General features: G+C 39.2%; 1 protein-coding gene across 1 annotated transcript; it reads left to right on the top strand.

Moving 5' to 3' along the window:
• Nucleotides 1–16,143: 16,143 nt before the first annotated feature.
• Nucleotides 16,144–50,518, top strand: LOC126471057 (uncharacterized). Its single transcript, XM_050099124.1, has 2 exons — nucleotides 16,144–16,789; nucleotides 50,128–50,518. Exons 1-2 carry the CDS (start codon nucleotides 16,252–16,254, stop codon nucleotides 50,439–50,441), a joined length of 852 nt encoding a protein of 283 aa, XP_049955081.1. The 5' UTR covers nucleotides 16,144–16,251; the 3' UTR covers nucleotides 50,442–50,518.
• The last annotated feature ends 21,571 nt before the right edge of the window (nucleotides 50,519–72,089 follow it).

Genomic DNA, 72,089 nt, shown 5'->3' on the forward strand with positions numbered 1-72,089 from the left:
TGGCGAGCGACAGTCAGGCTGGTATCCCATCGCTGTCTGGGGCGTTTCCAGACACGTCTTTGGTCTGGAATTTCATTGACTGGAGTAGAACAGTCTTCATGATGAGGCCCACTTTGAGCTGAGCTCCAATGACCAGCAAAGACGTGTTTGGAAAATTATAAATAAAATTACAAAATTTCTTGTGGTACCTGATATTCGGGACAAACACCACGCACTGTTGAGCAACAATGTATGTAACAACACACCCACCATCTTCAGCCGAATAAACTTGCTATCACAGAACTGCTCTTTGAATTGTGACAGCCAGCAAATATCGGCCGCGGCAAGATCGTTCTGGTACTTTGTGATTAAGCAAACGGTGAATATGCTGCTAATAGACAATCTAACCAACCTTGATGAGGATGTAAATTTGGATAAAGTATGAAATCCACCTATTGTCATATTTGGTGCTGGAGAAGAAATTGACTGTTGTTTCACTCAAGAATATACGAGGATGGTTGGAAAAGTTCTCGGAACGAAATAGAAAAAAGGAACTTATATATCACTGAAACTTTTTGTTCAATGTAGTCTCCTTGTAGATTAACGCGCTTGGTCCAACCATGTTCCAGTGCCTTGATCCCATCTCGAAAATGAGTTTCCTCCAGGCCTGCAAAATAGTTGTCAACTCTGGCTATCAGTTCTTCGTTCGAAGTGAATCTTCGTCCACCAAGAAAAATTTTCAGTTTTGGGAAGAGATGGAAGTCTGATGGAGCCATATCACGTGAATAAGGCGGGTGTGGCAACAATTCATACCTTGGTTCGTGTAATCTTGCCATGGCGCGTGTCAAGAGTAGCGGCAGCCATCTTGGAGATAATTTTTTCATTTCTAATTCTCCAGTTAAAATGTGACAGATGACATCTGGCAACTGTGAGCAATTTCACGCACTTCCAATCGGCGATCCTCCATGACCATTTTGTGCACTTTAGCAATGACTGCTGGAGTAGTGACACATCTTGGCCGACCACTGCGTGGATCATCATCTAAGCTCTCCAGACCAAATTTTAATTCATTTGTCTACTTGGTCCGGAGCTCGTGGTCTCGCGGTAGCGTTCTCGCTTCCCGAGCATGGGGTGTCGGGTTCAATTCCCGGCGGGGTCAGGGATTTTCACCTGCCCCGAGATGACTGGGTGTTGTTGTGTCATCCTCATCATCATCATTCATCCCCATTACGGTCGGAGAAAGACAATGGCAAACCACCTCCACTAGGACCTTGCCTAGTACGGCGGTGCGGGTCTCGCGCATCGTCCCCCTACGCTCTGTCAACGAGTATGGGACCTCATCATCATCATCAACATTGTCCACTTGAATACGAAGGAGCAGAGTCCTCCTGTGTATTCTGGAAATCGGAATAAATGCCATTTTCTTTCATACCTTTCGCCGGCCAGAGTGGCCGAGCGGTTCTAGGCGCTACAGTCTGGACCCGCGAGACCGCTACCGTCGCAGGTTCGAATCCTGCCTCGGCCATGGATGTTTGTGATGTCCTTAGGTTAGTTAGGTTTAAGTAGTTCTAAGTTCTAGGGGACTGATGACCTCAGAAGTTAAGTCCCATAGTGCTCAGAGCCATTTGAACCATACCTTTCTTTACGAAGTGCTTAATCACTGCTCGTATCTCGATTTTTTCCCATCTTCGCAAATCACGTCACCGCCACAGCTCTCTTTCAAGAGCACTGACGTGGCACGTGTTTACAGGCACCAGTCCAATGAATATCACGTGAACAACTCGTTGCGCTAGCGCTGATCTCTCATGATGATTCCAAAACTTTTCAAACCACCATCGTACTTTGTCATTAATTTCAAATCAAAACTACTTCGTACCTTGCATACGGGCATTCAAATTACAGTTTTTATTAACTGAGCTCATCGCTTTCAGGCTGCTGTTGTTGTACCATGAGATCATTGATTCGTTGTATTGGTACTGCTAGGTTTTTAAGTTCTTTCAATGAGTAGTCGATAAGAATGTATTATTCGAGAAAGGAAACTTTAGATCTGGCCGTATGGGAAGATAAGTTAATCACGTGACTAGTTAAGTCGCGTTTTAGTTCCATGCACTGCGCATTTTCAATTGCAGTGAAATGGAATAAATTAATAGTGGAAAGTATCTTAGTATGTGTGACACTTTGCTTTCAATTTATAGACTATAAGAAAAAGAAGATTATCGGTAGAGTAGATGACGATACGCGCCTGGAAAATGTTAAGAATTCATTGATGTTCAAGTTAAGAATATGGGGACACGATGCCCAGGGAAGAGGGATTCGAATATCCGCCAAAATGAACGGAAACAAATTGCTCACAGTAATTATTGTAGTGACGATATGGTGAGTGCGTTATCAGGCTAACATTTCTGCGACACGATGAAGAATAAGGTCCTACAACGAGACACCTCGAAAACTTTATTCGTACTGAAATGGACTTCCTCGTGGCACGGAAGTTTAAAAAAAATATTTGTTGTGTTCGATTTCAAAAAGGTTTTTGATTAAATAGTTATAAGTAAACAACAAAACATAGTTATGAAAAGTCCAAACTACATCACATATTTTATGAAAGACTACACATTGAAATTCAAATGGCCAATGATTAAAGATGTGGATTAGTGTAAGTTGCAATATTAATAAATGTAAGGAAAGTCACCGTGTGCGACAAATTTTGCTCAAAAAATTACCGCTAGAGATTTATTAACGAGATAAGTTTGACGTGTGAGAGCGCTTCACTTACAAGGACGCCGATACATCACATATTATCTCCGTCTCTCTCTTTCTCAGATGTTAGAAGTGAAAATATATTATTTTCGGCTTGCAATGACCTTGGTACTCCGGGGAAATTCAGCTTATTGTATATTGTACAGCATAGATACGTAGCTAAATTTGTGAACTACGAAAAAGTAAAATTCAGTGCAGCTTAACAATAAGATTCTCGAATTCTTTCGTGTAAAAAAAAAAAAAAATGTAGCATTACTGTGCAGCCGATGTTTTGTTCACAACACACCCAAGTTAAAGAAGTCGATCATATCTTGAATTTTACGTACTACTGGTCTCGCTTTCTGTTTTCCAGAGGTGTCTCATTGCTGTTGCTTCAATCTGATTTCATGCTCGCTTACTCCCCATCAGAAATCTGCAGCTAACTTTGTCTCTTTCGATATCACTCCCTTCTTGAGTAAGTTCTGTCCAACTGAATAAAAGAAACGATTTATTTTTCTCGCTATTTTCTTCATTTATTTTCCATCTTCCCATCTGTACTGCTGATAGAACTGAAGCACTAAAATTTACAAAGGTGTTCTAGCGGCTTTCCTTCAGCTTGTTTAATACCATGGTTTTTGTGTTTACGAAGTTTATCTCAAGCCCTATCTTCTGCAGCCGGACTTGTTGCCCCTTAATGAACTCAACAGATATCTGATTCACTGTTCTCACGCAATTCCTGCATTTCGCGTACAGGATCCTGACGTATCTTAAGGCCTGGCAAACTCCAATTTCCTCTATGGACTTCCACAATCTAGCTTTAAGGATCCCGTTGAATATCTGATTCAAGTCTAAAGAGGCAACATGGAATGTCGAAATGTTTTAATTAGCCATCCTAAGCATGAAGGTGTGATATTGGGTATCCCTGTTTGGGTGAACGCCACGCAGTTCATCTTATATTTGTCTTCTACCTTATTTCTCAGTCTAAGATCCCTGAGTGGAAAATACCTGTTACCGAGGGTAGCGAAGTACCTCTGTAGTTGTTGCATTCACGAATAACCCCTTTTTTAATTGTGGGAATGACTACAGTGACTTCCCAATCTCTGAGGATTTTGTGTAGCACGTATCCACCACAAATTTAAATAGTAGCTCTTCTATTAATGTCAGAATTAAGAATATTTAAAAACTGCTATCCTCCATGTATCATAAAATTGTATTACACCAGTAGATGGACTTATCCTGTGTGGTCATCACACGTAAGTAGGTCGAGGTTTAAAGCACATACTCAGTTTTTCATTATATTTTTCAGTCACTTCAGACTGTAAATTTTGGTTTGTCTTGGGGTAACACATGTATAAAACGATGCACCATGGAATTTCATCACAAAATCAAACAGGCCATTTACTGATGTATTTTTACGAGGGTTGGAACTTCAACAGTGGCAACTATTTATTTACAGCTCGTACAAAGTAGATACGTGTTTCAAAGTTTTACTTACCTTCAAAGTAGTCTATGCTGTTAATTTTTGGAACACAACCTACGACCAGCTTAGAGACAGAAGTGATGACACTTTCTACAGGACGTGACCATCATTTTACAGGACAATGCTCAAGCACGTACACTGTAAGCTGTTACTGATATGTTTGACTGATGGGGCTGCTAAGTGCTATACCAGCTACTGCCACCCCTGACTTAAGCCTTCGTGAGTTCAACTCGATTTCTAAACTGAAGGAAACACTTCACGGCATTCGCTTCAGAACTGCTACAAATTCGTCTGGCAATAGACCGCGCCGCTCGAACTGTCAACACAACTGGCACTGCTAAGAGTATCCTACGACTTCCACATCGCTGGCCACAGCTTATACACAATGCTAGTGACTACTTTTAAGATCAGTAAAACTTTGAAACACGTATCTATTTTGTACGAGCTGTAAATAAATAGTTGCCACAACTAAAGTCCCAATCAAGCTAACCTGACAACACAGTTTTTAAATAAAGTAGCTTTGAAACAAATTGCTACTTTATACTATAAATCAAATGTAATGCTGTCTCCGTATTCCACTAAATACTCCTGTATTTTTAGGAACAGTTAATACATATGTCGGTACTGAACCAACAAACATTCGACAGGCAGGCAACACTAAGAGCTGGATCCCGAGCCCAACTCATCGTCAGAGCTTTGATGTTACCGCCGGCAATCTCAAACTTAGAGAAGACCTACAGCTGCATTGGCTCCTGTTTACCGCACGTGCACAGACTAAGCAGATTTCGGCCAACGAAGCGATTGATTGGCCTTCGTTGATCTAGTGTGTACCCGCCTTAATGAAATCGGTCACATTCCATGTGACGTACTGTAATGCGACGGAGTATAAATGCGTTGGTGGTATGGAAAGTGTTACACTATGAATATCTTGATCGAGCCCTACCAAAAAGTTACTCTAGTATTTCTATGCTGTAGGACACGTTGACTGTAGTTTCATACATACGCGAGCATGTTTTAAGTACATAAAAAAGTCATCCTCACGGATGAAGAATAGTGCAGATACGTGATGGCTATTGGGCGAGTCTAAGGTTACTGGAACTTTTCAGTTGGAGATCGGAACACAGCGTACCCAGAGGACATACGTGTGCAGCTTATTGCCGTCTTTCGGACTTGGAGACTGATTAAATCATTAGCACGAGGGATACTGGAGCATCATAACGGCAGATCAAATAGAAGGTTGTAGCGCAATGAATGCAGGACGATTGTTGTCAGGATGGACTCGGGACTACACTGCAGCATGTACACTGCTTTGACAAAGTAATGGGATACCTTCTAATATCGTGCCGGACCTCCTTTTGCCCTGCGTAGGGCAGCAGCTCGACGTGTAATGGACTCGACAAGTCATTGGAAGTAGCCTGCAGAAATATTGAGCCATTCTGCCTCTATAACCGTCCATAATTGCCAAATTGTTGCCTGTGCAGAATTTTGTGAACGAACTGACCCCCGATTATATCCGATAAATGTTCGATCGGGTTCATGTTGGGAGGTTTGGGTGGATAAATCATTCTCTCGAACTGTTCAGAATGTTCTTCATACCAATCGCGAACAACTGTGGCTCGGTGACATGACGCATGGCTATCCACAAAAATTCCATCGTTGTTTGGGAACGAAGTTAATGAATGGCGGCAAATGGTCTCTAAGTAGCTGAAAAAACCCATTTCCAGTCAATGATCCATGTAAACAAATCCCACACCATTATGGAGCCACCACCAGCTTGCATCTTGTGTACATGACTCCGTGGGGTCTGGGTCACAGTCGAACACTACGATCAGCTCTTATCAACTGAAATTGGGACCGATCTGATCAGGCCACGGTTTTCCATTCGTCTAAGGTCCAACCGATATGGTCACGAGCGCAGGAGAGACGCGGCAGGCGATCTCGTACTGTTACACTACTGACCATTAAAATTGCAGATGATAAGCGGGTATTCATTGGACAAATATATTATACTAGAACTGACATGTGATTAGTTTTTCACGCAGTTTGGGTGCTTAGATCCCGAGAAATCAGTACCTAGAACAACCACCTCTGGCCGTAATAACGGCCTTGATATGCCCGGGCATTGAGTCAAACAGAGCTTGGATGGTGTGCACAGGTACAGCTGCCCATGCAGCTTCAACACGATGCCACAGTTAATCAAGAGTAGTGACTGGCGTATTGTGACGAGCCAGTTGCTCGGCCACCATTGACCAGAAGTTTTCAATTGGTGAGAGATGTGGAGAATGTGCTGGCCACGGCAGTAGTCGAACATTTGATGTATCCAGAAAGGCCCGTACAGGACCTGCAACATGCGGTCGTGCATTATCCTGCTGAAATGTAGGGTTTCACAGGGATCAAATGAATGATAGAGCCACGGGTCGTAACACATCTGAAACGTAACGTCCACTGTTCAGAGTGCCGTCAGTGCGAACAAGAGGTGACCGAGACGTGTAACCAAGTACACCCCATACCATCACACCAGGTGATACGCCAGTATGGCGATAACGAATACACGCTTCCAATGTGCTTCCACCGCGATGTCGCCAAACACGGATGCGACCATCATGATGCTGTAAACGGAACGTGGATCCATCCGAAAAATGACGTTTTGCCATTGGTGCACTCAGGTTCGTCGTTGAGTACACCATCGCAGGCGCTCCTGTCTGTGATGCAGCACAAGGGTAACCGCAGCCACGGTCTCCGAGCTGATAGTCCATGCTGCTGCAAACGTCGTCGAACTGTTCGTGCAGATGCTTGTCGTCTTGCAAACATCCCCATCTGTTGACTCAGGGATCGAGACGTGGCTGCACGATCTGTTACAGCCATGCGGATAAGATGCCTGTCATCTCGACTGCTAGTGACACGAGGCCGTTAGGATCCAGCACGGCGTTCCGTATTACCCTCCTGAACCCACCGATTCCATATTCTGCTAACAGTCATTGGATCTCGACCAACGCGAGCAGCAATGTTGCGATACGATAAACCGCAATCGCGATAGGCTACAATACGACCTTTATCAAAGTCGGAAATGTGATGGTACGCGTTTCTCCTCCTTACACGTGGCATCACAACAACGTTTCACCAGGCAATTCCGGTCAACGGCTGTTTGTGTATGAGAAATCGGTTGGAAACTTTCCTCATGTCAGCACGTTGTAGGTGTCGCCACCGGCGCCAACCTTGTGTGAATGCTCTGGAAAGCTAATCATTTGCGTATCACAGCATCTTCTTCCTGTCGGTTAAATTTCGCGTCTGTAGCACGTCATCTCCATGGTGTAGCAACTTCAATGGCCAGTAGTGTAGATAATGCACTCGCATCGGTCGTCTGCTGCCATAGCGCATTAACGCGAAATTTCGCCGCACCGTCCTAACGGATACGTTTACACACGTTGATTTCTGCGGTTATTTCACGCAGTGTTGCTTGTCTGTAAGCACTGACAACCCTACGCAAACGCTGCTGCTCTCCGTTGTTAAGTGAAGGCCGTCGACCACTGCGTTTTTCTGTGGTGAGAGATAATGCTTGATGTATGGTATTCTCTGCATGCTCTTGACACTGTGGAATCGGAATATTGAACTTTCTAACGATTTCCGAAATCGAACTTCCCATGCGTCAAGCACCAGCTGCTATTTAGCGTTCAAAGTCTGTTAATTCCTGTCGTGCGCTCATAATCACTTTGGAAACTTTTTCACCTGAATCACCTAAGTGCAAATGAAATGTCCGTTAATGCACTGCCCTTTTAAACCCTGTGTACACAATACTACCGCCATCTATGTATATGCGTATCACTATGCCATGACTTTTGTTGAAAAAAAGTGGTTCAAATGGCTCTGAGCACTATGGGACTTAACTTCTGTCCCCTAGAACCTAGAACTACTTACACCTAACTAACCTAATGACACCACACACATCCAAGCCCAAGGCATGATTCGAACCTGCGACCGTAGTGGTCACGCGGTTCCAGACTGTAGCGCCTAGAACCGCTCGGCCACCTCGGCCGGCCCACGACTTTTGTTACCTCAGTGTATAGTAGGCACGGGTCTTCCTGGAAAGACTGTGTTTCGATCAAATCGGAAGATTGTTCGGCTGGCTCTGACGGATAGACAGATAACAGCAGAAATCTGGACAGAGGTTACGAACCGTGGGAAACTGATTCCTGGAAGCTGCGTTGAGATCTTGTGTTTCCGTGCATCGTTTACCGCTGAAGCCATATCGCGGTCAGCAGAATCTTGACTGGTGTGGAGCCAAAGTCAACTGGGACATTGAGAGGCACTCTGTGGTGGTCAGCAGTCTCGCTTCTGTTTGTCAGGGTTAGACCGACGCCACCATTTCGTAGACGACCTGACGGAAGGTCGCTGCAACCAGCGATTCTCGAGACACGTACGTCTCTAACTCTTGGAACCACAGTGAAGAGAAGTATTCGACAAGGCAACATATATGATTTGGTAATTGTTAAAGGGGGTCAGAACGCGCGCCAGAACGTGCGAGGATGATAAACCTTGTTGTCTTAACTTCATGACCAGTTACCAAATGGCATACTCCAGCAGGATAATGAGAGGCTCCCCTTACTGCAGTCCACTCCACAAACGTCACGAGGAATCTGCTGATCCAGGACTGCACTTCCTGGGCCAATTATTTGTCACCCAGAGGGCATGTCTGAAATGCAAATGAAAGACGTATACTTTCATACCCGCCTTCATGAACAACGAATTAAGGGACTCCGGAACGCCCTATACTTGCAATGTTAAAATAACACTTATAAATTACATCTTTCCTCACAAAGTATTTGAGGTAGGAAGTTGAGCTTTTTACAGGTTATTTATTGGAATATGGGCTACAACTTAACACAGGGATTTTACAAAATTTCAGTTCAGTTATTAAAGATGATTTTTTTTCAATTGTAATGAAAATTCACAACATTTTTTTGCAATTTTTTTATTTATATATTCAAAAATATACAGTTTTTTGGAAAAAGGCTGTGTTATATTATGCAGAAGATACTGTGTAACATTTACTGAAAGTTTGAAACAAATATGTTTGGAAGATCCTTAGAAAACATGTAATTAGTATGAGAAAATAAAAGTTTTGGGAATCGAGCGACAAAGATTGGATTAACTTTTTAGTGCATTCCAGGTCCATAGGATGGATTATCTTCATCCTCTGCAAACTCCTCCTCCAGCTTCCTCTTGTTCCTCCTCCTGTTTACTCTTGCTTGTATTTCTAGACTCTTTACAGCCCTCTCTGCAGCCCGAAGGCGTTCCTTTTCTAAAGCAAGCATCGCTCGTTGTTGTGTTCGTAGATTTTGCTACCATTTTCTTCAGTTGCAGTTACTGCAACACTGTCCCAAAAGGTGGTCATGTATGAACACTTATCACATTTCAGTTGTATTTCACTAGCAAGTCATACGTGCTTTATTATGGAGAGTTCCAGACCAACTTCACTACAATGAATACATCTTACACAGTTTGAAAAAATTCCTTTGAGAACCGGCATATCAAATATTTCATTCACATCCGATTCGCCCATAAAACATTCATAGTTTTCACTCATTGAACCAGGCTTCTTCTGTGAAGTATTTTCTTTCACACTTTGACTGCTATGGGCAGGTGTACTTGAGAGGTTAGGTTCACTCACTTGGTTATCGTCTTTATTGTTTACAGTAATAACACATACCTTTGGCTTTCCAACATTTCTCCTTTTCTTAAAAGCCTTCAGAGGATTTCTAATAACTTTACTTTTACTCATTATTATACTTCAACAAAACAGAGACTCAAGAAACAGAATTAATTACGAATATTTTCGAGATAACGACAGAGTAAATAAACATGAAACAATTGACAATCACACCAGCGATATATACTGAACCATCACAGGTTAGCCACAACACATACTTTATCTCACATCACTAAAATGTACCTGATGAACACGGACGTTAATAATAACACCACTTGACAGCAGTTTAACAGCGCCACAGTGGGTCACGCCCATGTAGAACACATTTCAAAAAAAATTTAAAAATAGTTGTAGTCTTCGGAATTGAATAAATTATATATCTATTAAAAGGTAATAGTCCGTAGATTCAGAAAACGCAAAAAAGTAAAAATTGAACTTTTCATGATTTTGAGCCTTTCCGGAGCCCCTTAACCATTTAATATCCATTGCTATGTGACGAAAATCTACACAAAGTTTGATAACTGTAGGACTGATGCTTCATGGTGTAACACTTGGCATTTCCGTTGGCCTTACCAAGTTGTTAACATCGGTTCCCACTCGACCACCGAAGTTAAGCAATACGTGAAATGTATTCGTATTTGCGAATGGTGGACAACCATCAGCTGTATAACGGAATGACGACAATGACAGTCTGTGCCGGATCGAGACGCGAATCCAAATTTCCTGCTTATCGCGAGCGGTCGCCTCACCATTAAGCGATCCGACCACGCCCCACGGCCGGACCCAAACTTGCATATGTCGTCAAACATAAATCTACAACCTGTACTTGTACATACATTATGTATCTGCCTATACAGGGGACACATTTTAACTAAACGTGCATGCATCGGTTAAACGATAAATCAGTCTAATCTAAAAGCTGTAAATTCAACTACACTACTGGCCATTAAAATTGCTACACGACGAAGATGACGTGCTACAGACGTGAAATTTAACCCACAGGAAGAAGATGCTCTCATATGCAAAAGATTAGCTTTTCAGAGCATTCACACAAGGTTGGCGTCACCTACAACGTGCTGACATGAGGAAAGTTTCCAATCGATTTCTCATACACAAACAGCAGTTGACCGGAATTGCCTGGTGAAACGTTGTTGTGATGCCTCATGTAAGGAGGAGAAATGCGTACCATCACGTTTCCGATTTTGATAAAGGTCGGATTGTAGCCTATCGCGATTGAGGTTTACCGTATCGCGACATTGCTGCTCGTGTTGGTCGAGATACAATCGGTGGGTTCAGGAGGGTGATACGGAACGCCGTGCTGGATTCCAACGGCCTCGTATCACTAGCAGTCGAGATGACAGGCATCTTATCCGCATGGCTGTAACGGATCGTGCAGCCACGTCTCGATCCCTGAGTCAACAAATGGGGACGTTTGCAAGACAACAACCATCTGCACGAATAGTTCGACGACGTTTGCAGCAGCATGGACTATCAGCTCGGAGACCGTGGCTGCGGTTACTCTTGACGCTGCATCACAGACAGGAGCGCTTGCGATGGTGTACTCAACGACGAACCTGGGTGCACGAATGGCAAAACGTCATTTTTTCGGATGAATGCAGGTTCTGTTTACAGCATCATGATGATCGCATCCGTGTTTGGCGACATCGCGTGAACGCACATTAGAAGCGTGTTTTCGTCGTCGCCATACTGGCGTATCACCCGGCGTGATGGTATGGGGTGCCATTGGTTACACGTCTCGGTCACCTCTTGTTCGCATTGACGGAACTTTGAACAGTGGACGTTACATTTCGGATGTGTTACGACCCGTGGCTCTAATCTTCATTCGATCCCTGCGAAATCCTACATTTCAGCAGGATAATGCTCGACCGCATGTTGCAGATCCTGTACGGAACTTTCTGGATACAGAAAATGTTCGACTGTTGCCCTGGCCAGCGCAGTCTCTACATCTCTCACCAATTGAAAACGTCTGATCAATGGTGGCCGAACAACTGGCTCGTCACTATACGCCAGTCACTACCCTTGATGAACTGTGGTATCGCGTTGAAGCTGCATGGGCACCTGAACCTGTACACGCTATCCAATCTCTGTTTGACTCAATGCCCAGGCGTATCAAGGCCGCTATTACGGCCGGAGGTGGTTGTTCTGAGTACTGATTTCTCAGGATCTATGCACCCAAATTGCGTAAAATGTAATCACGTGTCAGTTCTAGTATAATATATTTGTCCAATGAATACCCGTTTATCATCTGCATTTCTTCTCTGTGTAGCAATTTTAATGGCCAGTAGAGTAAATACCTAGGTATTACAATTACGAACAACGTCAATTGGAAGGAACACACAGAAAATGTGTGGGGAAGGCTAACCAAAGACTGCGTTTTATTGGCAGGACACTTCGAAAATGTAACAGACCTACTAAGGAGACTGCCTACACTACGCTTGTTCGTCCTCTTTTAGATTACAGCTGCGCGGTGTGGGATCCTTACCAGGTAGGACTGACGGAGTGCATCGAAAAAGTTCAAAGAAGGGCAGCACGTTTTGTATCATCGCGAAATATGGGAGTGAGTGTCACAGAAATGATACAGGATTTGGGCTGGACATCATTAAAAAAAAGGCGTTTTTCGTTGCGATGGAATCTTCTCACGAAATTCCAATCACCAACATTCTCCTCCGAATGCGAAAATATTTTGTTGACACCGACCTACATAGGGAGGAACGATCACCACGATAAAATAACGGAAGTCAGAGCTCGTACGGAAAGGTATAGCTGTTCATTCTTTCCGCGCGATATACGAGATTGCAATAATAGAGAATTGAGAAGGTGGTTCGATGAACCCTCTGGCAGACGCTTAAATGTGATTTGCAGAGTATCCATGTACGTGTAGACATGTCCGATGGAAGTTGCATCGTACTTTGGAATAACACAGGCACTGCAATGTCATATTTATCCTCCGACACCGGGCAAGCGACTTTCAGTTAAAATGTCTCCCCATACGGAAATATACATATTGGATGTACGAGTGCACGCTGTAGACGCTTTGGAACTCTGGGTAGAGCCGTGAGTCGTGCATGGATAGCCCAATGGTAAGCCAGCCGCTCGTGATCAGTAGGAAATCTAGGTTCGAGTCCCGGTCCGGTACAAATTTTCATTGTCGTCATTCCATTCTACACCTGATGGTCCTCCATATTCGCAACTGCGAGTACATTTAACCCTTAACTCACGAGGTGTGGTGTCTCAGAGAGCGCAAAAAGTTTCGAACTCGCTCTCCAAGGCCAGTTGTGGTGGAATGCTTCTATATTCCCCCTACCGTCCTTAAATTGTCAATCCTACGATGTTTTGTTGTCAGTTGCGTTATCGCCTTCTGTGTTTATTGTTGATACGTGTTACTGATACGTGTTGGAGTCTCCTATACCGAGCCTTGTAAACTACCTACCTGTTGTCTTCAGTGCGGTACCGTATAGCTCACAATGTGTTTGCACGAATGTATTATTTTTAACTTTGCCGAGTTTGATGAAATTGTTAGTCGGTCTATGGAGGAAGGTGTCAGTGATATAGATCAAGAAATAAACGAAAAAGGCGACGATTTTACATTAGCCAGTGATCACAGTTCTGTTATCGAACAAGAGTATCATTCAGAGGAAGAACTTCAGGAAAGCTGTGACGGAGATCTGTCTGTTTCTTCAATGAAGTACTTAAATTGTCTGTTAAAATCGAATGTGTTCTGAGTGATCATAAAAAATTTAGTTCCCAGCAATGAATGTCAATTTGACAGACTTTCTCTTTGTAATTATCGGGTGGAATTTCTATGCGCAAATTTAAACCCTGGAATTTAGTTTTATTTGGGAATTTATTTGCTACAGAGATTGTATAATTTTTCAGAATGTAAAATTCAACAGTTAATTTATGTGTACTATTTAAAAGAACCACACAAAATTATGTGCTTTTGTGTGATAAATAGAAAATGCTGCAGGCTTTGTTTAGAGCAATAAAATAAACTAGAAGCATTTAAACAACAATTAAATAACTGTAAAAATTAATGATATATAGCATAAATTAAAAATTTCAAATGATTTTTGCCTTAAATCTCGGTTTAAACATGGTGGGGGGGGGGGGGGGGCAGAGACCCCAACTCGTGGTATACGTTACAGAAAAATCGCCTCGCGAATTAAGGGTTAATGTATATATTTTTGGGTCTGGCCGTGAGTCTTGCACGGATAGCCTAAGGGTAAGGCGACCGCTCGTGATAAGTGGGAGATCCTGGTTCGAGTCCCGGCACATATTTTCATTGTCGTCATTCCATTATACTGCTGGTGGTTGTCCATATTCGCAATTGCGAATCCATTTCATGTATTTCCTAGCGACTGTAGACACCTCAGCGCATGTTCCTTCGGACATATATGCACGTTAGAAGGGTCATTGCATCGTGTTTCAGAACAACACAGGTACTGCAATATCGAAATTAAGCAGCGTTGGGCCCAGCTAATATTTGGATGGGTGACCGACCGAGGAAAACCGGGTGCTATTGGTTTTAAGGACACGCAAGTTGCCGAAGTGGCGTCCAATTGAAAGACTTGCACCGAGCCGTGGTGCCACACGACATTTCTTTTTTTATATCTCGGCCATATCCTTGCCTATCTTAATTGTTCATTTTAACTGGGAAGTGACAAAATACACGCTGAGATAATCGGTTGACTTGAAATGGAAAAGGGAATGATTAGTGCTAGAAAATCGTTCATTTAACACGTCATCTGATTTCTAGTCACACGCTTCCGTAACTTCTTTCTCGAGACGAGCATAAAATGTTCTTTCTAAATACATTAACCGAGTCCTTGGTTATTGCCATGAATTCAGAATACAATTGACCTTGGAGAGCGCCAACTTACACCATCGGCGGATATGCTATATACGTCCATCTAGTTCTACTAGTTCTCACATAAAAGATCAATTTATTAGCTTTTTAATTTTCATATTAAGATAATTTTAGATGTCTTCTTCCCGTGTTGCAGCCGGCCGATGGCGGCCGAGCGGTTCTAGGCGCTTCAGTCTGGAGCCGCGCGACCGCTACGGTCGCAGGTTCGAATCCTGCCTCGGGCATGGATGTGTGTGATGTACTTAGGTTAGTTAGGTTTAAGTAGTTCTAAGTTTTAGTGGACTGATGACCTCAGATGTTAAGTCCCATAGTGCTCAGAGCCATTTGAACCATTTGAATCCTTGATGCATAATTTGGTTACTACTGTAACTAAGGTTTCCATACGTCCGGATTTCACTGGATTTGTCCTAGTTTTGAGGACATCTGGGGTCATGTTGGAGGTTTTTATACGATTGCCTGGGGTAAACTCGGACCTTTTTATATGGAGATATTAGGCTGATTGGAAATAGATTTTAATAAAATCTTGGGTAAATTCTCTGAATTAAGACTGGCGCGTATTTAGTTTCTTTCATTTTGTATTAAAAAGAAAAACCTTGTCGCCGACAGACTGTATGTTTCCGATATAACAACCCGATTTGACCGAAATGTCGGAGCTACGGAAGTCTTTGCCCGGGGCCACCAGTTTAAATGATAGCAGGCTTAACTGAAACTAGCCGCCTGTGTGTCTAAAATTTAAACGTGTAAGCCAACTCTGAAATTTATGGGTAGTAGTGTCTTGCTTCTGAATAACAAACGCTTTTCCCGAGCATCATCCCATAAATAGAAGACGAAACTACTAGTAAAATATGTACCCTTCATTATAGATCGTACGTTGGCTTTCAGAACGCAAATGGAAACGTAAGGGAGAAATATCCAGAAAGAGAGCAGAAGGACATAAAACAAAGCAGCCATTGTTAAAAGCCAATTAAATTTAAAAATATATAATGTCGAAAGTTATAAGGACACACTGCGGTAATATCAACTAAAAGAACGCTATGTGTTGTGTTGCATTGACCCGTAACTACCTTAAATTCCCCGGGCGGCCTTCTGCGCAGCAAAGCATCTAGAGTCACAGATACTCCATTTCATAAGTGATACAACCAGACTCAAAATTACTTATTTTCTATGCTACTTGATGCTACTATATTTGCATACAGTGTTTAATAAAGATTACTTGGTTATATACACATAAGGACGACTATTATTTGACTGTCCCGTAAGTAACACTGAATTAGTCTTGCATGCGACTTTAGTAGTCAAGCGAAATCGAATAATTGTCAAACACTTAAAAGCGTATGTGTTGTCAGTAGGAGGCGCACTGGATGTCAGTCTGGTGTGTAGTGGTGGTGTACCTCGGAATAAAATTGTAGCAGACGTAATCGAAAGTTTGTCTCTCGTGAGTTATTGCTGTAAATTAACAGAATGCTGGTGCGTGACAGGATTTTTCGTGTTCTGATATTTCTAAAATTGTGTTGTTTAGTATGTTGCTATAAATCGGACATCATGATCACTGATGAGGGTATTGTTACGCGCGATCACAATTCAATATTGAAAGTTAATAGAAGCAATGGAATTTCACGAAATGTGGATAATTTGCTGAAAGAGTGTGAAGACTACTGGGTTTGCTTTACACACAGAATGTTAAATAACATAAGCGATATAATGAAGACAAATAATTTTCATTTGACAGAAAGTATTTCCTTAAATCGTATACCGGTACACAGAAACAAAATGGAGAATGAAATTATGTCTGTTTACGACGAACAGAAAAAGTTAATAGCAAGTGCAGGTAAAGGCTATGGACAGCTGACGGCGGCCCTTATAAACAGTACACTAAAACTTTTTAGAACACATTTTTTAACGTGGAACGTACTACCTGGAGTGAGTCTTAGGGTTTACCGAAACCTGGAACATGATGGTGCTTTGGACGCTGCAGTGGAACTTCAAGAAAGCAAACAAGGTAAATTTTATTGCCACACAAAGAGCTTTATTTTTGTGGAAATCAGGACTTGATCGATAGCCTTTTTAGTCCAAAAGATGTTGACACAAATTCACATCTTATTTTGGTTTTCTTCGTGTAGGATTATTTCTCTAAACGTTTGCAATTTTTTTAGTATTCTATGTGCCGTGTGTTGTGAGTGTTCACAGTGACCTTTCTGTAATTTCACTGGCAAATGTTTTTCAAAAATGGTTAATAAATTGCAAAGTTTCCATATGGTGGCAGAGAGCTGCCTTATTTTTGTTGATAAACATGATTGGACAAAGTGAGTATATCTTATGGTCGTCTTTGTCCTGTTTATTATTATAGAAGTTTTATTTATATTTACTTATTTATCCATCCATCCATCCATCCATAGTGATATTGAATACATCAAGGCATACTTGGATGTATTAAAAAGTATTTCGTAGGAACATTTAAAAAAAACGTAGATCCCCAGGCATTTGGAAGAGAGATGTAGAGTTTGCACCATGTAACCGATATTACATACATCCCTAAGGATAGTAATACCAGACAGATTTAAGAAAATATATGTACAATTTTGCGTAGATACGGTGTCAAGCACACTGTTTTTACATTGACTTTGCAGAAGAATCTCTTCTTCAAAAATTCTGTATAATTGTATCTAAGAACTCGTTTATACTGTATTAACTGGCTGAGACCAGATGACATCTTAGTTTTTGTTTGAAAGCAGACAGTGTTTTCAAGTTCTTCATACTGCTTGGAAGTTTGTTATAAAATATACATCCATCTATTTTAGGTTTTTGTCACGCAGCTTAAATGTGTCTATGTACATGCAGTAGTTTTCTTTACATTGAGTGCTATAATTATGTATATTTGTTAATCATAGCTGTGCGGTTTATTTTTAAGAACATAATAGCAGTGTCAGTATTTGTAATTCGTTGAATTTATTTCTGCAGGACTGCTTTGGTGACAGCTTTGCAATGTATCTAATCACTTTCTTTTGCAGTTTAAGTACTCTCCCTGTGTGTACATTAGCTGCACTGCCCCGCACAGGTGTACAATAAGATATATGCAGATAAATTAGACCACAATACAGTTTTAGTAGCAGATAAATTAGACTACAATACAGTTTTAGTAAAGTGCCCTGATCAACAATCTGAGAATTATAGTTGTGCTAATTTTTTAGCATAATTTATCTATAAGTGTTTCTCATTTAAGGAAACTCCCCATCATCAATCCTAGAAACTTCTGGAATACTTGAGTCCCCAAGCTTGATATCAAGATCTATTTTGACTTCCTTATTTGCTTGTATTCTAATGAAAGTTATTTCACTTCCGTTTGAAAAAGGCTTCATCCCTCAAAATATTTGTATGCTCTATCCATCTTTAAATATGCCCTCATTAAGAGCCTTTCCAGATTTACTGGTGACTAGTAGAAGTGTCATCAGCATGTGATCACTGTTTCATTTACAGCTTCTGGCATGTCACTTACATATAGAATAAATAGTAGTGGTCCCAATACCAAACCTTGCAGTGTCTCATGTTTTACCTTTTTGAACGCTGAAAACAAATTTACCCACCTGTTGCTCACTTTATATTTTATTTCTACACATTTTTGGCTATTTTTAATAAATGTGTCTCTAATACTGTTCGCTCTGCCTCTTATACCATACAGGTTTAATTTTTCTAACGGGACTATGTGACACACACAATCAAAAGCCTTTGATAGTTCTAGGAATAGACTGCAAACTTGTTCCTGTTTTTCAAATGCCGTGACTACATATACTGTGAAGTCTGCAGCTCCTGTCTTTGTAGATCGACCTCTTCTGAAACGGTGCTGTGCCCTATTTGTTATATTATGTTTCTCTATGAAATTTACTGTCCTATCCTTTATGGTTATTTTTACAAATTTAGACAGTTCAGAAGTGATAATGATATATCTTTAGTTACAAAGGTGCCCTTTATCTCCCCCTTTTCATGTACGGATTACTTTACATTTCTTTAAGCAATTTGGAAATATTCCTTCCTGCAGTATTTAATGTATAAGGAATTTGACAGGTTTTGCTAGGTATTTGGAACTATAGTCAATTATTTTGGGAGACATGCTATCTAATCCAACAGAATTTCTTTTAAAGTATTTACTTATACCTATGACTGTTTCATATTGCACTGGCCTGTTATTTGACAAGTCTGTTTACAGTAGAAGGATGTAGCATGTCATCTGAAATGCTTACATCTCCATATTATGCAGCTAGTCATTCTTGGCCTAGTTCTTTAAAACCTTCACCAGAAATAGAAACAAAAGGTCTCATATATTTGACACATACTGCAGCACATTTTACTTTTATACTATTTTTTTATTACTGTCGGTATTCCTTAAGAAGCTCTACAGTGTGGGAGTTCTTTCAGCTCAGTTTCTTTAAATGAGTTGTTCATGACTGGAAACACAACAATGTAAAGCAGGCATAGTCCGTATCAGTTCAGGCAGGCTAGAAAAAAATCTTACCTTCACAGTCTCGAATGTTATTAACTCTAGCATATGTTAAAATAAAGGACTAAGTAAGGAACATTTTTTTTTTTTTTTTTACAAAAAAATTCTGCTCAGAGATACAGCCCTCCAAAGATGACACTGTGCATATCATTTTGAAGGTGCGAATTTTGGAAAAAATTTTAAAATGCTGTATCTCTAGGACAGTTCTTGATATTTTGTTGGCTACTTTTATTTGAAAGATAATTGCTTAATAATTACAAAGAAATCCTCCATTGGACTTACCTGCCATAGTTCTTTTACTATACCATTCTGAACTTTTTTATACTTTATGCAAAACAAATTTTCAAAAATGCAAATCCATAATTCTCTCCACCACCTGTCGATTGGTATTGTATAGTTCTACATTCCCTGAAAAAGAGAGCTTCCACTTTTAGGTTGAGGAGGTTTCATAAACAATTGAAATTTTTGCCATACATAAAACCTGTTTTATCATCACATAACAGGCTAATAAAGATCAAAACCTACCCTTATTTAACATAATTTTAGTTTTGAAAGATGACTAAGAGATACGTTTTTTCAAGCATTTTAAATGGTTCCAAAATGTATGTGAAAGGTCCAAAGACTTAAAGGTTTCAATTTATAAAACTTCTGTGCACTCTGTTTTGTATTGAAATTAGCCAGTCAATGAACTAAAAATGTGTTCAATTGCTTCAGTGTCTTCCTTTGATATAGAGTGATGTCTTCCTGTTGAACCAATAGGAACTGGAGCACTTCACAATCTTCAAAACATTGTGAAAAGGAACTGAGCACTGATGGTGTTGTTGCAGTCCTTCAGCTGGAAACCTATATCCATCAGCTGGTCCATGTGGTAGCAGAAATTTCACTATAGTTTCGATTAACTTATAACTGGTTTCTCTAATCTCTGCAATCCACCAGTCAGTTGTACACATATGCCACAAACATCCCCCTTCTCACTCAGGTTGTGAATCTGAATATTATCCTGCTGTTTCTGAGGTGTTCGCCGAACGAACGAAATTTCTTCTTTCTTGTTCTTTAAAGTGCGTGCAATATGAGTTTGTCCATCACTTAGTCCAAAAATGTGTCTTCTGAATTTCATTCACAGGAGTAGTTTGTTTGGACCATTCTTCTTTTTTCTGCTCACAGAATTCTTCTATTTTCTCTTAGGACAAAAGAATGAGGGCTGTGGATGTGTGAGATTTCAAGACACTTGTAAAATCCTCAGCATTCTGAATCACAGCTGTATTTGGTCTGGAAAGATTGTTTTGTTAGCATGGTGCTTCAGCAGGCCTCCTACACCAACCCAAGGCCCCTCCTCGTGACCAGTAGCACTGTATACCCAGTCAGTTGGCACAAGCGACTTACTCAATTCCAACAGCTGGTAATGATTTTTAAAGTGACTAGGAACACCATGAGAAATAATTACCTTCTCTGCCCATGTTTGTAGTTGAAGGATTTTGTGTATTGCTAGCAAAGCATGTGCTGAGTCATGTCCTGTGTCATCACTTATAACTACAACAATTGTGGTCTTGTTTTGAAAATCCGTCACTCCTGTAAAAATTGAAACCTGGTCATTACTCCAGTGATACCCTTGTACTTCTTGTGGGAGAATTACAGACCAGTTCTCAGCAAAATCACAGAGAAGCACTAAACATAGTTCTTCAGCATGTACACACCCTTTCACTTCTGCAACGTGTTTTGTTGCAATTTCTTCAGGTGCTGATGTGTTCTGCTTTCACTGACCATTTACCAAGTTTATCAGTGAAACTGTCAAAGGCAATAATTTTCATAATTAGCTTATTTTCCTCCCATGTCACGTATGTAATTTCTGCCGAGTTATCTGCTATCTGTTGCAGGCCAAGTGTCTGTAAAGACAGTCCTCCCTTTCCAGGGTAGTCATCACATTCTTGAAATAAACAAGTCTCTCCTTTACGTCACAGACCACTAATGACTTCACACACCCGACCAAGGTGTCATATGTCACATGCTCCAGTAAGTTGTTTAAAGTTACCACACAATGTTCAAAATTCGTGCAGTACAGACATAAACAGACATCTCTAGGTGGGTGTGGAACTACCCACTTAGTTTGTAATGCATAAAATTTTAATCTTTGAATATGTGAAGCTGTATAGTTGCTCCTATAAATTGCAAAAGTTTCTTTGATACTGTAAGTCATGTACCTCTTCACTTTCACAACTTTTTGACCTTAAACTGTTACACGTGTAGTGTCTTTTTTTGTTGATACTCTGGCGGGAACAGATCCGTTTATCTTCAACATAAAGTGACTGCACTATTTGAACTTGAGCTGCTTCTACAGGATGGCCATAATATTGATCTGGTCTTCCAGAGACTCCTTTTACAGACCTCTAATTTCTTGATTTGTCTACCATGTACTTTGATACTGATGGAACATGGTTCAAAATTGTTTTATTTGAAAATGTCTATGGAATAATAGTTAAAACTTGCACCTTTTCACTGTAGGATGCACAATATTCAACAGCTGAATTAATATTTGTGAAAAATTCCTGGCAAGAGGTGCAAGAGTGCTTTGGTCAATTTCCTCCTGAAGATGGGATTTCTACTTCGAAAAGTGTGGTCAGTTTTGCTGTAGTGTATTCATCTATAGCTTCAGTAATTTGTCTGCGCTTTCTTGAGGCATAGAGCTTATGACTCGATTTCACTGACCACGGTTTCTTAACAGGACTGACACCTACCTCTATAGTTGACAGATTCAGGGTATTTAATTCTTCCTCTATTGATGCAAAAGCTGCATCATCTGCACCATGGTAGGCTTCACCTTATTCAGATACTATCATTGTTGTTGTTCTGTCAAAACATTCAGAACACAAAGTCATCACTGGAAATATCTCCACTTTGAAACAGAGTCTTCAAATTAGAAGACTTATTCCCAACCTGAACAAAGCCTGTTTTTTGTCTATCACTCTTTTATGGATATGCAAATAGTCAGCACAATTCACTCTCCTGTGGCCCCAGTCAGAAGACATTTCAAACAGTCCTTTTCACAAAACACATTGCAACTGTGTCAACTGGCAAATTCCTCACAAAACTCACTGGATGGTCTCAGATTTCTTACAAGGGAACCTCCCCATCGCACCCACTTCAGATTTAGTTATAAGTTGGCACAGTGGATAGGCCTTGGAAAAACTGAACACAGATCAATCGAGAAAACAGGAAGAAGTTGTGTGGAACTATGAAAAAATAAGCAAAATATACAAACTGTGAGTAGTCCATGTATAAGGCAACATAAAGGATAGTGTGAGCTAAGGAACGCCGTGGTCCCGTGGTTAGCGTGAGCAGCTGTGCAACGAGAGGTCCTTGGTTCAAGTCTTCCCTCGAGTGAAAAGTTTACTTTCTTTATTTTCGCATAGTTATGATCTGTCCATTCGTTCATTGACGTCTCTGTTCACTGTAATAAGTTTAGTGTCTTTGTTTTGTGACCGCACCGCAAAACCACGCGATTGGTAGACGAAAGGACGTGCCTCTCCAATGGGAACCGGAAACATTTGATTCCAAGGTCATAGGTCAACCGATTCCTCACAGGAAAACACGTCTGATATATTGTATACGCCACTGGTGACGGCATGTGTGTCACATGACAGGAATATGTTGTCGACCCACCTAACTTGTACACTTGGTGAGTGGGTAAAAAGATTCTTCTACCTTGCCAAATTTAGGTTTTCTTGTGGATGTGATAATCACTCCCAAAAAAGTGATGAAAACATAAGAGTTTGTCACGTAAACTGAAATTAAAGAAAGTAAACTTTTCACTCGAGGGAAGACTTGAACCAAGGACCTCTCGTTCCACAGCTGCTCACGCTAACCACAGGACCATGGCACTCCTGAGCTCACACTCTCCTTGATGTTACCTGTGTTGTCCATGGACTACTTAGTTTGTGTATTTTGCGTATTTTTTCATAGTTCCACACAACTTCTTCCTGTTTTCTCGATTGATCTGTGTTCAGTTTTTCAAGGCCTATCCACTGTTCCAACTTATAACTAAATCTGGGATGGGGGGGGGGGGGGTGCGATGGGGAGGTTCCCTTGTTAGAAGCCTCTTCAGTAAAAAAAAAAAAAAAAAAAAAAAGAAGGGGCACTGAACAACTACAATACAGAAACCTGCAATGAACAACCATGACAAAGAAACTGACAAGAAACTACAACAAACTGTAAGAAATATCTGCAACAATGAAAGTGAGATGAAAGAACTGCAACAAAGACAATAAAAATAAACATTGTAACAAATAAATTATTAAGAAACTACTTCAGTGAAGACATACATTACCCTTGAAAGTTAAAAAAATGTTTTTTTTAAAATAAAACCTGTCCAACTTATAAGTGGAAGCTCTCCTTTACAGAGAGTATAGTACTACATGGTACTAATCACGAGGGGAAAAAACTTCTCTGGATTGGCATTTTTGAAAAACAATTTTTTTCTATAATTTTTAAGAAAAATTCAAAAGGTGACAGTAAATGAACTGTGACAGATATGTCCAAACAGGGGATACCATTGTAATAAAGCAATTATCTTTTAAATAAAAAAAGCACTAACAAAATATCTTGAACTGTTACAGAGATACAGCATTTTAAAATTTTTCCCAAAATTTGCATCTTCAGAATGTTGTTCGCAGTGTCATCTTTGGAGGCCTGTATCTCAGGGCAAGATTTTTTTTTTTTTTTTTTTTTTTTTTTTTTTTGGGAGAAAACAAAAAATACATGTTTCTTACGTACTACTGAATTTTAACATGTGCTAAATTGAATAACATCTGAGACTATGAAGGTACCCCCCCCCCCCGCCGGAAGTGATATGGATCATGCCAGCAATTTATGCAGGATACGTACCCTGTAAAGTTAAGTCTTTTGTGTACAACTAACAGAAGTATATTCTATAGTTCACTTTTTAGACCCTCATAATTCTTCATTGTCTACACATCTCTCTGTGATAAGCTCTCAAGGGATTGTCAGTTTGTTGTAAATGTGACAATTCGTGCAATCTTCCTGAACAAATCAGTACACAGGTAGAAAAGTTAAAAAAAGAGACAATAGCAATACCAGGTAACAATTACATCATTCGTAAGTTCAACATAGAAAGTTAAAAATAAAAAAAATTAGTATCTACTTAATTGTTGAATTTTATTGTTGTTGTTGCTGTTGTTGTTGTTGTCATCTTCAGTCTGAAGACTGATTTGATGCAGCTCTACTCTGTGCAAGCATCTTCATATTTGAATAACTACTGCAACATACATCCTTTTGAATCTGCTTACTGTATTCATCTCTTGGTCTCCCTCTGATTTTTACCCCACATTTCTCTCTTAGTACTAAATTGGTGAGCCCTTGATGTCTCAGAATTTGTACTATTGACTGATCATTTCATATAGGCAGGCTGTGCCACAAATTCCTTTGCTCCCCAGTTCTAGTCAGTATCTCCTCATGGGTTACATGATCTACCCATCCAATCTCCAGAATTCTTCTGTAGCACCACATTTCAAAAGATTCTGTTCTACTCTTGTCTAAACTGTTTATTGTCCATGTTTCACTTCCGTATATGGCTACATTCCATTCAAATGCTTTCAGAAAAGACTTCCAGACACTGAAATCTATATTCAGTGTTAACAAATTTCTCTTCTTGAGAAATGCTTTTCCTTTTACTGGCAGTCTGCATTTTATATCCTCTCTACTTTGTCCCTCGTCAGTTATTTTGCTGCCCAAATAGCAAAACTCATCTACTACTGTGTATCTCGTTTCCTAATCTAATTCCTTCAGCACTCCCTGATTTAATTAGGCTTAATTCCATTATTCTTGTTTTGCTTTTGTTGGAGATAATCTTATATCCTCCTTTCAAGACACTTACCATTCTGTTCAACTGCTCTTCTGAGTCCTTTGCTGTCTCTGACAGAATTGCAACATCATTGGCAAAACTGAAAGTTTTTACTTCTTCTCACACAACTTTAATTCCTACTCCAGATTTTTCTTGGGTTTCATTTACTGCTTGCTCAATATTCAGATTGAATAAAGTCGGGGATAGGCTACAACACTGTGTCACTCCCTTCCTTCTCAACCACTGCTTTCCTTTCATGCCCCTCGACTCTTATAATTGCCATCTAATTTCTGTACAAGTTGTAAATAGCGCCTTCCTCCCATTTATTTACCCATGCTACCATCAGGATTTCAAAGAGAGTACTCCAGTCACCATTGTCAAAATTCTTCTTTTTCTGTAAATTATTCTTAGTATTTTGCAACTGTGACTTATTAAACTGATAGTTTGATAATATTCACAAATGTCGGCACCTGCTTTGGAATTGGAATTCTTTTTGAAGTCCAGTGATATTTCACTTGTCTCATAAACCTTGCACACCATATAGAAGAGCTTTATCGTGGCGGGTTCTCCCAAGGCTATCAGTATTTCTGATGGAATGTCGTCAAATCCTTGGGTCTTGTTTCGACGTAGGTCTTTCGATGCCCTGTCAAATTCTTCTCAAAGTATCATATCTCCCACCTCATCTTCATGTATGTCCTCTTTCATTTCTATAATGTTGCCCTTAAGTACATCTCCCTTGTATGGACTCCTTCCACCTTCCACTTTTCAGGATTCCCATCAGTGCTTAGGACTGATTTTTCCAAGTCTTGATATTCATACCACTGCTTCTCTTGCCTCCAAAGGCCTCTTTAATTTTGCTGTAGGCAGTACCTATCTTTCACAAAGTGAAACATGCTTCTTATACTTAATTGTCCTCTAGGCATTCTTGCGTAGCCGTTTTGCACTTAGTATCAATCTCATTTTCTAGGCGTTTGTATTCCCTTTCACCTGCTTCATTTACTACATTTTTATGTTTTCTTCTTTCACCAATGAATTGAAAATCTGTGTTGGCTAAGTATTTCTACTAGGTCATGTCTTTTTACCAATTTGATCCTCTGCTGCCTTCTCTGGTTCATCTCTTGAAGCTATCTGTTCCTGTTCTACTGTATTTCTTTCCTCTGTTCTTGACAGTCATTGCCTAATGCTCCCTCTCAAACTCTGAACAACCTCTGGCCCTTTAAACTTATCCAGGCCCCATCCTTAATTTCCTACCATTATGCAATTTCTTTAGTTTTAATCTAGAGTTAATAACCAATAAATTGTGTTCTGAATCAACATCTGCCACTGCAAATGTCTTAAAAGTTAAAATCTGTTTATGAAATCCCTGTCACACCATTGTATAAATCAGTCTGTCTTAAGGTTTCTTCCACGTGTACAACCTTCTTTCATGATTCTTATACCAACTGTTAGCTCTACCAGGTGGCTTCCTCTTTCATTCCTTTCCACCTCATCCATATTCTCTTCCTTTCCCTACTATTGAATTCCAGTCCCCCATCATTATTAAATTTTCATCTCCATTAACTGTATGAATAATTCCTTTATCTCATCATACACTTCTTCAGTATCTTCATTTTTGGAGCTAGTTGGCATATAAACTTTGACTGCTGTGGTGGGTGTGGATTCCGTGTCTATCTTGGTTACAGCAATGCATTTACTGTGCTGTTCATAGTGGCTTACCCGCATTCCTTCTTTGTTCATTGTTAAATCTACTACGCATTACTGGTATTTGATTTTGTATTTATAACTCTATATTTACCTGAACTGAAGTCCTGTTCCTCCTGCCACTGACCTTCACTAATTCCCACTATATCTAACTTTAACCTATCCATTTTCCTTGTTAAATCTTCTTACCTACCTGCCTGTTGAAGGGATCTAAAACTCCACACTCTGATCTGTAGAATGCCAGTTTTGTTTCTCCTGATGATAACATCCTCCTGAGTAGTCACCATCCAGAGATCCAAATGGGGGACTATTCTACCCCTGAAATATTTTACCATAGAGTGTACTGTCAGTATTTAACCATACAGTAGAGCTAGATGCCCTCGGAGAAAAATTATGGCGGTAGTTTCCCATTGCTTTCAGCCGTCCGCAGTACCACCAAAGAAAGGCCATTTTGTTTTATGTTAAAAGGCCAGTTCAATCAATAATCCAGACTGTTGCCCCCACAACTGCTGCATAGGCTGCTGCTGTTCTTCAGGAAGCACACATTTGTGTGGCCTTTCAACAGGTACCCATCCGTTGTGGTTGTATCTACAGTACGGCTTACTGTATCATTGAGGCATGCAAGCCTCCCTACCAACAGCAAGATCAACAATTCAATCTTAAGTCATACATACATTTTATATTAAAGAAGAGTCTTTTCATTGTGTCTTAAGTATCTCATACAAACTGTAAAATGACCTTTCCAAAAGAAATTGCCTTAGTGGCTCCCTAAACTTGGACCAGTTATCAAGCATACGTTTATTATCTAGTGGGAGAGCATTCAAAACTCTTGGGCCAATGTACAGCACACCCTTGTCAGATTTTTGCAGTCATTGTGTAAATCGTGCTTTCACCTTGTATTGTGTCCATGATAGGTACTACTGCTTTTATACAACTCAGAATTTTTACTGACAAAACATGTAAGTGAAAACATGTATTGAGAAGTAGTAGTAAGAATATTTTGTTTCGAGAAAAGGTTTCTACAACTAGATCTACAGTGTACACAACTCATTATCCTTATAACATGTTTCTGGTCCAAAAATATTTTCTTTCTTGCAATTGGTTTTAACAAAAGATAATTTTGTATGTCATTAAAGAATGGAAGTATCCATAGTATGCAGCCTTCACAGTGTTAAAGTTCCCACTCTGAGGTAATACGTATGGCAAAAGTTAATGACTTGAGTTTCTTGGGAAGGTTCATTATATGATGAGACCAGTTTATTGTTCAGTCTGTTGTAACACTTGGGAACTTCGTTGTTTCAACTCATTCTATTGTCTGTGTAGCACACTTAACTGTTCTCTCTTCTTGAGTTCAGGCAGTTGCAGTTAGTTTTTATTATAGTTTAACAAAAGTCTGTTGACACTAAACCATTTACCAAATCAGTGAGATTGTCACATGTGCAACCATAAATCAAAATGTTTGTGTTGTAAAATTTGGCTATAGCTTTGTATATTGCTGCAGGTCATTTAAAAATACAAAGACCAATAAAGGACAAAGAATGGATCCTTGTGGCACTCCATATTTGATGCGTTTCCATTCTGATGAAACCAGACCATTACAAAAATTGTCTTTGCCATCTAATACTACTTTCTGCTCCCTACCTTTGAGAAGGTGACATTCTAGTTTGGATAGTAGTGTATAGGCCTACTCAAGGAGGAGGGGATATTGTTTAAATCCATGGTGTGGTTAATCAGTGAACCATCGTAAATAACTAACAGTGCAGCCTTTTACTCTGGTAGTTAAAAATAATGATATTGGCTACAGGTTTCATTAGCTACTAACAAGGGAACCTCCCCATCGCACCCCCCTCAGATTTAGTTATAAGTTGGCACAGTGGATAGAACTTGAAAAACTGAATGCAGATCCGAGAAAACAGGAAGAAGTTGTGTGGAACTATGAAAAAAAATAAGCAAAATATACAAACTGAGTAGTCCATGCGCAAGATAGGCAACATAAGGAATATTGTGACCTCAGGAGCGCCGTGGTCCCGTGGTTAGCATGAGCAACTGTGGAACGAGAGTCTTCCCTCGAGTAAAAAGTTTAATTTTTTATTTTCAGATCATTATCAAAGTTCGGGCACTCACGCATAATCAACTTTGCTCTCCAAAATTCCGGGACATGTTCAGATTTGCTTGGGCATATGCAGGATTTGACGGTCTACACACGGAAAAATTTGAAAATATTAAAAACATATGTTTTGACAGAGCACAGGAAAAACTGTGCAACTCTGAAACTGTTGCATTCATTTGTTGCAGTTTGTGACGAACTATTATGTTTTCCTCACTTTTTTGTGAGTGATTATCACATCCACAAGAAAAACTAAATCGGGCAAGGTAGAAAAATCTTTTTACCTATTCGCCAAGTGTAAAAGTTAAGTGGGTCGACAACATATTCCTGTCATGTGATGCACATGCCGTCACCAGTGTCATATAGAATATATCAGATGTGTTTCCCTGTGGAGGAATCTGTTGACCAGTGACCTTGCGATCAAATGTTTTCGTTTCCATTGGAGAGGCAAGTCCTTTTGTCTACTAATCGCACGGTTTTGGGTTGCGGTCGCAAAACACAAACACTAAACTTATTACAGTGAACAGAGACGTCAATGGACGAACGACAGATCATAACTTTGCGAAAATAAAGAATGTAAAACGTTTCAGTCGAGGGAAGATTTGAACCAAGGACCTTTCGTCCCACAGCTGCTTACGCTAACAACCGGACCACGGCGCTCCTGAGCTCGCACTGTGCTTGATGTTGCATATCTTGCGCATGGACTACTCAGTTTTTATATTTTGCTTATTTTTTTCATAGTTCCACACAACTTCTTCCTGTTTTCTCGATTGATCTGTGTTCAGTTTTTCAAGGCCTATCCACTGTGCCAATTATAACTAAATCTGAGGGGGGTGCGATGGGGAGGTTCCCTTGTAAGTACAGGCCATCCTCTGGCTTGAAGTCGTCACGCTCCCTTCCGTAGCAGGTCTGCCATATAGCCTGTAGGCAAAATAAAGAATTGCAACTATAATCTAAAGCAAATAATTTTTCATAACGATATAGTTCATTAATTTCTGCTTTTTAAGCAAAATGTTATATTACTGTGCTTCATTGTGTGTAATTTGAGGAGAAAAAAATCTTCTTTGTAGTTTTAACCCTTTCAGACCTGGTGGTCACAATTGTGTTGATAAAGTTTGTTCACTAATATTTCGCTAACAAGAAATGTGAGGTGCATCCAAACTCACTTTGCACATTTGTGTATTTCTTTTAGCCATGCATCAGCTGCTGCTGCTCTCTTGTGAGCAGTCTATGAACCACAGAGCAAAATATGCTCTCTGGCATTGTTTCTCTGTGGGAAGCCATTACATGTTGACTTTATTGCTATAATAGTCATGTTGTGGGTTTTGTTTATGAATGTTTTGTGTGGTTTCCTTCTTTTGAAAACATTAGACATTCTTTCAGTGGAATTTTAATTAATTTTAATCAGTTCATATTTCTGTTATGTATCAGGCAAGATTAATGTACGCATTTGTGTACAACAGGTCCTTAATGGTGTAAAATAGGAAAAAATAATCTAAAATGTGTGTCAGCTATATTTGCATGGCTATGGTAATTATGTATGGCAATTTTTCCATTAATTTCAGTACCAGCAGCAAGAAAGGAGAATAACTGACCTGTACATATGATTTTATTTTATATTGCTGGCTTTTGACTTGGAAATACAGATTATCTTTCTGTGAGGAAAAATTGGGACTTGATTATCGACATAATTGAAAATGGTGGCGTTTCTGACATTAGTTTGAGAGGAGATGAGGATGACAGTGTACCACTTTTTGAAAGGCACGCTCCACAAATCTGAAGATGAAGATGATGGAGAGGTGGTGGATGCTGAAATGAACTTTTTATGCAATATAAACAACCCAGAATTGAATAACCTGTGTGACAACATGATGGTGACACCTAAAGAATCCATAAAATGGAAACGCAAGCCACTAAGTACCATTGCAGAAACATACAACGCTCCAAATTTTGAAGAATCTCTCTTGTGTTCTCCAATGCAATACTTCAAAAGATAAATACCAGATGATTTGTACACTAGCATGGCAGCACATACTCATATTTATGCATTACAACGAGGCAAATCCCGATTCAAGCAGACAACTCCTCAAGCACAAGAAATGTTATTTGGTTTGCATATATTGACTGGCACCTTGAAAATTCCCAGATTATGAATGTATTACCTGAAGGTAATTGTGTTTTGGGAAAACATGTCACGAGGCAGATTTTTAGAATTATGAACAAATTTACATTTGGTGAACAATCTGGAAAAGCCATCTGAAAGTAAAGATAAATTTTACAAAGTCAGGCCAACTTACTCAGCCATTCAAAAATGCTGCAGTGAACTTCCTATAGAAGAGAATGTTTGTGTCAGTGAAGGAATTATTCCTTTCACTGGGAAGTTTTCTGCAAAACAGTATATCAAGGGGAAACCAAGTCCATGGGGAATCAAAGTCTTCATGTGAAAAGAGTGGAATAGTGTATTATTTCCTTTTGTATCAACGTGCTACAACTGGACTAAATACAGCATACTGTAAAAAATTTGGATTAGGTCCTGCTGTTGGTTTAGAATTTTCTGTTTCACTCTCAAAAGGTAAAGGTCATAAATTATACTTTGACAACTTCTTTTTACCTTATCATCTGTTTCAAGTTGTGAAATCTCAAAGCATCAATGCAGCAGGTACTGCCCATCAAAACAGATCTGGAAAGAACTTGACTTTTTCAGATGATAAAACAGTAATGAAACAAACCAGAGGTTACTGGGAAGAAATCACTAGTGCTGATGACATTACCATGTGTAAGTGGTTAGACTATAGGCCAGTTGTATTGTGTTCAAACTTTGTTGGTAAAGGCTCAGTGGATAAAGTTGAGTATTGGGACAAAAACACCATAAATATGTGAAAGTAAAAAGACCTGAAATAGTGAGTAGATATAATCATGCAATGGATGGTGTGGAACTATTTGATCAATTGATAAGCTACTACAGAGTTTTCATCAGATCTCGAAAATGGGCTTTCCGTGTGATTTTTCATGGTGTTGACTTTGCCATCGTGCAAAGTTGGTTGGCCTACAGACTATATGCAGACAACCTGTCTATCCAAAAGAAGAAGCAAATGGACCTTCTTTCCTTTCGTATCAGGGTAGCAGATGGATTGATACTGTGCCAGAAGAACATGACTGAAAAGAAGAGGGGGCGTCTGTCTAATGAAGAACTGGCTTCAGACATGAGAGTCATACCAAAAAGAAGAGGAGAATTATGACCAGCTACAGAGATACAGTTTGATTCCATTGACCATTTGCCTTTGCATGATGTAGGAGCTCCAAGTCACAGCATATTTCCAAAATGTACAGGGCGTTCTAGAATTCAGTGCAGAAAATGTAAAGTACATTTATGTCTCCAAAAGGACAGAAATTTTTTTTGCAGTTTCGTGCGAAACTTTAAAATCAGTGTTTTGACCATTGTTGTTTAAATAAGAACTGTAATTTGGAATTATTTTTATTGTTTCTTCTGTTTTAAAGTGAAATAGAGAGTGGCACACTTGATCCATAGTGTTAACTTCCATAATGTATGACATGAAGCTCGAGACCTGATGAACGCAATTGTGTACATTAACTATCTAGAAAACTAGAGATCATATCAAATTTTTTCTTAGAAAAATGTTATCAGGAGACTGACCTGAATGTAAAAATCATGTCAGATATTTCTTTAATAAGTAAATAAAAAGTCAGGTCTGAAAGGGTTAAAGCTTCCTTGTACATCTGAATATGTATTAGAGGCCAAAGTGCATATGTTATGGCAGCCTTAGTTGTAAATGTCAAGCCAATCCTGGTAAGAGTTACTGTATGTAGTGCCAGCCCATCCCACCCTCCTCCCATTGTATTTTTCACAGTTCATGTGTGATGTATGTGTTGATAAACACCAAATTAGTTGTTGCAACATATTATTTCATACAGATTTTCTGAATTTACCTTGCAGTTTTAGTTTTTATAATGAAAAGTGAGTTAAATGTGGTGTTTATGTAGGCACATGGCTATGCTACAGATAACTTTGTTACAACAAACTTAGTTTCAGATTCACATTTGTTGGCTTCACCAGCTGACAATCAGATTTTTTCCTTCCAAGACAAGACCTTGGGCTGCACTACAGATCAGTGTGTCACCACCTGCAAGATTTCGGGGCAGGATTTAAGAGTTGCTGTCACACTGTAGTCCAGTTTCTTATGTTCGCTCTGGTCATCACCAACTTTCTTGTTGGCTGGTTTATAAATGCTTCAGATGCAGTCTGTTCAGAAACAGGTTGTGTGAAACATAAATTGCCATATACTGTTTTTCACAGAGAGACAAAACAAAATTTTGTGCCATTCCAAATTAGACAGAATACTGTAGGCATAATGCATCATTTGTACTGATAAAATTTTACAGGCACCGTGAAAGAGCACATTAGCATTAACATTATTTCAACAATTCTGTTCACTGTTTGAGTGATGCCCCTGTGCATTATGAAATTTATGTACATAATCTTGTGTCCATTTGCTACACCGCAATTCTCCTGATCTAAAATATTGTGCAATTATAATAGCAAAGAGAAAATAGTAGTAGGAAGGGAAGTGTCTGTGTCTGATTAGGGAAGTGTCTTTGTCTGATTGTAACAGAGCTGTGCAGGTTTGATTTTTATGTTCTTGGAAATTAATAATGAATACAGTGACACCTGAACAAAGCAATAAAATATTTAGAAACTACGCAGTAAAAACATCATAAGTGAGAAAATTAAATTAAAAAAAGAGTGCATTTTTTAGTTTTGGGATATAGCAGTTAGGATTTCAATTGACTGAAGTACCAAATGTGACAGAGCAACAATGGAAAATAGATACAGGAACTCATTTGTTGAAATTGGGAATTAAATTAGATGTTAATGGTCAGTTTTATGTTATCGTTTCCAGGCTATTATAACACAGCAGAACACACTGCAGCTATGCGTAAGGACAAAATTGCAAACAAAGGATAAATCAAATTAATTGTAGGGCTCAAAGTTGTGCTGTTTCAATAAGTTCTTCATGAGCTTTCACAGTATCATTCATTGCTTACAACATTCTTTAATAGGACTCAGCCTCCTGACACATGGTTTCCTTCTCTGGCATAAAGAACCACCTGTTTGTGATGCATGTGGCAAGCTGATTACATTTTGTTACATTTTAATTGAGTGTAGTTTACGTAATGACAAGAGGGTGGAAGCCAGTTTATTAGCAGGACTACGCACACTTCTAAGTGATGGTGAGATGAATGTGGCATATGTTCTACAATAATTTGTTTTGTCTGACCTGCTGCCTAAGCCGTTAAGCAGGCGATTTTAGTGTGTGTGTGTGTGTGTGTGTGTGTGTGTGTGTGTCAGGGATAGTTGGCTCATCCAGTCATTAATTATGACAACCATCTGTTCTTGACTTGCTTCTCTGTGGCTTTTATGGTCTGGTACCAATATTTTAATACGTTAAATATATTTGCAATTGTGAATATGGACCACTATATGCTGTAGAATGGAATGACGCCAATAAAAAATTTGTGCCAGACCGGGACTTGAACACGGATTTCACACTTATTATGAGCAGTTTCCTTACCATTTGGCTATCTGTGCATGACTGACAGTCAGACCCAAACTTCCACATGTCATCAACCATGCATCTATAACCTATACTCGTGCATCTATTATGTATATTCCCTTTCAGGTGAGACATTTTACTTGAGTCACTTGCCTGGTGTTGGTGGAAAAAATGCGATATTGCAGTGCCTGTGTTATTCTGAATTATGATGCAAAGTACCTGTGTATATGTATGCATGTCCAAGGGAATTTTGCATTGTAATTCAGAATGACACAGGCACTGTAATATGTTTTAATAGTCCATCTTTTATCAGTTTTAACTTTTGTACATTTAAGTGTGACTCTGTGCTGATGCGAGGAAGAGTTCAAGATAGCAAATATGATCCTGCTTAGCATTTTATCATGCCTGCATTTTTTGTATTTTTATTCTATTAATCTTGTGTGGTAATTGTAAGGCTGCTGATAACGAAGATGTTGATTGCCCAACAGCTATATCATTTATGACACACAGTTCATGCGTCATCCTACAGACAGTATTGTGTGTGTTACAATTTATAGTGTTAATTTATTAACCTCTCCAGTGATGGATGTTCTCTTTCCACTGATACTCATTACCTATGTTAAATATCTGTCATGAGCTGTAGGGTTTGCCTGGCCAGCTGTAAGTTCCTACTTGACATTATACTTCTTTAGGATAGTATTCTATTGTAGGTTGAAGGCACTTTAATATTCTTCATTGTCTCCAGGGGAATACTTCTTAATCTGAGCATAGAATATCTGCAGTTCACGGTCTTGCGGTAGCGTTCTCGCTTCCCGAGCACAGGATCCTGGGTTCGATTCCAGGCGGCGTCAGAGATTTTCACCTGCCCAGAAGTGAATGGGTATTTTTGAGTCATCTTCATCGTTATCATTCATCCCATTTACAGTCGGAGCAAGGCAACGGCAAACCACCTCCATTAGGACCTTGCCTAATACGGCGGTGCGGGTCTCCCACATCGTTCACCTATGCTCTGTCAAGAAGCATGGGACTTCATTTCCATTTCCAGCCAAAGAAGAGATCTCTGGTATCATTCTCCTCCTCCTTCTCCTCCTGCAGTTTGTCTCATTCCAAGCAGTTTCAATCCACCGAGCATGATCAGAATTTCTCCACATGGGCATTGTATATTTTTCTGTGGTGAAACACACAACCAGGAGTGTTGTGCATTAGAGTGTCTTATCAGTAAGCATAGTATTTTTTTGTTTTCCTCATTGCTGACGTCTTAATCTGCTGTTAGATCAGTAAATACCACACTTGTGTGCTAATGTCTTACAAATCCACTCATGGAAAAACTCAGCTGGATTTCAGACACCTGACCAGACATCTCTATGAGCAGAATCCATATTGCACCTGTTTAAACATAGTCATTGTCCACTAATGGCAGTCACTATACTGAAAAGTGCATGTGACAAATCATTGAATTTACATCAGTCGTAGGCAAAGCAGTTAGTGTACTACTGCACTGTGTATTGTATCTACAAGTGTACAATTTGCCTTTATGATGTGTGTTAAATTGGTTAATCTAATGGTGCTCTAAACACATAACATGCTTTCAAATGGTTTCCATAAACCGTAATGAGAATATAAGCAGTGCACTATCAAGTGGCAATTGCTTGCTTGACTGACAAATCTGTTGAAGTTGGTCAATAGCACTTTCTGGTGAAATTTCAACCACTAGTAGACAGTGAGTAGTTTATAGGGGCTGTGGGCTTATACAATACGAAACTTTTTAGGAGAGCTGAACCAGTACACTTGGAAGGCATGCTTAAGGCCAATTATTTTCAATAGTGTGTATAGAACTGACACTAGTGAAAAGGTATTTGTGTCTGACGGGGGAATTTCGAGATTTTAGTAAGAATAGGTCCCCAGTTTTAGAGCTGGGTTAGGTGCAGGATTCACTTTTGATTACAGGCTTTAAAATTTTTGGCTGCTGTACTTGCAGTTCACTTAAGACCAGCGCTTTGTAATTCTGCATTTAAAATGCAACAGTTGCAAATCCAGTCATGCTAAATGGACTGCAAGACAGTCATTTGCTTGTGTATTTCTGGAATTTTCTATTATCTGAACTTTTACTAATTTTCTGTAAAACTTCAACTAGTGAGCTGTCTTCTGTGCAACTCTGCTTACAGCTGTTAAATTTTATTTCCAGCTGTATCATAATTAGTCACCACTTCTCTCTTGTGGAAAATTAAACAGCAGATGCAAGTTTTTCACCAATTATGTGTTTTTTTTTCCTTCTGGAAAGTGATGATGTTACAGACACTCTCAAACAAAGTCATTTGATCATTTATCAGTCCTTGGAATGTAGATAATTGTATAGTATCAAGCTGGATGTCTTCTTTCACTAAATTAGTGAAGCTGATTGCAATTTTCTGAGACAAGATAGAGGTGTAAAAATTCTTCTTCTAATTTTGAGCAATGTTTTTTGTGTTGTGCTTTGTAAAAGTTGGATCAATTCATAAAATGAACAATATCTGGCTTTGCAACTGCCTCAGTAGCACAAATAATTGGTCAGTGATAGGGATATTCAATTGCTTGACAAAATTTGTTCTCAATTTGTATATGTAGCTTATAATTACTGAAAAAGCTGCTGCCCATCTTCAGGAACCATGCATTATACATGTATATGGTCTCCACAGGAACACGTTCATTGAGACTGTACCTCAGTAAAACCATCTGTGTTGTTGCAGCATGCAAGCCATTCCCTCTGTACATGATTCATGGGAGGAAAAAATGATACATGGATTTTATCCAAATTTTCATGTACCGCTGTTGAAAGAACATCTCCAAATAATTTGTAAGCATCAGTCCAGTGTTCAGTACTGTGCTTGTAACTAAAACTGTTATTCTGTTACTTTCATAACACTCACACTGTCATACTTAACATATGTTTTTGCGTATATTTATTCCCAACTTGCTGCTTTCTATTATATATTGGGAATCAGTCATGTCTAGTTAAATACTAAATTTAAAGCCATGTCTGACTAGAGTAACATGTACTAGCTGTTATGTACCCATATGGCTGAGCCCTCTGACAACACAGGGATCACACTACTGATACCTGAGCTGTCCCTCCCCATGTATACCAAGGAGTGGTTGCTTATCCTCTTGGAGAATAGGAACTCCCAGCAATGGCTGCCGTGCCAGTCGACCCTTGCTGTGGCTGGGAGGCACCCGTGGGGAGAGCCCCTGGCCGGAGTGGATGGTATCAGGGCAGATGCTTGGCACGTGAAAGATATCAAGCTGCAAAAGTCTAGCCGTTCTCAAATGGCTGTCTCTTCAAATGGTGAAGGATCATTGAATGCGGCTTTGTATGACCCGACAACCTTCCCTTCCCTGGCTACACCGTGGGAGGAGGGCCAGGCTCACCGTCTTGGGATGAAAATCTTTCCCCATTACCTCATCTGTACTAGGACAGATGGGGACACATTCACCGCCACAAGCCATTGTTTTTCGTGGAAAATATCGAGGACATGTTTCGTGAAGTGGAGTCTTTTAGTAAGATGCAGGCGGGCTCGCTTTTGATCAAAGCTTCTTCTTACACCCAGTCCGCAGCTCCTCGTACCTGTGATCGTCTTAGAAATGTCCTGGGGTCTATTACTCCTCACCAATCTTTGAATTGGTACAGGGAATGATTTTTTATAGGGACCTCATCCTGCTAACTGATGAGGAACTCGAGGATAATCTGGAGTGGCGTGGCATTCATTTTGTTCGGTGTGTGCAGAAGGGTCGCAAGGACAACCATACTGATACTGGCGCCTTCATTCTGGCTTTCAAGAGGGGTACCCTCACAGAGAAAGTCAAGGTTCTGTGCTACAGATGTGACGTTAAGCCGTACATCCCTCCAGCTATGTGGTGCCTTTGGTGCTTGCGTTTTGGGCATATGTCTTCCTGTTGTATGGCGAATCCTGTGTGTGGTGGCTGTGGACACCCACTCCATGAGGGAAGCCCCAATGTTCCACCACTGTGTGCCAATTGTACTGATCGCCACTCCCCTCGCTCCCCAGATTGCCCGGCTTACAAGAGAGAAAAGAAGACTGAAGAATTATAAGTCCCTAAATCGCCTGTCTTATGCTGACGCTCGCCAAAAGTATGAGAGACTTCACCCAGAGTCACTATCTTCAACTTTTGCCTCTGTTACTTCATTTCGTCTTTCCTACCTTTTCCTTATCCCAGCCCCGTTTCCCCTCCCCCTCCCCAGAGTATCGCAGCCGTTCATAGGCACTTGCAGATTGTCTTCGGCGACCTGGCAATGAACAAAACAATGGGGAGTCGTTGGGCGAGGCACATGTCGTCATTGCAACAGGGTCGCACAAACCAGTCCTATCTCCCGCATGCCGTGCGGCCGCACACAGCTGTGACTCCTGCATGTTGGAACGAGCGATCACTCTCATTAGAGGTGATTGACGGATCGCAAACAAACACCTCGCTGCACAACTGGACGCCTCTCCGGGCAGTGGTGATACACTCTTCCACCTGTTGGGGTACTCAACGGTGTGGGCCCGCTGGGTTCCTCGCCGCCAAACAGAAGACTATAAAGAACAACTGACGACCATCTGTGCAGAACTACTTGCGCGTTACAATGCTGACCGTGACAATTTTTTGTCGAATATCGTCACAGGCGATGAAATATGGGTTCATCACGTTCGAACCAAAAAATTGTAATCTGTGGAGTGACGCAACACCACCTCCCCTCCGAAGGAAAAATTCAAAGCCGCATCCGCACCCAGTAAAAAATATAGCGACGGTCTCCTGAGCCTCTGAAGGGGTTATTCTCTTTGATGTTCTCCCTGTTGGTGCAGCGATGAACTCTGAATTATATTGTGCTACCCTAGGTAAATTGAAGAAACGACTTCAGCGTGTTCCTCGCCACAAAAATACAAACTAACTTCTCCGTGACAGCGCAAGGCCTCACACAAGTGTGTGCACCCGCGAGCATCTCACAAAACTTCATTGGCCTCTGCTTTCTCATCCACCCTACAGTCCGGATCTCGCGTCTTCCGACTACCATGTGCTTGGCCTCAATGAGGGATGCACTCTGCGGGAAGCAGTACGTGGATGACTGGGATGTTATTGATGGAGCAAGACGATGGCTCCGACATAGACTAATAAGGTGGCGAGACTAATAAGGTGGCGGCGTAAGTCCGTCGCACTGAACGGAGATTACGCTGAAAAATTGTGTTTTGCAGCCGGAAGAGTGGGGAATAATATGGTATATTGGTATCCTGAATAAAAGCAACCTGCTTTCAGAAGAAGATCTTTTGCATTACTTATTGGACGCCCCACGTAGTATTTAATGTCGGTGGGCGGTTGGAGTTTCACACTGGACACCACTTGGTATGTAACAACAAAGTGAAAGATCGCTGCTTTTATTTAATTTAATTATGTCTAATGTGCGCAGTCATACAGCCAAAACACAACGAACTGCTGCTAAAGTAGGGGACGTCCATTAATTACGCGAGTTTGTTGACTCCCCTCTGCCCCGTTGGGGAGCTGTAGCGGGGACCCTTCCCCTCCTCCTCACGTGAGGTGTCCCCTTGAATGTTTAATATTAATAATTAAATTTGATATGTTCAAGTTTTTGCTTTGCACCATACCTAAAGCCTATCTCCTATGCAGGGGCAGACCGTAGTGTCAATGATTTAACTGCACCCAGACTCCGAGAGCAAACTTCTTGCAATTTAGTTTTATGAGATTCCTAGTTCTTTTTTCTTTCTTTAAACTGTCTGCATTTATTTCTTTTTAAAAGTTTTTTCACACTGATCGATTTACCATAATTTTATGTTCAATGTCAGAGAATTTGTGCGACGCCGTGCAAGATCAAGTTTCGTACGAATATGAGAAATTTTCTCCATGAGCGCGTCTTTCGCCAGAGTATGGTGTTTTGGAGCTATTCATGACGAGTCGGTTTCATTTTCGTCACCGCTAATTTGAATAGGTTGCGTTTTATGTTTGTTAGGACCTGAAAATTTAAAAATGTAAAATGAAGACACTGATTTATTTGTGGTGTGAAAATTTTACATGGGTCCCCCAACCAGTCAACCTGAGTTAAACGTTAATGCAGAAATGTATAAAGAAACAAAGTCGACTTAAATGCAGAACCCTCTTCACTTTAATTACCCATGTGCATAAGGTCAGCTGATGCAAAGGTTAAAAGGCTTTTCTTTAATAAATGTTAACCCAGAGGTCCTAGCCTGATTTTCATTTGCACTGCTTGATGAAGAACCTTTCTCCTGTGATCGAAAATCGTAAAATCCATGCAACCACATATATTACAAAAAGTGTATGTATGTTCCACATCTCTTAAACCACTAGACAGATTTCAACCCAGTGTCGCCCCCCCCCCTTCCCCCTCCCCTCCCCCCCCCCCCCCCCCCACACACACACCCCATCCCTTCCTGTCTGGAAAGACTAGCTGTGGTGATAAGAACCACCTACGTATCAGATGGGTTGTTGGTGACAAAGAAGTGTAGCCCACGACGCGCGAATAGCCAGATTTTATTTATCCAGTATTTAAGAATGAGGCACTTAGTAACTCACAACGAAATTAATAAATGATTTCAAACCCTTACGAAACTTTTTCTCGCAGAAAATTCCCACAAAATGATGAAAAGAAAAAAAAGTTAACCGCTCACTACATTTTCGCTGTACTAACACTATTTGCAACACATTTTCGCAGAGTGAATGTACCTGCAAAATTATATCATTGTACGACACACAGTTCAGGAGAAATGACGTCATAAACGCTGGGCTGCTTGAAAACGAAAATGCAAGGCGAAATTTGCTAGAGACGACGTACTGTATGTACAAAACGTGTGATATATGTAAAATATGTGTAAAACGTATATGACATGTGCGTACGCGAGCAAAATAGCAGCTAAAAAGCAGCTCCTAAAATCCTTGAATCGATTTCAGCCAAACTCTGTACACATACTACTTACTACCTGGAAAAAAGTACTATGGAGGTAAGAATCAGCAATCTCCTATTGGGGTAGGGGTGATAAGGTGATGAGAGTAGGATGTAGGAATCGACAGACAGAGATAGAGAGGGATAAGGAGAAGATGGTCAGTGAGCAGTGAGAGGGGAGGGGAAAATAGACGCAAAGGGAAGAGGAGGAAATAGACAGTGTGTGGAAGGAAAAGAGAGGTGAGAGGAGGATATGGTCTAATCGAAGACTGGAATAAATAGATACCCGCGCAACGTCGGGTACTCAGCTAGTGACAATAATAAAAATCGTAAATTGATTCTTACTTGTTTAGTTCGTTTTGTTTGCAAATATACACACAAAAAAATGGTTCAAATGGCTCTCAGCACTATGGGACTTAACATCTGTGGTCATCAGTCCCCTAGAACTTAGAACTACTCAAACCTAACTAACCTAAGGACATCACACACATCCATGCCCGAGGCAGGATTCGAACCTGCGACCGTAGCAGTCGCGCGGTTCCGGACTGCGCTCCTGGAACCGATAGATCACCGCGGCCGGCAAATATACACACATCATAAAGAGTTTTGCGTCACCCCGGTTCCCAGAACCCCTGAAAATAGACGTTGACTGTGGATATTGTATCACAGACACAGTCCCTTTGACTGTCCAGAGATGTCACAAAACCCGCCCAAAGATGTAAACAACCATGCATGAGAAGCGCCTATTAGACGGAGGGGGTCCGACAGCCGATCAGTTCGTCGTCCACCAGGATGGAGGTACACGGCTCTTGTTGTCTGTAGTTCAACCATGCCTAGACGGTCAACACCGCGGTTCGATCTCGTCCGCTTTTACTTTGTGCTAGGAAGGGCTCTCGACAAGAGAAGTGGCCAGGCGTTTCCGAGTGAACAAAAGCGATGTTGTTCGGACATGGAGGAGTTACAGAGAGACAGGTACTGTCGATGACATTCCTCGCTCAGGCCACCCAAGGGCTAGTACTGCAGTGGATGACCCCTACCTACGGATTATGGCTCAGAGGAACCCTGACAACAACGCCACCATGTTGAATAATGCTTTTCGTGCAGCCACAGGACGTCGTGTTACGAATGTGCGCAGTAGGCTGCACGATGCGCGACTTCACTCCCGACGTCCATGGCGAGGTCAACCTTCGCAACCACGACACCATGCAGCGCGGTACAAATGGGCCGAAAAACATACCGAATAGACCGCTGAGGATTGGCATCACGTTCTCTTCACCGATGAGTGTCGCATATGCCGTCAACCAGACAATCATCGGACACGTGTTTGGAGGCAACCGGTCAGGCTGAACGCCTTGGACACACTGTCCAGCGAGTGCAGCAAGGTGGAGGTTCCCTGCTGTTTTGGGGTGGCATTGTGGGGCCGACGTACCCCGCTGGTGGTCATGGAAGGCGCCGTAACGGCTGTCCGATACGTGAATACCATCCTCCGACCGATAGTGCAACCATATCGGCAGCATATTGACAAGGCATTCATCTTCATGGATGACAGGTCGTGTTCCCATCGTGCACATTTTGTGAACGACTTCCTTCAGGATAACGACATCACTCGACTAGAGTGGCCAGAATGTTCTCCAGACATGAACCGTATCGAACATGCCTGGGATAGATTGAAAAGGGCTGTTTATGGACGACGTGCCCCACCAACCACTCTGAGGGATCTACGCCGTTGAGGAGTGGAACAATATGGACCAACAGTGTCTTGATGAACTTTTGGATAGTATGCCACGACGAATACAGGCATACATCTATGCAACATGACTTACTAGTGGGTACTGGAGGTACCGGTGTGTACAGCAAACTGGACCACCACCTCTGAATGAATGTCTTGCTTTATGGTGGTACAACATGCAGTGTGTGGTTTTCATGAGTAATAAAAAGGGCGGAAATGATGTTTATGTTGGTCTCTATTCCAATTTTCTGTACAGGTTTCGGAACTCTAGGAACCGAGGTGATGCAAAACTTATTTTGATGTGTGTATATATTAAGGGTGGTACTACAGATGGGCCTTTTACATAGAACGACCTTTAAGAGCCGTACTTCTTGTATAATTGAAATGTAATGGACAATGTATAAATAAAAAAACTTGAGTTGTACAAAAAAAGTAAAGTGTTGTTAATGCTTACAATATAAGAAAGTTCGTTCAAAGTGTAAAAATTTTAATGTTTTAAACATTGTGTATTAAACAAAAATAAAACCCACAGTGTACACGTGTCTCGGGAACTTGTATTTTCCGTTTTGTAATAATATTGTATTACTATCATTTGGCGAAAGTTTCGTCTTGATATATTGAATAATTTCTGAAACACGAAGGCTGTGTCGATTTATATCGCGCTACAGTTTGAATTAGCGTGACAATTTCGGGTGCAACGTGCACTGTTTTGCAATACACCGCCAAAACTATATGTGCTGCATCGAATTCCGCAGCACCAGACTGTAGATCTCAAGACGATGTACATAAGTCTCTGAGAGCACATGTTTTTGTTTTTTGTGGTTGATCCACAGTCACCATTTTTAACTGCCGTCTAAATCACCTGGCACAGCGACTGCAAAACAAAAGAATTGTGCTGGTGACTAAATCATATAAGATAAAGCTAAGATCTCGCTTACTTTCTTGTAGATCTTTCTGAGATCTGTAATTTTTACAACTAGATACAGTGATCTAGCCCTTGCGATTTACACAACGTAATGCAAGTGTGTGCACTGGCGGCAAAGTTTTTTTTAAAATTTTGTATTCGTGTTTAAATTATTTCCCTTGGTCGCATCGTCATTAAATAGTCTAAATTGTTCGCTGGACTGTTACGAAGAAGATTTAAAAAAAAAAAAGAAAGAAGAAAAAAAACTCGGTAGGTTCAGTAGTTTTAGAGTGATTGTGGGACTGAGACACACTAATTAGTAGTTACGATTGTCTTTGTAAGAATTAAACGTATTTACATAGATCATGTACATTTTTGGAATGTGTTCATTATTAGACCTTTTATTTGACACCAAATGTTTCTCTTCATTTTATCAGGGACGATCAAAGTTTCCATTTGAGGGTGTTACTGTAACAGCAAGATTCCACTGCGTTTATATAAGCACAGTTCGTTCGGGAACTTGAACTAAGGCGACTGTATTACGAAATGCGTCCAAACGGAACCATTCTGCTCCTGTTCTGTTCTTGGCTGCCGAACGACAAAGACATCCATCGGAGAACGAAGAATGTGTATGGGCAGCGTGTCGAAAACCACCATTGTGGAATGGTGCCCCAAGGGACTGCTGCTTCATGATATGCACGTCATCGTATAGCAAACGTAACGCAGAAGTTAGAGCAACTCGACTGGGAGACATTAGAGCACCCACGCTATAGTCCTGATCTTTCCCCAATGCAATTATCACGCCTTACGTCCGTAACAAAGGTCTTGAAGGGTCGACAGTTTCTGTCGGACAAAAATCTGCAGCGAGAAGTTGCTGTTTTCTTCACCCAGCGAGATACGGTGTTTTAATAAACGCGTATCATCAACCTGGTGCGTCGGTAGGATGATTCCCTCAATGCTTCCGGCGTTTTAGCCTGATTGGCATACCCATTCTGAACTTGTACTGCCTTCGAACGGAACTTTTTGATAGATCGGCCCGTAAATTTTTTTAGATGTGTGGAATTTATTTTAAGAAATCCCCGCCATATTGAATGCAGTGCGACGATACGTAGCCACTCACGCACATACGGGAGGGTACCCACCCCCCCCCCCCCCCACCCCCTCTCCAAGAAAAAGCAAAACCGAAATAACATGGTCGTGCTAGTACGCATTTTTGCCGCTGGGCATGTACTGTATAGCGCAACTCCTTGCCAGTTCAGTGCCGCCTGCGTTGTCGACCTGGATTGTTCTGTTCATCAGCAGTGATTGTTGTGATTGTTTTTGCTAACGCTGTTTTCTTCTTGTTTAGTTTTTACTATGGCAAGTTTAAGTGAACAATGTGCAACTGTGAAATTTTGTTTTCTGCTCGGTAAAATGCTGCTGAAACTGTTTTAATGTCGAAAACAGCTGACCAAGATGACGCCATGGGAAAAACTCTAGTGTACGAGTGGTTTGCTCGACTTAAAAATGACGAAATGTCTTTTGATGGCAAACCTCGTCCTGGTCGTCCATCAACTGCCCGAATCGACGAAAATATTGAAAAAATTCGAGAGCTTGTGCTCACAGACCGTCGACAAGACGATAGATAAACTTTCAGCGATTAGTAGGTTATCTTGTAGCTCCGCTCAGCGAATTTTAACGGAATATTTGGGAATGAAAAGCGTTGCAGCAAAGTTCGTTCTTCGGGTCTTTACTGGACAATCAAAAGGAACGTAGAGTTGAAACATGCCGTGCTTTGAGACAACAGTTTGAAACTGATCCAAATCTTCTGTCAAATGTCATTACTGGTGATGAGTCATGGTGCCATGGTTACGACCCAAAAACAAGCAACAGTCTAGCCAATGGAAGACATCACCGTCAACCCACCCAAAAAAGTCATAAAGTCGGATCAAACACAAAAAATCATATTTGCGTTTTTGATGCCAAGGATGTCGTTCCCCAGGTCAGACTGTCAGTCAAACCTTTTATTTGGAAGTTTTAAGAAGTTTGCACAACAGCGTTCGTCAGAAAAGACAGATTTTTTGCCATCTCCGTTGGACAGGATGGTTTTGGCTAAAAAAAAATGCCATGGTCCGCTGTCCCACGCACCTCACTCCCTTCGCCTGGCTCTGTGCGACTTTTTCTTATTTCCACTTATGTAAAGGGGCATGAAAGGACACCGATTTGAGAACACCGAAGAAGTCAAGAAAAAACGAGACAGCAGCTGTCAGCCATTTCTAAAGATAACAAGAAAGGATTCGAACAGTGGAAGCACCCGTGGGACAAATATATTACTTGTAATGGAGAGTATCTTGAAGGGTTAGGGCTAAGATTGTTTTGTAAAAGATTTAAAAATTATTCCTTTTTTTGTATCACCTTGTACTTACGTAGACTCCTAAATTCATATTATAAACCTTCTGTCGGCTTTGACATGGTCAGGTAAAAATACGTAAAAATAAAGATTTTTTATTTGTTTTAAATATTGATTAAAGCACTTAAATAAACAAGTGTTTTATTTAGAAAGTGTATTGAATGGTGTTTTTCGCACTTGATTAAAAACATTTTTCTTTAAATATGCCAAATCTTGAGTAGTATTCAGACGGACTGCCCGAGACAACTGAACGAAAAGCTTCCGTGATAATAGTATTAACCATTTTGACGGATCCCTAAAAAAAATTCACCTATTATTGGTATAAGATATACTTTATTAAATGTCATTGCACCTTTACTTACTTTGTAGATGAAAGACAACATTCTCTGTAGGGCCTACCTTTCTTTGAACTGCATGACTACGTAGCTTTTCAGTCTCTTGATTTATAGGAATTCTTGTTGGTGAATTCAGCTTGGCTTCCGTCCACAAACGATTAACTTCTTGCTGGCATGGTTGTTTGACTCATCGGCATACTGCTTAAGATAGGCACTGTGAAAGTTTTGATACAAGATGTGAAGACAATAACATCTGATACTTGTGCTGCATTAATTTCAGATCGGGAAATCCCAGGCATGCCACACATGCAAAACATTCAGTTCAAAGAGCCCATAAAGATCAGTGGCCACTTTTAAGATTGCCTATGTTCAGGATTAACTTTATGAAACATAATGATATCTATTATTATAATGTATATTCTTTGAATTGAAAAGTTGACGTGAGATTTTCCTTGCCTCCCCGCCCCCTCCTCCATTTTAAATTAGATTTTTGTCGGACACCACCGTGGCCATTTTCAGCTCATGTAATTAATGGACGTACACTTATATGAAATACACTTATTTGTTGAAACGACTCATGCTCCACCTGTTACAAAATATACTGACGAGCCAAAGAAATGGGTACACCTGCCTACTCATGTAGAGCCCTCGTGAGCATGCAGAAGTGAAAAATCACGACGTGGCATGGACTCGACTAATGTCTGAAGTAGTGCTGGAGGAAACTGACACCATGAATCTTGCAGAGCTGTCCATAAATCTGTTAGAGTACGAGGGAGTGGAGATCTCCTCTGAATAACATGGTGCAAGGCATCCCAAGTATGCTCAATAATATTCATGTGTGGGGAGATTAGTGAACTGTGGAAGTGTTTAAACTTGGAAGAGTGTTCTTGGAGCCACTCTGTAGCAATTCTGGACGTATGGGGTGTCGCATTGTCCTGCTGGAATTGCCCAAGTCCATCAGAATGCATTATGGACATGAATGAATTCAGGTGATCAGACAGGATGCTTACGTATGTGTCACCTGTCAGATTCATACCTAGGGGCCCATATCACTCCAACTGCACACGCCCCACGCCATTACAGTGCCTCCACTAGCTTGGACAGTCCCCTGCTGACATGCAAGGTCCATGAAATCATGAGGTTGTCTCCATACCTGTACACGTCCATCTGCTTGATAAAATTTGGAATGAGACTCGTCTGACCAGGCAAAAATGCTTCCAGTCATCAGTAGACCGATGTCGGTGTTGAGGGGCCCAACAGAGGCATAAAGCTTTGTGTTGTGCAGTTATCGAGGGTACATTAGTGGACCTTCAGCTCCGAAAGCGCATATCGGTGATGCTTTGTTAAATGGTTCACACGCTGACACTTTTTGATGGCCCAGCATTGAAATCTACAGCAGTTAGTGGAAAGGTTGCACTTCTGTTATGTTGAACAATTCTCTTCAGCCATCATTCATCCCGTTCTAGCAGAATCTTTTTCTGGCTACTGTGATGTCAGAGATCTAATGTTTTATAGGATTCCTGACATTCATGGTACACTCGTGAAATGGTTGTATGGGAAAATCCCCACTTCATTGCCAACTCAGATTTGCTGTGTCCCATCGCTTGTGTGTCAACTATAACATCATGTTCAAACTTGCTTAAATCTTGATAACCAGCCATTGTAGCACCAGTAACTGATCTAACAATTGCGCCAGACACTTGTTGTCTTATAGAGGCATTGCCGACCGCAGTGCCGTATTCTGCCTGTTTACATATCTCTGTTTTTGAATACGCATGCCTGTACCAGTTTCTTTGGCACTTCAGTGTAGATGTACTGTGGTGATGTGGTGTGTGCCCAACAAGTAACAACAGTTTCATCACATTGGATGAATGGTAAAGGAAAGCATACGGGACAAACAAAACGTGTTCATTTTTCTATAAATAGATTCGTGAAGGCCCCGACTATATGTTAAACTGTTAAAACAATTACAACACTTAAATAATCAGTCTGTAATATTTTATTCTGTATGTTAACATGGTTTGTGAGTACTTCCAAGAGCAAAATGTGCTGAACTGAGCTACATTACGTTACCTATCTGTTGACAGTTTCACAGTATTTTTTCCTTGTTCTACTTCCAGTAATGAAGTTTGTAGGTGCATATACAATGCCTTTGCTTTGATTAGTGTGATGATGTATCTTAGTATTGAGTTCAAGGTTGTAGTCTATGCTTAGAAGAATAAAAATAAAAACATAAACTTGAAGGCTATGATGTCAGTAGAAACACACATAATTGAGATACTGCACCAAAAACAAATCTATCACATACTGTCTGTCATGTTCATACCGAGACGGTTCCATTATTGATTTATATACACAGGAGATAAAGAATTACTTACATTTGTGATTGAGAGCGAATCTGTTCTTGCATGGTGTTTCAAGAGGGAATCTATTCTTTGCATGGCATTTCAAGAAAAACTGCAAAAACTTCTGTGAAGGCTAAACATCATAAATATATTTTATTTTCATGTAGTTGTGTAGTTTTTTCTGTCAAAACTGGACAGGCAGTTACCCAAATTCATTTTTATAGAAGATAGACGTATTTTCCACGTGTTTGTCACTGTTTTTATTATTTCAAACTGACTGGTTTTGGGCAGTGCTGCCCACGCCTATCTTGAGATCATTTCTCATAGTTATAGAGTAAGATTAGGTACTCCATAACTACGGGAAATGATCTGAGGATTGCCAACACTGCCTGAAACTGGTCAACTTGAAATATTAAAAACAGTGATCATCAAATATAAAATAAGTCCCTTCCCAGTTTCCTTTTCTTTTTCTTCTGCAGGTGTTGATAATTTCCCCTAGGTTGGATGAATGAAAATGCCCCATTCTCATATTTCAGTGTCAAATCAGAAGATTAACATATTTTGCATGGGAATTTAAGTTTAAAATTTATGTCTGTTAATGTTTGTGTGATAAATTCAATTTTTTTCTACATTTTTACATTTACCTTGTATAGTGTCTGTAGTACCTGTGCAGATTTGCTCCAGCTCATGTAAAAAGAACTGACTTCACTGAAAGCCATTGGATGTTCACCAGTTAAACTGTCTTTTATTGTTAAAATCTCTTGAATAACATTGTTTACAGAATTTGGAAAAAAGATGCCAGCTGGAAAATATGTAGTTTACATGTTGAGTTATTGAGTAGACAATGGTATTTCTGTTTCTTTTGTGTACTGGAGGGGCAAAAATCAGCATAGCATTAAGAAAAAAGTTTAGTAGTTCATTTCACTTCTTGTATTTTCATAAGTTTTTGTTTGTTGTTGTTGCAGGAAGTCGGACGTTCGGAGCACGACGTAGGATTATGATGGCTCTACTGCCCATGATGTACAAGATGGGAGTTATGACAACAATGCTTGGTGGCCTCATAATTCTGGCACTTAAGGGCCTCACAATTGGTGTCATTCTACTCCTGCTTGGATTTGGAAACTTCTTCCATAAATTTAAGAGTCAGGGACCTCCTTGGTATCCTCATCACCCAACCGATATCCATGTTCATGTCCATACAGATGGACATAAACAAGCATATAGTGGCTGGCACTATGGCCCTGTGTCAGCAGATCATTCAGAAGTGTACGGAGAATAACTTTCTTATGTCAAAAAGTGATGCCATGTGAGTGACTTTAAACAAAGTTTGAAAAAAAAAGAAAAAGAAAAAAATATTAGTGTCTCGTGGAGGACTCAGGTTTTTTCTAGGAAAGAAACATATGCATTATCAGTTGACAAATATCAAGTAAGTCACGTGTACTTATCATAAATGGACGCCTTGATACTGATGTATTCATGTACATTTTATCAATCTTACAAGTGTTTGATGTTTGACAATTGTTTGATGATCATGGATTTTGTTTAAAATACATTACATCTGCAATTTGAATATAATTAAATGTGACTTTCAGCATTTTACCTGTGGGTTTCAAGAGACGGGTTTTGTTGAAAAACATTTATCCAGCATTCATTTACTATCCACCTCATATTTGGTTGTCTTTCAGAGGTAAATCTCTGTTTCATACTAATAGGGGGAGAAGTGCACTATTTGTTTCAGCCAGGAACTTAACACTGAAACTGCCAAGAGGAGCATCTGTTGAATGAACTGAATAACAAAAATAGTATCCAATAAAGAAAAAACATCTTTAAAAAGTCCTCAGATACATTGTCACTGTAGTTCTCTATGGTATTTCATTTGTATATTTATATACACATTGCAGTTAATGTGACAACCAGTAGTTTTGTGTGTATGTACATGTAATTTAGATGTTGCTTTGCATGGTGCTGTAACTGGGATTGTTGCATTCATCTTATGCACACAAGAAACTGGTGTTGCTCTCATACTGTAAACTACTTAATAAGAGTGTCACAACTAATTTTATTTAAATGTACTGTTCATTTCTGATAAGTTGTCTGTACTAGTCATACTTGTAAGTATAAAGAGCTTCAACATAGAATCAGCTTTGTGGTGCTGCAGATGTGATTTTTATATATATCCCTGTTCTCACTTCACATGTAATGAAGCTCTAGGTGTCTTGTTATCATCAAATGAAGACTTTGGTACATAATTCTATTATGCATTGTATTACAGTTATGAACTGTGATTCAGATTTACATAATAATGTAAATAAGTTATTTATTTATTTATTTATTTATTTATGCAATTAATTTTCAAGTGCAAACTCTTATACAAAGGGAAAAAGACTATCGAGGAACGCTTACATGTTCAAGTTTTTGAACAAGATATATTTTTCCTTTTGTTTATGAAGTTTTAAGAAGTTTCAGGCTTTAATGAATGTGCTGTGAAACAGCATTTCTTTGCAGATTTTAAACCAGAATTATGCAGATGAACAATGTAACAATAATACAGGCCAACAAAAATACTTTCATTCTTTTTGTGGGTGTTGGACGCTTAATCCCTATCCTTAGTACTTTTAGTTATTTTTTTTTTTTTTTTTATTTATTTATGTTTTTCCAGTCACTTCCTGTTTATCACAATATGATTTCATTATAAACTAGAACATTAGTAAGACATATATAACTGGAATGAGAAGTAACTTAATTTTTAAATATGAACCAAGACTGAAGTCTAAATAAATACAGCCTAAGTGGGGAAATGTTACTTTCACATCTTTATTAGATACAAATTTTGTGTCCATTGGATTATATTTACTTCCTCTCTTCTCGTTAAAGCATCTGATACAGCATATTCTCTGGTGAATTAGCCATTGTACAGCTCTGTGAAGTGAAAATCAGTAGTCTCCTGCATTACTGGTATTGCTGAGTCTCTGATGCCATCATTCTGTAACTTCGAAATTTTAATGAAAGCGCTCCCTTTGTTGCTCACTGATACCACACAAATTAATAGATGACTGCTCAAAAAGAGAATCTTGATGATTGTCAAACAGCTTAACTTTTTAAACTTTTCCACCATGTTGGCTACAACTGAAAGATAGTGTGGATCCTGTTTGTTGCTTAAGCTCTTAGTAAAAATCTCCTTGAATGATACTCCAACATCTTTTTTTGAATATGTGGTCCAACAAACACACATTCTTCCAATTTAGCTTTGGATAGATGAAGAGGTGCCTTCCAATCTTTGGGTATGGCTTTCACAAACTGTTTCATTAAACACAAACTTAAGGTATAGAGGTAGAAATAAGATTTTTTGCGTCCATGAGGTTCTCACAGAAAAAATTAATGAAGAGCCAAAGAGCTTTTCGTAGTAGTTACAGTATATATTAACATGTGTAACGACTACCACTGAAATTTCAACTTCCAGTTATTTCTAATTGAAATGGTATATGAAGTAAATATATCATTAAAATTGATAAAATACATGTTCTAGTAATGAGTGTTAAGTGTAAAAACCAAATGATGGGTGAGATGCCTTTTTTCGTATTATACTAGAATTCAACTCAGTAAAAGCCTTGAGAATAAGCAACTTTTTTATATAAATTTTTTTTTTATACATAGGCCTGTGTAAGCTGTCCAAATTTGTTATTGCTCACTTTTTTTGTTTTTAATTTTGTGCTGCTATTTCACAGTTAAGTTAGTAGACAAGTATTTCATTTATACTTAATGATCGATTGTGTGTTAAAAATTTCAATGTGATGAAAATGTAAATACTGTATCAATTACAAATTAATTTATCATAAATTTGCTAAACTTCACATGTTACTGGACTGCTTGCATTGTACCAACTGTGAAATCTGAATGTATTCTTAACCTAAAAAATTGTGGTCATCGTTTTCATATATGTACCTGTAGTGCAGGTTTCGCTGTCCAACGAAGTAGATGATTGAACAGTAACACTAGTATCCTATATACATGATGCTGAAGAAATTGTTACTGATGAATCATCCATGTCATAACATAGAATAATTGTCTTCCAATTTTTAAAATGTACAGTTGATGTTGTCGTGACGTTTTCACATAGGCTTGAATGCATGCTTTTGTTGTTCAGCTAATGTTAATTGTATTGCAGAAGATCAATGTTGTAGCTCAGTGAGGTATCTGACAGCATGCTGGGGGAATGAGTTTTCAGCGAGGAGTAGTTGAGAAATTATATGAAAGAAGCTGTAAAAATAAATGTTCTTGGTGTATATATCGGAGAGTATTTTCTGACTGGTGGAGCTGTGTAAAGCAATTTTCATTTAAACTGAGGAATAGAACCATTAACCCATCATATTTTTACCTCAGGGGTATAAGTTTCAGCATATCCACATATGATAGTTATTTGATGGGACCATCCATACTTACATATTTTGCACCTCCATAAGTATTCACATTACAATTTTATATACTTTCTTATTCAATAGATTCAGCCATCTAGTGTGTGTATATAATTTGAGACATTTTTTTTTTCTTTTTTTCTGTACAAAATAACCACAATCGGTGAACATTTTATTACAACTGCAGTTACTTTGTGTTTGCTGCAAGTACATATTCATTACCCTAAATTATGCATTTGGTTGCATTAACGGATATAGTGAGAGGCAAACGGTTTAACTGAAACATGATTGCTGTTCAGATAAAGTATACAAATCGGCCTAAGAAAATCAAAACCTATCCTATGGATAGTATTTCATAGTAGCTGCTGTGCATTTTTAGTGTTATTGTTGTTGTTCTTCAGATCTGTTAGACACAGAGTTCCATTTGCTCAAAAAAATTTCGTGTCCCCTGAGAGCTTAGGTGATTTGCAATCTACAGTTTATACTAACACTATACATATACCTGTATAGAAGTATATAATTACAATAAGAACAGGAAAGTGGGAAGTTGTCAACACCTGTAAGTAGTTAGATGATACTTGATTGCAGATAGAGCACAACTTAGCAGACAAAAATATACACCATTTCATCTAATATCAAAATAATGACTAATAAAAAAAATTCAATTCGGTATCTGACTGATTTTGCAGCTTGATTGTAAGCTCATGTGGAGTGATATGGTGCACTGTTTGAGGCACTGGACTAACATTTGCGAGCAGCAGAGTTCAAAACCCTATATTCCCCTCCAGATTTGGTCTTTCTATTTTGTCCCTAAATTGACTAATTGTGAATACCAGGATAGTTTGTTTTTTTTTTGAAAAATATATGGCAGTCTTCCTTTCCCAGTCTGGTACAACCAAAGCTCTTGCCCCAACTTTATCTCTTCACCAACAAGGTGTTAAACCACACTCTCCAGTTTTTTGCTCTGAACTCTCCACACTGGCACAGAATCAGCATGAAATTAATGTAAAAAGTACTATGTTGTCAAATGTGATAAGTGTACTATTGTAATGAATTGGCAAGATCAGTCTTCCAAGTAGAGAATCTCCCTGCAGATTAGCCACTTAAGTATTTTTACTGGTTCATGACAGAAAGGACTATCTTTGGTAAATTTATCTTTGCAGAAATGCTATGTATTTTCTACCTCACAAGCATTCAGTTGCTGCTATACTGAAGCTGATCTCTCATATATTGGCCCTTTCAAGAGCAAACTGAACTGTAAATGCTAATTTGATATGTATTTTAATGCTGAATAAGATTGATAAAAGAGAACTTGAATTTGTTACATATTTGAAATAGATCAAACAATGTGCAATGTCATAACTAGTCTAATGGCCACCTGGATAATTGCCTAAAGAACTATACTCAGGTTTCTTAGTACCAAAATAATTTATGCTGTTGAAATAGATAATTCAAATTTAAATGTTATGTGATCTCGCCTTATGAAGAGAAAGTTACATTTATAATTCTTAAAATGTGTATACATCAGAGTGCAAGTACTTGGAAAAAATGTCACACTTCTTAACTTGTAAAACAGTGAATACTTACGTGAAGTTACACACATTCAGTTCTGTCAAAGATTTTTCTGGGTATTGAATATTATTACAAACTAAACATTGTTTCACATGCCTCACTTCCATTATATGTACCCTGAAGGACATTATGTTTTGAAATGTTAACTTGTTAAGAAAACTAAAACTAATTATCATTACTTTTCTTATCTGCTTAGCTTGTCGGATGTAGATCATTTCTGTTTGTCTCATATTTCATTTATGTATGTTTGTTTAGCAGTTACTGAACTTGGATCTGCTGCAATTTTGGAATAATTTTACATCAGTCAGTTTGGGAGGGTAAATAATGTAGTGTATGATATCTGTTCGTTAGAGGGATAAATGATTTTTCGTTCTTGTATTTAAACTGGTGCATATTGAGTATTTTAGGTGAGAAAGTATGTCTGCCACTATTGTCTGAATAGGTGTAAGGAAACAACTGCAGTCGATGCCCACATTACCAGCTGTGCCAGTTCATTGAACATTAGTGTGTCAAGTATATTTGGCTGAATTGTAATCATCTATCTGAGTAAAATAAGTGTGCTTAGCACTGTTCAAGCAGGTCAGTGTATTGTTCAGTTTCAAGGTAACCAACCTTAGTTTCGCTATTATACTTTTAATTTTATATCTTACTTGTACATAGATGTTGGTTGTATTGGAATTTTACATTCATTTTTCATGCTGATAGGGCCTGGTTATTAAATTGTGCTTTGGAAAAATATTCATTGTGTTATACTTTTCATTCAAATCACTGTTTTAATCTGAAATGAAATTGTCTGGGTTTTTCTATTGTGTCCGTTGCTTCTCTTAGGAAATTTTATGTTCACTTGCTGATACATTCTTCTATATAGCGGCCCCGTACTAGAGTGTAGAACAATCGAGTGGAGGTGCAGTGATGGGATCATGTGGTGAGCTGAGGCACTATTGAGGCATCACTCGGTTAACTGTTATTTGTTTCCAAGAGTGTGCAATCACTCAGTCTTCTTCCCAGTGAAGCCTAGCAGCGGCTGTGCTGAGCCAGCTTTGCATGGAGGTGCAGCATCCGTCGGAGGCCCCTTGCACTTTCTCGGGTCAGTACTGTAGCGTCAGCACAGGAGGGTGCAGCAGCCAGCACGTCTCTGCAGCCTGGAATGGCTGTGGACATCTGGAGCCTCAGTGCTCTTGTTGAGTGAACCTACAGTTGGGCTCTGCCAAAGAAATGTGCATAACCCTTTCGTCGAGATGGTGTGTAGGTGAAAGATAAAACAGCAACATGAAAGACAGCCTGAGAGGCGGTCACAGCATATGACTAGCAAAGTGGTACTTGTACTGCCCTGCAGTGTCGGCATAGGCACCCTGCTCCCAAGCTGAACAGCTCATAGACAAGCAGATCAGTTCTTCATCTATGGAAGATTGGGCCGGTCCTCATCTTCAGTCAATCACAGCCAATCACTGTGGTGACTGACAGGGATGCAGTGCGGAGAGTTGAAGTTCTGTCCACAGTCGGACGACTGTGGATTCGTAGCAGTGGATTTCGAGCTGACAGTGGCTGTAGACACCAGGCCATCCTGTAACTAGGAGAGTTGACCTTCCATCAGTATCAATGATGCAGACAGAATAGTCTTGTCATAAAAATGAGTGTGAGGAGACTGAGGGTTTTATAGTATTTGATGACAAGATTCCCTCCTGTACTGGTGCCTGAATGTGCTCCAATTTTCGCAGCCTGTCATTATTCTAGACTGGCTGATGTTTAGTTTCCGGGCTTCAGGGCATTCCTTAATGCAAGTTTGCAGCCTAAAAGGCATTCTTGTGTCAACCCTAGGGTTTCAGTTCTGTTCAAGTACAAGATGTTCACTCAGATCAATATCCAAAATATCAGTACCTGAAGTGTAATAAACAGTTTCAGCATTTAGAATTGGAACATAGATTGCATCTATTGAAAATTTTGATTTTATGGTGGAAGTTAGGAGTGATAGGGCTGGGTTGAGAGGTGTGCAACAACATTCAGGAAACATTTTTATTAATCATCTAAAATCTTAAGTGATAAATAGAAATAAAACGGCATGTTATCAAAATCTTCAGAAGGTTCAAATAACTTAGGGTTTGCTGCCAGGTGATGTCGTCGACCAGCACCAATATTTCGACAAGAGCACACCCTGCCATTCTCAAGGCACAACTGCTATCTTGAGAATGGCAGGTTGTGCTCCTGTCGAAATATCAGCGGTGGTCGACGACGTCACCTGGCAGCAATCCCGTAAGTTATTTGAACATTCAATTCTCCAGGAAAAGTTGAGGTCTCTTCAGAAGGTTGTTGTCGTTGTTTGGGTACATGTCTTTGTTGCATAGTTATCGTGCTTCCACGGCAGATGGAGGTCTGTGATCTTTCATAGATTTCCTTCTCCATAAATATTATTCAGGAAGAATATCTTCTACTCTACATTCCATATCCTCAATGTAGAATTCAATTAAGGTGTTGAACTCTTCTTGTTGTTGGCTATTCAAGAATATTTCGCCAATTGAAATCGGGAGTAGTGAAGAAAATCCAGACAGCACTTTCTTATGTTCTGTCAACTTTAACTCTGTTATAAAGCAATTTAAAATAACTAGAACCAAACTATTTATTGATTATTTAAATGGTACTCCCCTAGCTTTAACGCTTTCACTGCAGTGGAAGAGTTACTTCTATATCCCGGTGAATAAAAAAAGTTTATAATGTTTGTTACACAACATTTGTTCCTCTCTGCATGCTGTCACGTGCAAAAAAAAAAAAATCATTTTGATATTGTGAACTATTTATGAGATGATGATTTGTTTTGACCGCATAATTCCTGGTGTGCATAAATGGAATCAACAGTGTCGTGCACAACTGTCTGCCAGGTATAAAAATAGACTATCATTCTGCTCTCAGTATTAAATAAAATTTTGGTGCTTTTCCTACCCAGCAATGTATGATCTAAAATCAACCATATGCAAACCTACACAGTGCATTTTTACCTCCACAAACTCTTCAACATTTTGTGCAATGCTTTACGTAATATGTTGCAGCACAGCAACTATGACAAATAATGAAAGAAATTCAGTCCATTATCAAGCAAAGATATCAGACTGTAAGATATGCAAAAATCAAATTTTTCACGGAATAGTTTTCTTAAAATTGGATAATAACTATTTCATAGCAGCCTGAACACTGTCTCCCAGTACTGGTAGCAACATTAGGCGAGCAGTATAACAACAAAAAAGCTGCGCTTGTTTCAGAAAGCAGAGTCCATATCTACAGCAGTCAAGGGTTTAATATTAAATGGATGATACAAAAGCTACATTTACTATTGTGTAAGGTTAGCATTATTTAACAACAAATCACTCTACCAAGTCAATGCCCTCAACACGTTGATAACACCAGTTCCTGCCTGATGACGGAAATTAAGCCACATTGGGCCCAGCTAGTATTTGGATGGGTGACAGTTCTGGAAAAACCAGGTGCTGTTGGCTCCCAGAACCCCAAGTTACTGAATTTGTGTTCAATTGAAAGACTTGCACCAGGCCATTGTGCCACGCGACATTCACCAAAGTATAAGTAAAAAAACCTAAATGTGAAACATAACTTCAGGTGACCTGGGCGAACGACACAATCTGCCTCGCCAAGTACTGCAACTCCATCTTGCCATCAGTGTTAAAATACGTTGCAAAACTTCCAATGCTTCATTCATCTTTAGCTCTCATATAAACACACACATGTGCAAACATAATTGGTCAGTGACCCTAAGAGACAGCCACTGGGTGTTGTTATGTCACTGGAAATAGGCCAGACTTATTTATTAGGTATATCATTGTTACATACTACAAAAGAAACTCTGAGACACTGTTAATTCTAAAGTACTAAAAGCTTTTCCAGTTTTTAATAATTACAATGTTGTTTAAGCCATGTTTGTTTTATTTCAAGTTTTAGTGATCGCAGATACAATAGTTCCACTCTGTAGATAATGACAAAAGTTGATAAATATTGTCTGTGCCAAGTTAAGCTACAGCCACAGTGGAGTGTGCAGTGCAGGGAAATTGGGAAGGAGAAGTTTGTCACCATGCTAAGGAGGGACGTAAGAGGGGGGAATGTTGTCTGTCTACTATAAAATAATGAACTTTAGGCATGCAGATAATCAGCTATGGTATAAATTACACACTGAAGTAACAAGGTTATGTGAAAGCATGTTATAGTGTTGTTCATACTCAAAGAAGGTCATTATGCTATTTATTTTTCAGTTTACATGAAACAAGAGTTCACCGCCCTGCTGTAATGCTACAGCTGTTAGATCATGTAAGTTGGCAGCAGTCACAAACATAAGATAGTTGACATGAAGTGTACCAACAGCAGTTGGAGAACCGAAGCTCAACTTAACATTGACAGTTTCTCCTCATCCCCCCCCCCCCCCCCAACTGTTGTACCTCTTGTTTCCTCCTCTTCTCCTCATTTTTCTTTCTCCATGCACCTATTTTGTTTCCTAAATACAAACACATCTAGGGATTACAGGTGCTTAGCAGTTTTTAATAATAAAGCTGATCTTTGGGTGAAAACTGTTATAAAGTCATGAAATTTATATGGTTTCTTCAGCCTTTTATGACAAAATCAGAAGAGTGTTGTCAACAAGATAATCGGTTCATTGTCTTGCCACCCCCCACCCCCGGTATACCTTCCCAAAACAGCCCATAAATTAAACTCTTCGTAAACCATCCCAGACAATGAGAAACTGCAGAAAATCCTCCTTTTTATGTGGGCATATCACAGATATTTATCATTGCTCAGCCAGATGTGCAGGTAGGTGTTTTGGCATGTAAATCAGTGTTAGTAGCTAGTATGTTATCAGAATGGCATGGTGCAACCATCCAGAACATTTTCTTAGATAAAAGTGGCTATGAAAAACTAAAACATTCACAAACATTAGTTTTTAGTGGCTTGGTCCCAGATGTAACAGCAACTGGTTACAAGGCAGCAATATTTAGTATCTGGTATCATGTAGGATGTTGTATCATGTATGAGATAGAGATGCACATGATATAAAAATTTCTAAGTTTAATTTATTGCTGTTCATGAGAGAAGACAAATACAGAAGTTGTGATATGCTGCCTGTAATGAACTTTGGATAACAAGTCTATGTAATTGTGCATATATAACAGAATATATTTGTTTCTAAAAAATCTCCTCATTTATAATTACAAATAGATGGAAAAACATGAGGGCGCATTAGCTGCTAATGCATTTAATTTGTATATCAGCCTTAAATGGAACTGGTTTATGAAATTGTTAAGATGAAGCTGTGAGTCCTTTCAAATGAATTGTTTCCTGTTTGTATAATTTTTAGTATCTCTTTGTGTGTTAGTCACTTAATTTTCACTAAGACAAATGGAAAGGTTTTACCAACAGATATCTGCAATAGTTAACTACACATTTATTGTAACATCAGTATTATATGTGACTGGCTATTGAAATTGCTCAAGTAGTCACACTGTATTTTCAATTTTTTCTTCTGTTGTGTAGTTTTACTGCAGCCTCATTACCTATATTGTTTGTATACAATCATAAATATTTGTACAGAAAGATTGTTTTTATAATGCACAAATAAAATATATGGAAAAACTGAAAAAACTTATGTCTTCATGTTTTATTGTACTAATTTGAATATGAGAAACTGTTTATCTGGAACATGTGAATATTTTTATGAGATTGCAAAACTGATAACTGATTTCATGAAGCAACACTGAATCATTGGATATTAGCAGTTTCTGTAAGCATAGCCAAGAAAAATTAATGTTTCCATTTGTCAGTTTTAGTGTCAGGATGTAGTACCATGTCATAGTGTATAAAATTTTCCAAAGTCTAGCAAATATTCAGACATATAGATGTCCATTAAACATGTGTAATAGTTTGAAAGGCCTGTCTCTGTTGCTTGGTATACATGTGTGTGTGTGTGTCCAGTTCAATTGCTAATGAGTAGGGACCTGACAATGTAGCATCTATTCTTGGCAAAATTTGCATGTAATATATTTTAATGATTAGCCATACACATCCAGAGTTTGTCACAGTATGTGCCTGAAGATATAGGCTTAGTGTGTTGAGACTAACTAAAAAAGTGTTTGGAATGTTTGCTTTTCAAACACATCACCTTATTTCCAAAATGTCCTTTACTTGTTTTCTCATTTGGGCTCTGTTTGTGATTCCAAAAAATGATTGTGTATGTTGAGAATCAACAGCATTTACCTGCCGGTGAACAGAATGCTTCTGATTTAAGATATTTCTTGGCATTATTTTTCTCTTCCCACACAAATAACTGCAAAATAGGCAGAACATTTTGTGTCCATTCATAGCCATTTGACCCATATTTGACAACGCTACAGATGGAGCTGATAAGGTACTAAGCATAGAATTAGAACAGAAAGAATTCTGTTTGCACGTTAGAAGACTTTTGGCGTGGTCAAAATACTTCAACATGTTCTGTTGCTCGGTTCGAATAGTGCAGAGTGCGAGAACTATAAACTGCCAGATGGCCATGATTGTAAACAAACTGGGATTATGAACATCATAGGGGATTGTCATAGTGATTGCCGACCCCTTCTGGTGTTGTGAGGGGTCGTAATCGATCACAGAGATTAGTCTTTTTTCATTCGTTTCATAATAAAAAAGGAAAACGATGAGCAACACAAAGCATTTGCTAACAGCTACCACACAGCTGCTTGCATAGGCCGACTTTGTCATTAATGAGGTAGTTCAGACTCAACCTCTGAGAATATTTGATGCAACCACAGTTCAAAACATCCGCCACCTAAAACTGGTGTATTACAGTTCCACATTCACTATGTTTACATGGGGCTCCCAAAATTATTTCGTAAACCTGATTTCCCAATCCTGCTTCTAGTTGGCCATGTAAACACTCCAGTATCCATTCTAGGAGTGCGGCTCCAGTTGCTGCATTTAAACTTCTGCAATAGATTTTCTCTCCCATGTAAACATACAATTATTTTTAAACATTCTTAGGTTATCAGGTTATAACTTGTAGATAAAAAGTTTTGGCTAATGTTGATGGAGAATTCTTTCAGTGAAGGAAAGTATCAGTTGTCTACCTCTAATATTAATTAAAGAGTATAAGCCATTGTACTGATTAAATCAGAAACTGAAACAGCTGATCTCCAAATGCAGTGTAGCAAAACCACTTCATTCCTTAATATGGAAATAATATAACAGCGAAAAATGATTTCTGAAATTCGATTTTTGCATTCTGGAAGTTGTGTCTCATGTAAACATAGTGATTATACCAATTTTTAAACTTTTGTTAGCAGGCAAACGTACATGTTTCTTTGTTCTCAGATGAAAGGTCCTCTGGCTGAGCCCTGTGGTGTATTACAGGACGTATAGAGACCATTCAACCACCCACCCACAATATAGACGCTGCACCAGAGCACTGACTGAACCGATTCATCATTTTGTTCATGTAATTCTTAGTTTGCAAACACGTTATTGTGCATATTATTAAACTATAATAAAATAGTTAATTTGGATAAAATTCTCATGAAAAAGCTTTTATTAGGACATTTCATGTTTTCACATTTTTAGGAAGAATTGGCATTTACTGCAAAATGCGAATGTTTCAGGTCATTACTAATGAGTGATTATGTTGCCTTGTCACTAAAGCTGCTTTTTCGTGTGATGTACTAGCCAGACTAATATGCAAACAAGAACATTTTATGCAGATAACAGCTGTTTTTGTCTTTCACACCATTTCTGATGAAATGGTATGAATGCCACACCTAAAGCAATTAAATACCAAAAGTTTCCAGACCTGTAATACCCTGTAGTGCCCTAGTCTATGAGGGGAAAACAGATCACATCTGCCCCAATCCTACATGCGCTCAAATCCTTATTGTAAACTAGTGTAACTTTTAATGCACATTGTATGGTTCAAAAGGATGTACAGATCACAAAATAGATGCTAAGCACCTTTGGGGGTAATAGGCTGGTTCAGGTGTTTTGAAAACCAGCTCTACTTGCTGCCTCAGTGTTAAGGTTACACACATAGCATATCAACAATGAGAATTTACCATCAAATTGCAAGTTGTTATGCATAAATTATATTCTCTCTCTGTCATGAGAATTTCATATCATTTCTTGCTTACCACTGAATTTTATTTTCATGAAGTATCTGAAAGCAATGAGATTATTTCAGTTGTGTACAAAACAAGACATTAGGATATTTTCTCCTCCATATATCCTTTCTCCAAAATACAACTATAGTCTACATGCTAGTCCACTTTCAGCAACGAAATAACAATTGTGTGGCCTTTCAATAGTCAGATCTCCCTGTCTTTTTGCACGTATGCCTTTCACTAGTATTTAAACCACAACATTCTCTTGTATTTATTTGTCTATTGTTTTCTTGAGTTTCTGAGAGGAAAGTGAAAGGAATGTTAAGAAAGGTTGTAAAATGTTTTATTCAGCAGTTGCAACTATAAACCAGTCACTGATTCTGTAAACAAAAATGAGAAAACTCGACAAATTACATGTAGCAGACCAACACAAGGCACTTAAAAACATGTAGCTCAGAACTTGTTATACTTCGAGATATCTTTCTTTGTAATGTAAACACACACAGACACTGGAACTCTCTCACTCAGGACTGCAACAAAACTGACTGACTAGTTGCTCATTCAGAAGGGAGTGACAGGAGAAGAAAAGTGTGGTACAACTAGATGTATACATCCTGAAATTTCCCTTACTATAATAAGACTAATTACTTGTGTAGACAGCAGCAAACATCAGTCTGCAAGGAAGAATCTTGCGTTCCAATTTATTTGTGTTATGTTTTAACAACTGTGTGTTAAAGATTGTGCGGAGGCAGGGAGAACTACATCAAATTCACTTGTAGTCATAGCTTTACTCAGAAACAAAATCAAAGCATGATCAAAATGTTTGTAAAGACAGTTGTCAGATATGTCACTATGATGAGATTTCCATAGTGAAAAGACAAATACAAGATATAAAGCTATGGAAATAATCTAAGAGTATTCCCTTCCTTTATAGAATGTATGATTGATGTAATACATAGGTAAAGCCTCTGGGCTAGACAGAATTCAAAAACTAATGCATAAAATAGCTCCTGTACAGACTGAATTTTATAATGGATGTCTAACTCAGGTCTGAAGGTGAGTACAGGTTGTTCGTAGAAAAATAACAGATAATGATCTAGTGGACTCAAAGTCCTGTCACCCTATATTTGTTTCCAGTGTGATGGGCAAAAGAGAAGAGAAATTTAATATGGCAGAATCTCATGTAATGAAATACATGGAATGAACCAGTGGCAGTTAGGATTTTGATTAGGTGTGTCGACAGAGGAAGCAATAAACGAAGCAGGCGTATTAATCCTTATATCAAATATTAATATAAAAAGTGGTTACAAACAATCTGAAAACCTCGTAAGGGTGTTGCAGTGTAGGTTGCACTGAGAGATAGCTGTAAAGAAAAAAATTAAATATGTTGTGCCATTTCTGGGTTAATCTGCATTGAAGTTAGCCAATCTGGCTGTTGCATGTGCCAATTTGAGCGACCCGCCAGAGGCAGTGTCGCCAAATGTGATCTTTGTGCAGTTTCCTAAAATCAAATAAGAAAGCAATACAAAAATTGGACATGGGACAGTAATAAGGATCGAACCCAAGCCAAAGGCTGAACAGTTCCATGCACTATTATCTACAATATGAGAACTGACACTAATTGCATCTGGTAGGTCCCTTGAATTTGCCCCCACAACAATTTTTTTCTTAACAGTTATTTCTCAGCACAATCTTCCCTGCAACACACTTACAAGCTTTTCAGACTGTTTCTGACCACCGTTTATTGTAGGAAATATGCCAGATATTTCTAGTACTTTTGACAAGCTTTGGTTGTTTTGTATGTTCTTTTTGTTATGGGAGACATAGTGTGTGAAGATTTGTATGATTGTTTCAAAGACTATTGCAATAATTGCATGGTGAGTGTCATTTCGAAAGAAGATTATTACCAAAGTATAAAGGAAAGCTTGTCCACAGGTGTGTATATGTATGTATGCACGTATGTGGAGCTCATCTTTTTTACATCATTATGAAACCGCTGTTGTAAACTAGAAAATGAGAATGCTTCCCCTTGGAGCATTATTTTATACCAAAGACTAACAGTTGTTTGGTGGTAGCAGAGTGGTATAAAAGCACAAAACCTTTTATTGTTACCAAAGCAATCGATTTACATAATGCTAAAAGGACGTTTAGTGTAACCCAGGCATGAGAATACAAGGCTCATCTGTGCAAAGTTGGTCTTAAGCTAGTTGCCTTGGGATTTGTTGGAAGCAAAAATTGTATTTCACCTACACATTGAACAAATAAACCAGTCAGTTATGTTGTTGTTCAATGAACATATTGGTGCTTAACCTACTGTTACAAAAATTTATCATAATAGTTTCCTTGCTTCAGTAGTGGTATTGACAAAAACATATGAGCCCACACATCTGACCTTTTAAAATGGGTTGCAATAGAAAAGTCAAATGAGAGATCATTCTCCTAGGTATTCGGATCTCCCCACTGCAGACACCACTAGTAACATGAAGGGTTTGTCCATTGAACTTGATAATTAAGAGTACTATAACACACACATGACAGAGATAGTAGGAAACTTCTCATACATGCCACAAGCCTTTTGGAATGTTTATCTGTGATTAAGAGAGATTAAAACTACAATTTTTCCAGCCCATATATATAGGGTGGTGGTTTTCCTTACCAGCCATGGCTGCTACCAAACATATTTACATGAAGCAAGGAAAAGGCATATACACTGTAGTGACATTGGTGCTCCTGGATGAATGAAACATAATGAAATATATTAGTGGACAGTATATCTGCAGATGAGATATACAGGAAGAAAGTCATTGACATATATGAGAGGAATAGTCTGAGAAATACATGAACGAAGTATACTTAACAAGTCAGTAGAATAAGTATCTGATGGCATTAAAATTATGCAAAAATAAAACTGCCAATAGATACATAGGAGCTTCATGGCATTCCCTGATCTTCACTCACTGAGGAGAAAAAAATAATACAACCAAAGACTGGGAGTCTGGTGTCACCAGTGATGTAATGGATCTGACTGCTGCTATGATCTGTTACCACAATGTTAATTTCCTGTGATAACATCTATGCACCTGCAGTCAACTTACAATATTATATAGTTACAGCACTTTGTTTAGAAGTAAATTTAAATTATTATTGATAGGTTATTAGACTGGATAAAGTAGTATAATAGCTGTAATCACTGGAGTGTCCAACATGACATAGTATATATAATTGTAACTTCAAGAATAGTCACATGATAGATACACAGAGCTACAAACATATTGTATTGGCATCAATTTTTAATGTAGTAGTGAATTGCATATTGTGCATACAAATGGTGTCTTTTTTTTTTTTTTAATATAATAATTCATGTGTAGGATCCAAAATGTATTGTGCTAGTAACTAATCTGCATATCATCTTACAGTGTTCACGAGACATAAAATTTTGTAGATAGTAATTACTAGGTTGATGCCTGTTTCTTGCCTTTTCTATGGTGAACTACATGTATTTATGGAGAAAATGTATTACTATGATGTAGACTATTTTGCAGGTACAAGGAAATATGTACAAATATAAGCAATAATGTAAAGTCTTTTTTCTGCATATGTACACATTTAAGGGCACAAAAGTATTCAAATGCAGTATTATTAACACTGAGAGCTTAATTAAATTAATTATAGACATTGACAAAAGTAAATCTGTGAGGGCAGATCATGAGTCATGCCTGGGTAGCTCAGTCAATAGAGCAGTTTCTGGCAAAAGTCAAAGCATCTAGATTTGAGTCCCAGTCTGCCCCAAAGATTTAATTATCTAGAAAGTTTAAAACTGCTATGAAGTGCATGTTTAATGAAAACTGGTGTATAATTAACTCATTTTAAGTAATTTAGAATCAGTGAGCCTATCTATTGTCATCTGTAGCACTGAAGATAAATAACACTTGACTGAGAGTTATCCATGTTGATGTATTACAGTAACAACTCTCAAAGAATAAAAGAAATTGTGTACTATTTATTTATTGCACTAGTAGCCCAATATGGAAAAAGATAAACACAGTTATAGGAATTGGTAAAAAATATTACATTAGTAAACTCCTCAAACTGAATGTAAGACAAAACATAAACAGTTTCACATAAAATGGGAAATATAACTGACATGTTATGCAAAAAATTTGCAACAGTCTATTACTGCATTCAGTTTCAATCCATTTATACACTGACTTACAGAATTTAAAACAAAATGAGTGGTCAAGATGAAGTTCATGATCTTCATGCTTAGCCCGCATCTCGTGGTCGTGCGGTAGCGTTCTCGCTTCCCACGCCCGGGTTCCCGGGTTCGATTCCCGGTGGGGTCAGGGATTTTCTCTGCCTCGTGATGGCTGGGTGTTGTGTGCTGTCCTTAGGTTAGTTAGGTTTAAGTAGTTCTACGTTCTATGGGACTGATGACCATAGATGTTAAGTCCCATAGTGCTCAGAGCCATTTGAACCATCTTCATGCTGAGAGTGAGAACTATTCATGTGGACCCTCTGAAATTTAATAATTGCTAATTTCGTATTGTGTGGGTATTTCAGGGAGACAACCAATATTTGTATCTGTAGCAAGCCAGTAACTTTAGTGTTAATGTTATATGGTATAAGAGGGAACATATTAGATTGTATCCTATCATTCCTGATCAACAGGAGCCAACACACAGAAATCACAAAGATGACAGAAGAGAAAATAAGATACGAAGTGAGAATTCTAGATTCTCTGTCCCTTAGGGATCCACTTTTGTCCCATTGCTTTTAATTTAATACACAAATCACATCCCAAGCATTATTAATTAAGGAAATATACCGGGTGATCAAAAAGTCAGTATAAATTTGAAAACTGACTTATCGCAGAGTACTGTAGATAGAGAGGTACAAATTGACACACATGCTTGGAATGACATGGGGTTTTATTAGAACCAAAAAATACAAAAGTTCAAAAAATGACTGACAGATGGCACTTCATCTGGTCAGAATAGCAATAATTAGCATAACAAAGTAAGACAAAGCAAAGATGATGTTCTTTACAGGAAATGCTCAATACGTCCACCATCATTCCTCAAAAATAGCTGTAGTCGAGGAATAATGTTGTGAACAGCACTGTAAAGCATGTTGAGAGTTATGGTGAGGCATTGGCACCGGATATTGTCTTTCAGCATCCCTAGAGATGTCGGTCGATCATGATACACTTGCGACTTCAGGTAACCCCAGAGCCAATAATCGCATGGACTGAGGTCTGGGGACCTGGGAGGCCAAGCATGACGATTGTCATGTGCAGTCACTGACGTTTTGCTGTCCAGCGCCATCTGTTGGACATTTTGTGAACTACTTTGTGTGTGTGTGTGTGTGTGTGTGTGTGTGTGTGTGTGTGTGTGTGTGTGTGTGTTTTCTCTAATAAAACCCTATGTCATTTCAAGCATGTGTGTCAATTTTTACCTCTCTATCTACATTATTCCATGGTTTATTAAGTTTTCAAATTTATACTGACTTTTTGATCACCTGGTGGTAGTTACCTATGCAGCTGACACAACTCTACTGTTCAAGGATAAAGACACAGAAAATCAAGAAATAAAAGCCGACTTAGAAGTGAATAGTGTTATACAAAGAGTTACTGCAACAAATTTGCATAATAGCATTACTAAAACAAAGACACAAAGCAATAATGATATGCAGCTGCTTGTGAGCATTGATTTATATCAGTGGGGAAACCTAGAAATATTACTCAGTTTGTCTAAATTTCAAACTATAAAACCTTTGCAATGAAAATATCAACTTTTGCATAAATGAGTGCACAGCAGAAAACTCCAGGTACACAAAATTGCTTTGAATAATAATACATGAAAACGTAAACTGAGATAAGCTCATCAAATATACAAGTAAGAAACTCATCTCAGACCTATATGTGCTGCACAAACTCAGCTACCCAAAAGACAGAAATATTGTGAAACATGATATTGATTACTGTATATATCTTTGACATTAAGTGTTGGCATAATTTTGTTGGCAGGCACCTCTAAAACAAATATTAACACAGTATTCAAATTACAAAAAAGAGCAGTAAGAATGGAGGCCAACCTTAAAAGCAGAGAATCATGTAGGCCAGCATTTAATGCACTTAAGAAACTAACAGTACCCAGTATCATCTACACAAATTCTTATGCTGAATAAACTTCAGTGTGCTGCTGATACTCAAGATGACAAGGCACAACACAACTATGACACAAGGAAATAGAAACTCTTCCATGAGCCGATAAGTGATACCATGAAATACAAATTAAAGCTATCATACGCAACACCAAAATTCCCAGAAAAATGCCCTTCAAACTTGAGAGAAATAGTAAATAAGAAATTTTTCAAAAATCTCAAAAATTTTCTGATAGAAAACTGTTACTATACTATAAGTGATTTAATGTGCACTGCAGTTTAAGACAAATTGCAATGCAGTTACTATATCAAAAATAGATCTAACTTATATGTACAAGTACATATAGCATAAGAAATGTAAAGTTTTCCCCTCTTCCTCATCCTCACATTCAGGCAGCATGGTGTGGTGGTGGGGGAAATATGAAGCAAGGGTGAGAGCTTTGACACTCGGGCCTGAGCACGGCCCGTGAGCCAAAACCTTGGTAGCCCCTGCCCTAAAGATTTTAACATTCACACACTGAAAGTGTGTGCAGACCATTATTCCAGCCCATTTGAAGCTGAATGGAAAGTGGGTTTGGTAAAATGTTTAATTCTGTTGTGAGTGCATACACTTTGGGAATCTGATGCTTTTCTCTGCCTCGTGATGACTAGGTGTTGTGTGATGTCCTTAGGTTAGTTAGGTTTAAGTAGTTCTAAGTTCTAGGGGACTGATAACCTCAGCAGTTAAGTCCCATAGTGCTCAGAGCCATTTGAAGCCAATCTGATGCTACGAATTTTGGGACTGTTGATGGTCACCAGTGTGCAAGGTGCACCCTGTATTGTGAAGATCTGCTCCAAGCCTCCCACAATGGCTGCTGCTGTTGTCGCCAAAGACAGATGACATACAAGAAGTAAGAAAAGGTGTCTATGATGATAAACCACAGAACCTCAAGAAAGGGCGAATGAAGCTGGTGTGAACTTGGTTTCGTGATTGTGTCAGATTGACCAGAGAGAAGACAACTGTGGTGGCGGCCAGCTGGTGTGCCCACAAAATGCCACACTGTCAAACCACCCACACAACATCATCATCCATTAAATGTCAATAGATGTAGCAGTGTGCCAGACACTTTGTTCTAGACAGCCTTCAGTGGGATTGATGCAGTTGGTGGAGCACTTGATGTTGTGTTGGCAGAAGAGCCAACACCGTGTTACTATTGGCGGCCAAAATGCATGCGTTTTAGCTCCCGCAGGCTGGCGTGAGGAGGGAAGGACTATACTGACATGAGGTATGGAACATGACAAGGAATCAAGGAATTAGAATTCAGAAAGTGGACGTAATTATTTTGATACTTAACTTTAATCCATTAATGATAAACGTCGCTCTTGACGGTACATGATTCACAATATTGTCTGTTCAGAATTCATTCTAATTACTGAATATGGTGCCTTGCTAGGTCGTAGCAAATGATGTAGCTGAAGGCTATGCTAAACTATTGTCTTCGCAAATGAGAGCATATGTAGGCAGTGAACCATCACTAGCAAAGTCGGCTGTACAACTGGGGCGAGTGCTAGGGAGTCTCTCTAGACTAGACCTGCCATGTGGCGGCACTCGTTCTGCATTCACTGATAGTGGCGACACACGGGTCTGACGTATAATAACGGACTGCGGCTGATTTAAAGGCTACCACCTAGCAAGTGTGGTGTCTGGCGGTGACACCACACATGATATGGCATGGATGGTGTTAGCACCATCAGGCACTATTCATCACCTTCCATAAGGAGCACCACACCTTGATGAACCTGAAGCTCTTGCCTAAAAAAAGGAAAAGAAGAAAGAAAGAAAAACAGTAAAAGGCCTGCATATGAGAGCTTGGTAGCAAAATTGATTGGACATTTCTCAGAAATTTAAATGGAATTCACCTAGTGATTGTTCCAGTTCGCTGTCTAACTGAAAACAAACTGTCTCCCAGAACTCAAATTCAGGATCTGTACCTGCTGGAAAGTAAGAAAGTGCATCTGCATTAAAGATTAGAATTGTGAGTAGGGGGGAGGGGGGGGGGGGTCACGAATAGAGTATTGAAAATTTGGCAAACAGAGAATTGTGCTGTACCCTAAGAAATTTTGTCTAAAATCAAAAAAGTTACAGGAGTAGTTAGTGGTCAGAAAGAAAATTAAATTTGTGACCACATAAACTAAATGCAAAATCTATGGGCATCATAAATGATGGCCAACACCTTCTCTATGAATAATGTTCTCAAACTGCGGTAAGCATTTTTCACAATAATACAACAGGATTCCCCATACCCTCCTGCAACATATGAGACAGAGCAGTCCTGATGCTGCATGGGGATGCATCTGTTGCCAACAGAGGGACTGATAAGTCACAAGCAGAGTGCTGATCAGAGAGACAGTTTTAACTTCTGAAAAGCCCCATTGAACTCTTCGGACTATTGAAAAGGAGCTCCAGTTTACCAAAGATGATTTAAAGGTGTGGTTGAGGAGGCTGCTTTGGAAATAAATTGTGCATAGTAATTCAATTTTCCTAGAAAATATGGCAGGTGTATTATCCACTCCATAAAACAACCTATTATCTCTTTACAGTCTCAATGGTGTGTAGAAAACTGAAATCTTCCTTGAGTCTTCATCAAGAAGCAACTGAAAATATATGTCAGTCATATC

Source organism: Schistocerca serialis, chromosome 3, assembly GCF_023864345.2.
Source record: "Schistocerca serialis cubense isolate TAMUIC-IGC-003099 chromosome 3, iqSchSeri2.2, whole genome shotgun sequence".
NCBI lineage: Eukaryota > Metazoa > Arthropoda > Insecta > Orthoptera > Acrididae > Schistocerca > Schistocerca serialis.

Excerpts from the sequence above, each read along its gene's own strand:
- LOC126471057 (XM_050099124.1), top strand. The coding sequence starts at position 16,252 with ATGCTGGTGCGTGACAGGATTTTTCGTGTTCTGATATTTCTAAAATTG. Across the intron at positions 16,790-50,127 it reads ACTTCAAGAAAGCAAACAAG|GAAGTCGGACGTTCGGAGCA; the intron begins GTAAATTTTATT and ends TTGTTGTTGCAG.